The 60,948-nt window shown below is 49.5% G+C and overlaps 1 protein-coding gene across 4 annotated transcripts; it reads left to right on the top strand.

Moving 5' to 3' along the window:
- Positions 1–389: 389 nt before the first annotated feature.
- Positions 390–54,879, top strand: COL13A1 (collagen type XIII alpha 1 chain). Of its 4 annotated transcripts, XM_058810127.1 has the most exons (40): positions 390–419; positions 1,015–1,041; positions 2,720–2,770; positions 6,445–6,480; positions 7,300–7,326; positions 8,182–8,208; positions 9,256–9,282; positions 9,373–9,399; positions 9,662–9,688; positions 11,566–11,622; positions 16,790–16,906; positions 17,344–17,385; positions 18,216–18,242; positions 18,963–18,998; positions 20,201–20,263; positions 20,850–20,876; positions 24,358–24,402; positions 26,072–26,104; positions 26,652–26,678; positions 27,935–27,997; positions 30,602–30,655; positions 31,958–32,044; positions 32,497–32,550; positions 32,754–32,798; positions 33,357–33,425; positions 34,380–34,403; positions 34,770–34,823; positions 35,586–35,630; positions 35,882–36,034; positions 37,217–37,315; positions 39,247–39,288; positions 39,769–39,795; positions 41,029–41,109; positions 44,122–44,157; positions 46,187–46,240; positions 46,518–46,571; positions 47,313–47,348; positions 50,030–50,116; positions 54,057–54,095; positions 54,529–54,879. In XM_058810127.1, the coding sequence occupies exons 1-40, from the start codon at positions 399–401 to the stop codon at positions 54,529–54,531; spliced, it is 1,950 nt and encodes a 649-aa protein (XP_058666110.1). In that variant the 5' UTR covers positions 390–398; the 3' UTR covers positions 54,532–54,879. The 4 variants fall into 4 exon arrangements, with proteins under 4 accessions (XP_058666110.1, XP_058666111.1, XP_058666112.1 ...); XM_058810128.1 differs by lacking the exon at positions 27,935–27,997; XM_058810129.1 differs by lacking the exons at positions 20,201–20,263; positions 20,850–20,876; positions 24,358–24,402; positions 27,935–27,997.
- The last annotated feature ends 6,069 nt before the right edge of the window (positions 54,880–60,948 follow it).

Genomic DNA, 60,948 nt, shown 5'->3' with positions numbered 1-60,948 from the left:
AGAAAGAGAAAAATGTGACAGTTGGCCACTGCAGGAAGCCAGTTCCCAGGACCTGGATTTTATGAGGTGCTGGAAATAGGGATAGTACTTTGTTTGACTGGAGACTCCTGTCCTCCTTTTGCTGCCTAAATTGCTGTATGTAATTTCTGTTGTGAGATGAGTGGGTTTGTCATATGTGGAAATGAACTGGTGCCTCACACGTTCTAAGGACAGGTTCAGGCACACGCAAACACATTTTACTCTTTAACTTTCTCCCTCTCAAAATCCCCGGACAATTGCACCACGGTGTGAAGCTGCTGCTGTGGCTTAGTTCAGTTGTGCTGTTTTATAACCTTGCTTTTGACCAGTCACCAATTCCCTCTGATTTTTGCTTTAATTGCCAGGGGGACAAAGGTGCAATGGGAATCCCTGGGCGGCCGGTAAGTCAAACCCTCTTTTCTGTGCCTTTTCCTTCCCATTCTCTTCCAGCCCCCAGGATTTGGGGGTGGCTTTCAGGATAATGCTTGTCAGTTTGAGCCAAACTACTCTCTCTGAGCCCCACACCTGAGGGGCTCCCCTGCTCTCAGCAGGGTGACCAGCCCTGCAAGCCACCTACATGCTGGGGAGGTGTTTCCATTTCACCTGCAGTCCTATCCAGGCCCTGCTCTGGTTCAGCATCCCCCTGTCTGGGTGTCTCCTGCTGCCACCTGGTGCACCAGCTGGGCTTGCTAACCCTGGGTTTCCTAACACGCGCCCCTGCTTGCCACTGGCAGCTGCCCTGAGCAAAGGGGGCCGTGCCCTGCCTGGCTGAGTGCTGGATTGTGGAGCTGCTCCTTGCTCAGGCATCCCGTGGTGAGGATGGGCAAGGGGACCGGGGCAGGAGTGAGGCCACCCTGCTGGTGCCAGCCCCATAGCCAGGGTTGTGGGGGGCAGAGCGTGCCTTTGCCGCTGACGCCTGTGTTTGTGTCTCTCTCCTCTCTCTCTCTCTTCCCCGCACCCTCTTGCATGTGGCTGTGACGGCTGCCCCTGACCCAGGGACTAAAGGGGCAATCTGGAGAGAAGGTGAGTCAGCTCCCTGTAGCCTCTAGCACCCCCAAACTGTCCTCCTCTAGGGCCAGCCCAACTCCCCTGTCACAGTCACGGCCACTGCAGCCAGCTTTGGGCTGCCCCATCTTCCGTGTCAGTGCAAGTATATTTCCCAAATTCCTTCCAGGCCACTCAGCCTCCAGAGATGCTGTGTTTCTTGTTTATGACAATTTACTAACAGCCTAAGAGCCAGTGGGCACATGCAGGGCTTCCTTCAAGGCTTCCTGGATTTTAACCATTGACTTTCTCCCCCTCTGGCAGCTCTGCTTGCCCGAGCCAACCTGCAGCTCCCCTCTGCCTCCCAGGTTAGCCTGATCCCTGGTGCAGGTGGGAGCAAGGAGTAAAAGTGGCATGGCACACTCCTATTTCTGACATGGTGGGACCTCTTCCTCCTGAAGAAAGCTGATGGTCTGTGGGACAGCATCTCACAGACTGTTTGCTGTGCAGTGAGTTTTACAAAGTGGTCCTGCTCCTGGCCCGTTTTTGGCATTTCAGTGTTAGTGTATTTTCCCCAGAGCTGTAAGTACCTCCCACCTGGGAGAGCAGGGAAATGGAGGTGTTTGGAATTTGTGAATAACTGAATAACAATGTGTAGAAATTAAGAAAGGTTATGGATATTTACCTGACAAGGAAGGTCATCTATGCAGTACCATACCAGACCCATTTGCTCCTATTTATAATAGAGAGAAAAACACAACAAGGAAGGGGGAAAGTAGGATAGAGATTGTTCATGCTTGTGTTCACTGTTTGCTCATTGGAGCCAACCAACATCCAACGGACCAGGATTTCCCACCTGAAGCCATTCTGCTTTTTTCTCTGCATATCGTTGCATTTGTTTCTGGCCAAAGTTTGCATGAAGGGACAGCAGATAGATACAAACAAACAGTGGAAAAAAATCCCTCCTAATTGCCCCTGCTGCCCCAAAGGCCTCCCTGAGAGCGCTCAGTCTTTGGCAGTCCATAGCTCTGTTTTTCAGAATGCTTTGCTTTCTTGCAGGCTGCTTGGTTTATGGGAAGCTCTGTCCTAAAGCTCCTCAGCCCTGGGCACTTCTGGAGCTGCCTCTCAGGAATACATCATGTTTCCAAAGGGAGTGACACGTCCTGCCCATCACACGCTGTGGGTGGCTGGGAGTTGGAGAGGCAGCTGTTTCCTTTTCCAGCAAGCACTTTGCTTTGTTTTCATCCACATCTCTATTGAGTTTGAGAAGTACACAAGAGAGGCATTTCTGGAGTAACCAAATGAGCTGCCTGCAGCTCCCCTTTCCCTGGAGCCCAGCACATCCCTCTTTTTCTTTCTTCTGCAGGACACAACCCTCCTGGAACTCACAGGAAGGAAACTGAAAGGGTTTCAGGCCATCTTTCACACTTGCAATGGGGCAGAACATCTGTTTTGCCAGAAAGTGTTTTATGTGTTTATACTTCTCCTTGCTGTGCAGCTTCCATTTTCTGGCACATCTGAGCAGCTCTCAAGAACATCTTTTCTTCCCAAAGTGTCAGGCAGGAGCTGGGGGAGGCCAGAACAGCAGCTGCCCCATGAGCCCTGAAGATCTCACACCTAAGGCACCCACATTTAACCCCATTCTTGACAGGAATATAGTTGTCTTTGTCTTTCCTCTCCTGTTTTCACCCCTTTCCTCTGCTTTGTCTCTCTGCAGGGTGCTCCAGGAGAAGCTGGCATGTCCATCATCGGGCCCCGTGGCCCACCCGTAAGTGACTTTTCTCTCTATTTTTGTCTGATGCAGGATGTGGGCAAGTTACTGGGAAAGCCTTAGGAGGGGCATTAAGACTCAGCATCAGCTGGAAAGAGCAAAAACCCTGTATAATGTGGTTCCCATGCTGAGCCAGCCTTGGTTTTATACTGCTATTATATGCTATATATAATGAAATTATAGCTCATGTTCCAGGACAAATGAGGAAGCCTTCCCTTGGCAAGGAAACCGGAGTCCTGCATTTAAAAGGAAGAAGTGTATTTCCTTTGTGTAACAGGGCTGATATCACTTTTGGAGAAAATTTGCCCTCTGCCTGGCTGATTTCAGCCTTTGGTTTAATCAGCAGGGACCAAGCCCCCTGATTTTACTGACGGGCAGGATCGGAGCTAAGCCAGTGACTGGGGAGCTCACAAAGACAAAGCGTGGTTCAGAGATCCTTGTCATGTACCCAAAATCTTGGAAGCTCTTTGTCAGCACGGTCACTGCTTATCTGGCTGAGAAAAGGCAGGATTTTGCACCCTCTTCAAGTAAAAGTGTCTCTACAAGGTGCAACGAGTCAGCCAGACAAAACTTTTTGCGAGGACGGGGTCATAAAAAAAGACCCAGGTGAAGGGTTGGAGTGTTTGTGTGCCCTAAATGCTGGATGCTTCTTGCACTGTGGCTCAGCCATCAAGCCTCTGCTTCTGTGTGGGTGCAGCCAGAGCTCTCCACTCCATCCCTGCACAGCCTCCACCGGAGATTTCCATGAAAAAAGACCTGGAGATTCAATTCTCTCCCTCCCAGTGGGCGCTTCCGATTTTGATTAACCTGTGAAGAGCACCGTCCTTGACCTGCAGAGAGGATGGGCTGCTGGCAGCCTTTGTTTCACAGCGAGGTCAAGTGAGACGGACCCAGGCAGTGCAAACACTTGGCTACATCTGGCTTTCCAATTAACTTCCCAAAAGCCCCGTGACAAGTGTTTCTAATGAAAACCAGCTTTGCTGGTCCCCGGGCCCACCTGCCGGGGATGCTGCAGTTTGGGAAGCGACAGAACCAAAGCCCAGGACCCAAATGGGTCTCCCCAAGGGTTTTATGCCTGGCAGATGGTCCCTGGCCACGTGTCCAGGCAAAGAACAGGGGCTGGCAAGTCTCTCAAGCCAAGCTCTGAGCAAGACCACCCTGCTGCACAAACAGCAGATTTTGGAGGGTAAGTGCTCCGTTGGTTTTGCTGTTTCTCACAAGCTCTGGCTCTGAACAGGGTAATTATATAATCAGAGAGAGAAGCCATCAGGTCCTGTCCTTGTAGGTCCTGCAGAGCAGACAGTTTTATTGAAGGACACGTGCTTGGCCTGCAGGACAATTTTGTCTGCTTTGCTGCTGTTTGGGAAAGTGCAGAACACGTTGCGTCTTTAAAGCAGCAGACAAATTAGGTGGCAAAAGGTGTCTAAAATGGGGTTTTGCCTACACCAGTCAAAGCCCTGAGGTGCCAGGAGCAGCCCAGCTCCACGCTTTCCCCCTGCAAAGCCTACTGTGAAGATGATCCCGTTTCCTGGGGAGCTGGTAATAGGTCAGAAGGATGGCTGAGCACTGAGGACAAACACGGAAACCCTGGCCAAGGGGCCACTGGGAAAGATGTGGGATGACAAATAGTTTCCAGATTTTTGTTTGGAGGTTGAAGTTTTTGCCGGAGCTCAGAGCTGCTGAGCTCCTGGCCAGAGAGGGACAGCGCACCGATAGTGGCAGAAACAGACGGTCTCCATGATCTGGCAGCTCCCAGGATTACATACTTCATACAGTCAACATTTTAAAAAGGAGACAAGGAAAACCAGCCACCCAACAAAAACAGTCTCTTGGAATGGCTCGCTGCTGAACTGTTGTCTTGGCGTGATACCGTGCAAATCATCCTGCTGTCCTCCAAGGGGAGAGAAGCAGCAGTCTGTAGTCTACAGAGGAAGCCAAATTGCACCATTTCCAGGTTTTCTCCCTAATTCTTTTTTTAGCACTTTTTGTCAGGGAGGTGTCCAACAGGGAACCAGAATTCTGGCTAGGATCTTCTCGCTTCTTGCCTTTTCAGAAGCCAGCAGTGGACAGATCCTTTAATTTATAGCCTATCTTCCCTCCTGGTCACTGGCCAACGGGGCCAGGTGGTTTTGTGTGTATCTTGCAAAGCAAAGCTGACCAAGTTCAACTTTGCAGAACTAAAGAAATAGTGCAAATGTGATTAGGTCCTGCTAGCATTGCACAGCAAACCAGAACTCCTGACTGTGATGTGAGGGATTCTGTGCTGGGGGCATCCCTCAGACCCTGCAAAGAGGCTGTTTGGGCCCATCCTCTGCAGGGATAAACCCTCAATGAGTCTCTCTGCAGACAGAGGAGATGTTACCTGAAGGTGAAGGTTTTCCCTATCAATGCAACTCTGAGGTCTCCCAAAGGATTGTTATTGCTTCACTGTGGCAAACCTCAGCCTCACAGCCCAGGAGCCCCATTTCTTCCTTGCCCTTCCCTTCCCTCAGCATCACATGGGATCACTCTAGCTTAAGGCAGAGACCCTGTTTATGCCCAGCTCCATCCTGGGAAACTCCAGCAGTCCACTCATGGTAGCTCAAATTGCTGAAGACAGCATTTTTTTTTTCCCCCAGAATGAGAGAAGACATAAGGAAGCTGGGCATTTTGGCATGCCAGCCCAGCTTTCAGGGCAGGCAGGATGCCACAGTGGTCAGCTGATGAGCGTGGCACAGGATTTACCTCATCCGGCTGCTTCTGTCCACATGAGACTGCTGCAAGATCTGCTGAAGTCTGGGCCAGATGGACCATATGCTTCCTGACCTTTTTCTTTTTTAAACAGATTGGAAAATCCTGAAACGAAGTGGTATCTTTCTTGGGTACCAGCAAAGCTACAGTAACTGTGACCTGGGATGTCACAAGCCCCAAAAATTGAAGAACCATGAAAAATTAACAGCCAGCACATTTTCTCTTTCATTGGTGTTTTTAAGTAGGGGATGAAGAAGCTGCCAAACACATCCCAAGCCAGTGTTTGCTGTACCTGATCCCAAACTGGTAGCCACAGCTAGCTAGCCAGGAAAGGGCAGGGGGAAAAGCTGTGGTGCTCATGTTCCTCTCATCACACAGCCCAACTCTCCTTTTTGTTTTAGCTCTCAGAGGATAAAAATAAAAAGAAAAGAAACAGAAGAGGGAAAAAAATCACCTCCAGAATTATTTCTGAGCAAAATGAATGAGCTGAGATATAAGATGAGGGCTGGAGGAGGAGAGGGATGGTTGTATTTAGACACCAGTGACCTGCAAGGCAGAACAGCACCCTGCATTAAACATCTCAGGTTTATGGCAGCAAGAACTGCCATAAAATGAGCTCAGCCTCTGGAATATACTCCAAAAGCCTAACATATGGGCTAGGGACACCCATTTAATTAATGTAGAAACTTAAAGGAAACTGCCTGCAATCCAAACTGGAGCTGCTCCAGCCTTTTCTTGGCCCTGTACAAATTGGAGTGGGGATGAGAGATTTCCCCTCCTTCCCAAGACACTTTCCCCTTGGAGGGGAGTTGGGTATCTCTTCCGAGAGTTGTAGGATAATTGGTCAGAGGCTGGAGGAAAGGCTCTGTAGAGAGGACTTAGGATCCATCAAAATTCATTTGAGTTCCTCTAAAGTGCTGTCTCTGTTTCATCCTTCCCAGGGACAGCCTGGAACAAGAGGTTTTCCTGGATTCCCGGTAAGTGCAGCTCTGAATTTATGAGGTACGGATGTGTGGTACTACTAGGAAGCCTCCTAAATGCTTGCTGTAGCTCATCATTCCTTCCTGAAACTAGTGACCTGATCTGATATCACTGGAAAAAGCAGTTTTTTCTTCATTTGTTTTTCTGCTACTTTTTTTTTCTTCTTTTAAACAATACTTAGGGAGAAAAAAACCAAACAAACCCTACTAAACCAAACCACACAACTCTGAAAGGAAATTAATTTTAAAAAATCCCCAAGTGTTAAAATAACAAAGTTAAAGCCAGATCTGTTGAGTAAAAGAAAATCATCCTAAGAAACACCCCTATCCCAAACAAGGAAAACAACCCCTGTGGAGCCTGTTTCTCATCAAACAGTACCTTCAGCATGGGCTGAGCTGTGTGTCACCTCTTCCCTGAGACACTTTTATTATTCTATCACTTGCAAAAATTCCTCTTCCCCCAAAGGCGGGTGCCCTTTTAAATCAAAGTCCTGACAAAACTGCCGATGTTCAACTGGTTTACCCAACACTGTAAAATCTTACATTCTGAGATTTATTTTTCCAAATTGCCTGTGAATCCCTCCTTGTTTCTGTTCCTGTGTCCAGCATTGCAGGTCCCTGCTGAAGCAGTTTGAAATCTGGGCTGGTTTTCAGTGGGCCAGGGACCTGCCAGGACTGGACAGGAGGGCAGGGAGTCACCTCACATCACCCCAGCCCATGCAGTCCTGTGGCACACAGTGCTTCCTGGGGCACATGGACAAGATGTACAAGATGCTGGGGAAAGCATTTCTCATCATTTTTCCTCTTTTGTTTCAGGGCCCTATTGGCTTGGATGGCAAACCGGTAAGCAGAGAACTCTGCAGGCTTCTGCCCTGCCTCCTGCTGGTCCCACTGGGCTGGAACCTGGGTGTTACACCTCTCCTGCTGGTCCCACTGGATGTTACAGCTCTCCTGCTGGTCCCACTGGGCTGGAACCTGGGTGTTACACCCTGTGTTTGAAGGGGATTGTTTTGCAATGCCATGCACATGCATGGATTAAAACAAAACGAGGAGGTTGGCAGGCGGCAGGATGCCACAGATGCCTTGGGGGAGATGCAGGAGTCAGGAGATGAAGGGAGGCAGAGTATGGCCTGTTCCTTTCTAGGTAAATCTGTAAACTGGGAGTTCATGAGTGCAGCAGTCTGGCTGCTGTGGGGAAAGCCTTAGCAGGCACTCCCACCAGAATCAGGCAGAGCAGGTCCCTGAGGTGTCAGCCCTCTGCCTTAGCCAACAGCTGCTGTACCAAAAGGCTGCAGTAGAGGAGGGAAGGATCCTGAAGACCTCTGTGAGACCTCCATGCTGTCCTTAGAGATTTGCAGTAGAAACCCAAGTTATTCCCATCCTTCAGAGGTGGGCACAAATGAGCTCCTTCTCCATGAACCCAGTGGGCATGAAACCCATAGCTCCATGCAGCAGCCATGCAGCCAGGCTGCCCACCACACTCCTCCAGTGCTGCAGTGGAGAAGGAGCTGGTAGCTCACACCTCTGGCTTCTCATTTCCTGGTTTTGCCACGAGGAACTTCACCCCCAAGAGAGATGTGGCAGCCCCTTTCTTGTTCTGCTCTGGGGACACACACTTCCCTCAGCAGAAGCTGTTAAATCAACATCACCTGGAGTCTGCAGAGGCCAAAGCTGACGTGTGTTTCCTCTCTTTTGCAGGGGCATCCTGGACAGAAGGGAGAGATGGTAAAAATGCATCTGTTTGTGTGTGGGTGATGGGTTGGTTTGCAATGATGATGTGCCTCAGCTGGAAACAAGCTCAGGGGCAGGGTAGCAATCTTACCTCAGCTGATGCACTGGCTGCATCCCTAATTCTGTAACTTCATAATAGCAGGGCTGGGATGCATGTCTGTAATTTTTGCATTATGGCTAGCACATTCGTCATGTCACAACAGCAACTCTCTGGTTAGGCATGGGATGTGTTTTCCTTGCACTTAGCAATTATGTTCTTTAAATATATTCTGGGAGCTGACATTTTTTGTGGTTGGCCTCATAGGACAAGTAAAAGTTGATGGAAAGATTTCTGAAAACCCATCTGGCAGCTTTCAACTTATCTAACAACAACCAAAAAAAGCATGTTTTTTGTATTAAGTGTGGTTCCCCCACCACACACCCTCTTGAAGCTCTGTTTCATATGTGCATCATACTAAAATGCTTTTGGTGGAAAATGATAAACTCAGACTGCGCTTTATGGAAGCCCAAATGCTGTCTTGTTCCTCTTGACATCTCTGATAATGAAATCCCAAATATGTGTGTGTCAAGAGGGAGGCCCTGTAGTCACCTTCGCTCGCTGAAGTGTTGAATGTTTTCTTCTGCTAATTCTGTAATTCTGCTTTTTGAGCCGAGTGTCACTGTAGCCCTCTGGCAAGCACATGTTGGAGATCCCCCTCCTCACTCCCCTGTTGCACAATCCCAGCTCAGGCTTCAGTCCTGGCTGCCTCTGGTTCCATCGCAGAGCGTGGCTGAGGAGATGCTGTCAGCTGAGGTCCTGGGAACAATAAGGCTGTGTTTTCCCCATGATTTTTCCCCCTCTCCTTTTAATTTCCCCCCCCCTGTGGGGCAGCATGTGTGCATTTTTCACTCCTCCAGAGTAACAAAGCAAACCCGAATATCTCTTGGGAATTTTCTTCACAATTGTATTTGAAAGCTCAGTTTTTCACCTACTCCATACTCTGTCTTTTTGTCACTGTAAATGGCAAATCATCCCCTGTTAAATTCTGTGTTTCTTTAAAGGGTGCTGCAGGTCCCAGGGGACAGCCTGTAAGTATCTCTCCCCCGAATCCCTCTCCCCTTGCATTCTCTGAACTCCTTCATTTACTGAAGCCTTTTTTGATCCCTTTTCTCCTCCAGGGACCCCCAGGACAAAAAGGAGAGAAGGTAACTTCAATGAGGGCCTAGTTAAAAGTGAGGAAGGGACTTGGTGCTGCTTGATGTGACTGTGAGTGAGGAGTACCAAGAGCAGAGGGCTCAGGGGATGGGACAGCAGGCAGGGTGCTTATCGGGTGCAAATTGGCATAGCTGCACCGGGTCTGATAGAGTCACAATGATTTACACCGTCTGGCTCTGACCCCGCGTGCCTATTTTGGTCGCCTCTGTTTGTGGTTTCAACTCTTTCCTTTTTAATCCCCTTCTTTCGCAGGGTCAGTGTGCAGAGTACCCGCACAGGGTAAGTCATTAGCGTTATTATCCTCTGTCCCGTGCCTTCCTGCATGTTAATCCTCCTTGGTTTGAGTGGCTTTTTGTCGGAGGCAGGGATCGTTCCATTAACAAGATGCGTCATCTGGCCCCCGGGGCAGTGCTGGGCTGATGGATGCGTTTCGCAGAAAAGCAGCAGATAAGGTTTTCCAGGAGGGATGTTGGCTCCCCGGTCTGTGTTCCTGCCCACCAGAGCTGGCCCCTGGATAGCTGCTGTCAGTTCTGCTTCCTGGAGACCCTCCTGTGCTCTGTGCTGGAGAGGGGAGGATCCACATGCTCAGCCCAAAGCCCGGTGAAACCGGGGGGTTCTGGAGGAGCAGAGGTCACCCACTCATGCCTTGAGCTGCTGCACTGGCTCCGTGCTGTCTTCCTTGAAGACCTGGGGAAAACTCCATCATCATTCCTCCCGTTTTCTTCTCCCTCTGCTGGTGCCATCCCTGCATAGGGACAAGGAGAATGCTCCCTGCCTGAGGGTGACCCTGGCCGTGGTGCTCTGTCAGCTCCCCAGTGAGCTGGTCCCCATGCTGGTGGAAAATCTGCCTGAGTGGGAGGGTTGATGGCAGCAGCTGTTTAATGAAAGCCAGGATGTTGCCCCACCTGCTCCTTCATCTTGGCCTGGCCAGCAAGTGCTGCAGCCAAGAGTGGAGAGAGAACATCATGGGGCTGGAGGGGATTTAACCAGTTCTAAAAACAACCAGAGTGCTGAAAATCCACTGGAAATGCATTGGAACGACATCATATGAAGTGGCTGGAATTTGTAATCTGGGTGTACAGGGAGACAAGCTTAAGAGCTTTCTGTTTATTTTTGATGGGCCTCTGGATAATCAGCTGGGCTCTGGCCCGGAGGGAGCAGGGTTGGAGCAGCAGAGGCCCTGCAGAGAGAGCTGGGCTGGCAGCAGGGGACCAGGGGCTGTGGGGAGGTGCCAGTCCGTGCAGTAACAGCCGCTCAGCTGTGTTTATTTAGTGAGCAGCTCACTCGATTGTTATGTTAAAAACAAGCCAACAACACTGGTCACCCAGCAGTGTCCTGAGTTCCTGTTACAGCCCGTGGCTCTGAGTGTCCCAGTGCTCAAGGTGAAGAGCAGTGGCAGGACCCAGAGCAGCACTGGGAAGGAGCTGGTGCGTCCCTGGGAATAGCCTGGGGGCAGAGGCACTGCTGGTTTGGTGGGTCAGGGCTGTAGGGTGGCTGGTGAGCTGCAGGAAAAGGGTGGTGCAAAGCCTCACATCCTGGCAGCGTTCCCTTGCCTCTCGTGGTCTCATGAGGCCCCAAGCTCAGCAGTATAAAAAGCCCGTGAGTTGTTCACGGCTGAGACACGCTCACGGGAAGGGTGACTGTCCTCAGATCAACCCAAGGACAGGCTGTCCTGACCTGCAAGTTCACGGAGCCAGAGGCACAGACCAGCCAGCAGAAGGTGCAGTTCTCTTTCTTCCTCCCTGAATGAAAATGAGGATGGGCCTTGTTGCAAAAATGCGACACTGCTGACAGAACTGCAATTAATTCTTGCTTTTCTGTTTGATAAGGCTCTTTGTCAGATGTTCTGGGTGAGGAAACGAAAACCAGCATCCTGACAAACCAGGGATGTTGTTTCAGTTTTGTTTCATATTTGTTTTCTTAGGAAGGAAATACAAGGTTAGGATATGTGCCTTGGCTCTTGTAGATTCCTATTTTTTTGTCTGCATGAGTCTGTGTGGCCTGCACTGCTGTGAGGGATGAGCCCATGCATGGGTGCTGCCCATTCAGGGTGAGAGGGCCCCTCAGGCTGCTGCCAGGTGCCACTCAGGGAAACCATGAAAGCCATGCTGTCTGTCTCTGACGCTGTTTGTCTGGTGTGTGTTCCCTGTCCCCAGGAGTACCTAAGTACCACACTCGCAGCCCTGCGCTCTAACCAGATCCTTGCGCTGAAGGTTTGTGGGTAGCACTCTCAGGGGATCCAGTTCTGATGCTCGAGGTTACAGATCCAATATTGCACGCTGCCTTCTGAAAAAACTTCCCATTGGAACACAGAGGGGGCAGGGCAGGAGCTAGGTGGAAGTGCCTTCAGGTTTCTTCTCACCCGAATCCATTGCAGGGCCTTGTCTTGCCTGTTTTCAGGACTGGTTCTCTCCATTTTCCTCCTTATCCTTTCCAGCATCCTCCCTCAGCTCCCCTGTAAGCTGTATGATATTTCAGATACCCTTCAGCACTGAAGCAGCCAGGCAAAGCCTGCTTAGCTGGCTCTCCTGGGCTAAGGGGCCTCCTGCACTGTCTTTTAGAAAGGGGAGGTTTGCCTTTGGGTAAAATGAGCCCTGCTGAATTTCCAGCAGCACTGCTTTTGGAGTGAGAGCTTGTGGCTGTCTGGATCAGTGCATTTGAGCACAACCACCTAATCATGATGCTGCAAAATTGGGTTACTGCTTCTCTTTGCATCAGGACTGGATCCTTGCTTTAACTGCACACATGAAGTACAATGTCTAAAGGGAATAAATGTGCTCCTTGGAAGTGTATGGTTTCTGTGGTGGGACACCTGTGGGCACACCTCTGGGGTCTGAGTGCACAGCTCACGTGGGGAAATGTCACACACGGGCATGTTTTTGTGCCCAAGCACAGAAAGGCTCTCTCACCTCTCCCTATGTAAATCAAGAGCAGCTTCAATGGAAAACTGATAGGAACAGGAAAGTGGATGAGGCCAAGGCAGCATTCCTGGGCCTGGAGCCAACTGGTGGGTGCCAGGGTGACAGCAGCGTGCATGCAAGTGGAAACTGGATACAGCAAGAGGATGAACAAATGCTCCTGAGCTTTAGTGCATTTGATTTCTGTGTGTCCGGGTCAGCTTTGTGCCCTGAGGCAGCATTCCTGGCTATAAGCAGTCAGAAGGTGATGATACTGTTGAGCAAGGAAAAACAAAGCACAGGCTGCCAGGGCAATGCCCTACTTAGGTGTCCAGCTGCCAGGCCTGGTGCTGTCCCTTGGCCATGGTGGTTGTGTGTGCCAAGTTAAGTGAACCAAGCCAGGACTTCTGTGCTGACCCCAGCCAGCCTTTCTCTGCTCCCTTCCACACCTGGAGGAAGGGTGATACCCGGAGATACACTGGGTTTCCTGTAAGAGAGCTGGAAAACTGCACTTGGAAAACCTGGAGAAAATTGTAATTCTGATAGATGCCCCAACTCTGATGATGATGATAAGTTAAGTGAAACAGTCCCGTTGCTGGACACCCCAGCAGAGCCAGCGAGGGATGCCTTGCAGTGAGCACTTCCCAAGGAGATCAGCAGAGCTGAGTCAGAGATCCCCTGGCTGTTTCCAGGCAGAGGGAGCTGTGAAAGCTCTGTGCAGTGGGATGGTATTGAGTGGGCACCCCAGAGCTGCCAGGCTGTGCCCCTGTGAGCAGCACCAGGAGCTCAGAGGTGTGCCAGCAGGTACCCGCCCCACGCCGCTCTCCTGCCAGGCTTCATTTTCATGGCAGTCTCTCTGTTCCCCCCTTCTCTGGTCTCTGTCCTGGCTGCTCTGTGACTCTCCATGCCCTCATGGCCTCCTTTGCCCTGTGACCTTCTGGTTTGATCTTCTTCAGCTGCTGCCTCTCCTCAATTCAGTGCGGCTGGCTCCACCTCCGGTCATAAAGAGACGCACTTTCCAGGTAGACTTCTCCTCCTTGTTGCCTGTTTCTGAGCTTATCCCAGTGCTTGCAATTCATCAGCTTGCTACCTGTCTTTCTTCCCCTGCAGAGGGCTTTCCAAGAGTTTCAGGCAGAGCTGAGGGACTTCCTTGAAAGCGGAGGAAACCTTTGATGTGATAATGTTGCTAAAAAGAAATGCAGTGAAGGCAGATTTTTGGACTAAAAGAAATGGGCCATGAAGCTTTTCTTGGGGCTGTCGACAAGCAGCCTCCTCCCTTAAGGAGTCAGTTCCTGCATATTCAATCTCCAGAAGAGGTTGGAAGCCTCTTGCTGAAATTCATCTAATGTCTGTGAAATTTAACTGAGATGAATGAATAGGCAAACGCTTCTTCTAAGGGCTAGTCTAGTCTGAGGCACTTGGGGAAATGTGTTTAAATAAGCTCTTAGAATGGTTTCATTAAATTGCATTAAATCTTTGCGTAAACACATTTATTTTGGTTTCCAGGGCCATAATTCATTTTTAGTTTATTTTGGGAATGAATTCATAAAGTGAATTACGGACATATGAATAGCGAATAAGAGTGTCCATAGTCAGAGTTCATGTGGCTTTTAATGAGCCCACTTTAATGAGCCCTCATTCCATCAGTTGGGATTAGCTTTCCTGTGTGGACAAACTGCTGCAGTTACCCTGCTGAAGTGTGCTGGGCACTCTTTATTGAGGGCCTGGGTTTTGTCACCCTGCTGCCTGTCTAGACAGTCGGATGCCAGCAGGGAACTGCAGGATGCAAGAGGCTTTACCATGAGGTGCCTGGTCCTTGCCCAGCTCTGGATGAACCCTGAGCACGTGAGGCCGTGGTTTCAGCTCAGTTTCTATCGATTCAGCACTCACGCCACACAGAGCCCCATGGATTGCGCTGTTTGCCCTTCAAAGTGACAGTCTGGAGAGCCAGGCCAAGGACTGACCTCTTGGGAAGGCTTTGAAAGCTGAAGTTCCTCTCCAGGATGAAGTGGGAAACTTGAATAGCTGCCCTGCATCCTGTCGTCAGCCAGGGCTGCAAATTCCCTCTGTCCTCAGAGGAAAACTTCACCGGAGTTTTTGCCATGATCCGTTTTGCCTTTGCAGTATTCATTCTCTAAAAGCAACAGGGTGGGGTCTGCTCCTGCAGATCTGCCAGCACCAGGCAATTCCAGGAGCCCAGCCTGTGAGCAGTAAGGAAAACAGTGAGGCTGCAGAATGGATGTTAGAGAGGAAAATCCTGCTGCTAGCTCTGAGCACATCGGCAGGAGTGCTTTGCCCAAGGCTTAGCTGGGCATGGGCCTGAGTGAGTGCGCTCCTCTGTGAGGAGACTGAGCAAGCATTGTGTTGCTGGGGTGCAGGCTGGTGTTTAAAAGAACTGAAAAATAGTTCCAGTCGACAGCTAAAAATATAGAATGACAACTGAGGAAAATGACACCTGATCTCCCACTTACTGTCCGTTTAGCTCTGTGGGGGTCCTTTTGTGCTGAACACATTAATGAGGTTATAATGATGTGGTGATAACACTTGGTGTGTTTAGGGATCTGCAAGCATGGGCACTTGCCTAAACCAAGCCTGCTGTGCCCAGGACAGCAGAGTGAGGGTGATGCAAACGGGACTCGGGGTGAGTGAGCTCCCTGCAGCCGCTCCCTGTGCTGGGGCAGGGCTCCTGCTCTGCCATCTCTCCTACCAGCACTCTGTTCCAGAACCATGCTGCACTTTAGTGCCCTAAATTGCCCTAAATTTGGAGCATGGACTGGGCTGGCAGAGAGTAGCTGAGGTGGGAATAGAGAGCCAAAGTGAGATGGGCAAAGCCCCCTTTGCCTTCCCATGGTGCACCCATGCTGGGGGTGGTATAAGATGCAGTGGGAGGGAAGTCTTTGAAGGTGGAATGGGAGGGCAAGGCAAGAGGAAATCTAGAAATACATTCCAGTGTCCTCCCAGCATCTTCATTAGATCCAAATTACCTTCCATATTTAAAAGCTATGAGACCATTTACAGTTGAACGGCACTGAGTATGGAGGATAAGGAAGCTTAGGAAAGAACCCGCATTCCCTTGCAAGGGCCACAGGATGAATGAAGATCCCCTTTGAAAGTGGGGAGAAGCAAGGGCACCCCTCCTGCCTGGCCCTGCAGGCTTCCCAGCGTGGGCTGAGGGTTGGGCAGTGAGGCACAGCAAAGGAAAGGGCTGTTGCTCCACACATGACCCAGCTTCTCGTGAGCCTGGCCCACGCGCTGGAAATTTTCTTTTAAATAGAGCTGATGGCAGAAAGGATGAAATTTGCAGCTTATTACTTTCATTTATCATTCTAAATAAAGCAAACATCCCTGTATCTGCATGTTTCACTGAAGGCAGCCAGGATAAACAGCGCATTTGGTAGGAACGCAGGGGACAGATTTCGTGCATTTTCCTCCAGTGTGTAAGGCTGGAGAGAGGATAAATGCAGCAGAGACCCGACTGCACACCCACTGACTTTTGACTGAGAAACAGCCATGTTTGGGTTCTAGCTTCCCATGGACCCACCAATGGAAGTCTTTCAGATTTGAATGGGATCACTAGCAGTAGGCTCTCATGTTTTATCTGGGGAGGTGAGCCTAGAGAGTGAACAGCTTGGCACGGGTGCCACAGTGCCCTAGGAGCCGGATTCATCAATTCTAGATCAGCAGTCTGGTATTCAAACGTGCTGCTTCCAGCCCACTGTCTCCTCCGTGCCGCCTGGTGCCACGTGCAGCCCCAGATGACATTGCTGAGGCATGAGCCACAGGCACCGAGGGGCACTGAGGGCCTGGGGAGGAGCTGGCTCCAGCAGCTCCCTCTCACAGAGCTCAGAGTGGCAGGTGGCTCAGCAGGCACTGCCTTGTTAAATCCCAGAAAAACAGGCTCTGCCTGGTGTCCATGGGCTGCCTTGGCTGGCCTCCAGGAATGCCATGATGATCGTGTTATTTTCTTTGGGGTTTGTGGCATTTCTACTTTTGGTCCTCGGCAAAACAGAGGGATTGTTGTCCAACAAATATAGGATGGGGGAAAAGCTGGCTGAGGTGGCTCTGCCTGGAAGTGCCAGTGTCGTCACAGGAGGCTTTGCTTCACATGTGACTGTCAAGTGCTTTGGAAAGCCTCCTCAGAGACTCAAGAGATGTTGGTCTTTGACACATAAATTTTACTTGGCTGGCTCAATGAAGAAAAAGGTCTCTTTGGGCTGCTCTGTCATCACTAGATCTCTCTAGAAGGGAGCTCTGAGCTGGTCACCTCAGATGTCTTTGCAAACCTTTGGGTGCTGGCTCCTGCTTCCCAGGCCGCCCAGTGTCCTCAGCAGGGCTCTCATCACTCTTGGAAACCTCTCCTGTCAGAAACCTGGCACTTGCTTCTGTCTCCTCTGCTTCAGTCAGGCTGGCCTGCCTGGGCCCTTGGGGTGGTGGTGTGAAGGGTTTGCTGTGCCTGCTGTAACTCTTGTTTTACAAACTGCAGGGTGAACAAGGACAGGCAGGGATCCAAGGGCCCCCGGGGCCCCCTGGCCCACCAGGGCCCCCTGGACCAGCTGGACCTGAAGGAATCCCAGGACGTCCTGGGCCAGTTGGACCCCCTGTAAGTCCTTAGCAAAACTGGAATGCTTGTGCTTCCCCATCCCCTAGGGCACAGGCTGCTTCCTCTGGCCTGTGTTGCTGCTGGTGAAGCTGAGATAGCCAGGACAGGGGGCTTGCAGAGAATGTGGATGTGGGGACAGGAAGAGGTTCCGGGGAAGGAGAGGGAAGGCAGAGATGGGACCTGGGCACTGCTGCTATCTGAACACACAGGGGGTGACACCAGACTCATTTCCTCCTCCTCCTCAGCCCTGCAGATGGCCCCGGGGAGGAAGTAACAGTGGGGTGTAATTGTCTGCTCCCTGCCACCCCTTTGAAGTCCTGTCCCTGTCCTAGCAAGCAGCTGAGGAGGGTGGGAGCAGAACCACCCTTATGAAACAAAACCACTGCTGAATGGCAGGGGACAGAAAGTGCTGCTAATGTGCCTCTCTCTTGCCACAGGGCAGAGCAGGAGAACCTGGGAAGCCTGGCAGAGATGGAAAGGTGGGTACCAGAGTCCAGCTCTGTTCCTGGGAGCTGCAGGGGCCAACGTGCCACACTGGCTCTGCAGCCACTGGGAATTAAAGGAGCTTCCATCTCCAGCAGTTTTCACAAGGCCTGCTAGCAGGAAAAGCAAGTCTCATCCCTGGAGGCAAATGCACCTCTCCACACACAATACAGGGGTCAGCACCCTCATTTCTTTCTGAGAGATCCTCATCTCTCTCTGAGGAGCCAAGGACAGGATGGCTAAACACCTGAATTGCCAAAGCAGGTGGCAGAGGCATCAGAGCATATCTAGAGCAGTTTTCCTTCCCTGCCTGCTTACAGGCAGCTCCTGCAAAGACAGTTTGTTTATTTATATTTACACACACGTATGTCTGGTATGCTTCATGGTTCATATCAGGTAAATTGTTTGGGTATTTCTCATTTAGAGACACAAGTGGTTTGTTTGTTAATACATTCTCTCTGTTTAGCTTGCCAGAGGAAGCTGCAAATGCTTGATTTACTCCAGAGCTGCAGTGGCTGGGAACAAGTTCCCCAAGCAAGCCAGAGAAACAGAAAATATTCTGGAGCATAATGCATAAGGCAAAGCAGCTTTTTAGTCTTCAAACTGAGCAAGAACAAACCTGGGGGGATGGAGCACTGTGGGCATAAGTTTATTTGATACCTACATGAAGATACCTACATGAAGAATAGACTGGGGCTGTTTGAGCTCAGCAGTGCAAATCTCTAAGGGGTGTTTGGAATCGAAACAGCCAGCACCTCCCATCACCCTGCTGTCCATGTAATGTCACACTTTCCAACCCCAGTGTCTGTTTTGATTTTATCCACAGGGCTTACCTGGGCCTCCTGGACCAAAGGTGAGACATCTCACCTCACTTAGAGGTGCAGAAAGATGATGAACAGAGATGGGCTCTCCTGACAGGACAGATCCATTTGATGGATGGAGGAGGGGTAAAAGAGGTTACATCAAAGGGCTGAGAGGATTTCTGACCCAGCTCAGCAGTGCCTCTGGGGCCCAGCCCCTGTGCTGACTCAGGGGTTTTGTGCAGGCGACACGTCTGAGCTGCCTCTCTGCTGAGCCAGGCACGCCTCATCAGCCCAGCTTGCAAAACTGTTTGCCACACACAGCTTTATTGGCTTCTTCCATTCTCAAAGCATTTCCCAGTGCTTCAGGAATGGATTTTGCAATGCTATTGTTAACTCTGCCACGCTTTCCCATTTATTCACTTGCCAAAGTGCAAGGGAGGGGGTGGCTGTTGTTGTTTTTCAGCTGCAGCCACCCAACATAATTTGTTTTTATCTGAGATATGTGGCCAGGGTGAGGAGATAGGAGCCATGGAGTTGGGGCACAGAGCTGACACGTGTTAGCTGTGTGCCAGGCCTTTCCTGCCAGGGCTCAGCCCAGTGCAGCAATGCTGACCTGTGGGTCTGAAGGGACAGGAGCTCACTGGAATCACTGTGAGCAAAAGGCAGATTTCCCCTGTGGAAGGCTCTCCCATCCAAACAATACCCCAGGGAAAAGAGCAGAGATTTGTCCCTCTCAGGCCAAGCCTCCATTCCTTTTTTGCCTTTTGCAGGGAGATGCTGGCATTCAGGGATACCCTGGCAGAAAGGTAAGGAGGGCAGCTCCAGTGTTGTTAAATGAATTAAGTGCACTGATGCTTTCTGGAATCGTGGCTGAAAATCTGTGGACCATGCTGGAGCCTCCTGTGGAGCTCTGCTCCTGCTGGGTTTGCATCAGTCCCACAGGTTCCCTGCTGGCACCTGTGTAAAGAGAGCCTGGGCGCAGAGATTTTTGTCTTTAACTCTCCACAAACTATGGAACAAATATCTCCCTGTGTGTGTTTGTGTGTGTGTGTGTGCCTCTGTACACCCACTTCCAGGCTGGAATGCCTTTCTTATGCATCCAAGCCCATATGGGAGGCTGAAAAGGGCCAAATCCCTGGCTGTTGCTCTCTGGGATACAGAAAAGAGTCAGTCCTGCTCTGGGTTAAAAGGCAGAAACTGGCAATGCCCAAGTGCCTTCAGCAGCAGCTGATTAACAGCAGGGCTGTGAGCCCAGAGGGTGTAATGAAGAGACAGGAAGAGAAGGACACAAGGGGAGATCAAACAGGAGAGAGGGAGTGGAGAGATCCTGCTAAAGAGATGTCAGCTGGAGAAGGGGAAGGTGAATGTTCGCAGCAGGAAGGAGCCCTGTGTCCCCTGTTATCTCCACGTTGCTTTATGGGTGCTCTGCAAGCAGAATGGCAAGGGCTGAGAGCTTTTTAATTAGCTCTGTATAAACTGAGAAGTTTTTCTTATGTCAGGAAGTGGAAATTACAGCCCCTGCAGACCGCAGCCCACTCCTGCAGACAGACACAATTTATTGCCCCTTTTCCCAGTGAGCCCAAGGTTTTCCATCAGGAGCCCTGTGTGCACAGGGAGGGTGGCAATGGGCAGTGATCTCCCAGCAGCTCCTCTCACATGAAACACCTCCTCTGACTCCATCCCTGCCGAGCCAGGGTGAGCCCAAGGCTTTCCTGGGAAAGCTGGAAGGAATGGATCAATGTAGGGCACCAGATCCTAACGGGAAGGGAAAAGAAGGTGAAATGTTGAGGAAAGTCGTTAATTCAGATTTGGTGCTCCCTTCACTCCATGCATTTCATGCACTGAATATCTGCTCTTCTCCCAGAGACCCAGGGGTGGGTTGGTGTGTGTGGGACACCTCAGTGTGGGACGTGCCTCTCACACCTCTGCTGGCCATTCTGCAACCCACAGCTCCTTTCCTTGCTGCTGTGTTTGCTGCTTCCACTGCTCTCTTTGTTCTCTCCCTCAGGGTGAGGTGGGTGAGGCAGGCCTGCCCGGTGCCCGTGGCCTCCCTGGAGCCTCTGGCCCCAAGGTAACCCTTGAACTCGAGTCAGAGGGGCAGAGAAGGGGCACAAGCCTGTCCTAAAGGGATATCAAAGGCCAGGGGCTGGAGACAGCTCTCTAGAGCCTGGGGTGAACCATGGCAGGAACATTTGCAGGAACAGTTGCTCCTGTGTGAAGAATCTGGGCCGTTGTTGGCCAAGGTGATTCCATGCTGTCCTGAACCAGGAATTACACAATCCCCCATTAAGGAATAAAACCGACCCAGCCTTCAGAGGCTTTGCACCAGGGCTGTGAAAATGAGGGTGCTCTGGACCATGAGATGTTTCAATGGTTTCTGCACCCTTATCATGTAAAAGAAGAGTGTAGGTATGGGTAACCTCCAGCCTGCCCTCCAAGGACCTAAACTGCCTTTGCAGTCCCTGGGAGGGGAGGGAGGGCTGCAGCCAGTGCTGGACTGGTCCCATGCTGCTGTGAGGGGACCTGGAGTGCTGGGGCTGCATTTATCACACCCCTCTTCTGGCTGCTTTATCTCTTGCTGCTACTGCTTGCTTGGTTGCCCTTTGTGCTCACTGTCCCTCTCTGTTTCCCCCCTTTCTCTCTCCTTTTCTCGGCAGGGTGAAAAAGGGGATGCTGGCATCAAGGTAGGCATGACAAATACATTTTCCTAACTCACAGCAGATCACCTGGGAGATGCTGCTGCTTGGGCTGGTGGGTTGTGAGGGGAGCTGGGTGCAAGGCAGCTCTGTGTGGTGTTTGATGGGGTCCACATCTGTGCTCTGATGAGCCACAGACAGGCACTCCCAGCTCAGGCTGCCTTCATCCCTTCAGTGGAATTCCATTCTTACCAAAGGCATTTCTCTGGCTATGAAGCTTGCTGGTGATTTGTTACATCTCCCTATTTGATGGGCTAGGTTGGGGTTTCCTCATAAAATCTGGTTAGCTGACGCATCAAATCCACTCCTACTCCACCATTCGGGCTGAGGTTTGGCACCAGCTCTTCTGTCTGTTTCTGGACACTTTTACAGGCTCATATGGTCTCTGCCCAGATGTTATCTATTTGACTGAAATTTACTGTACCCATATATTTCAAGTATATTACTCAATGTAGGCTGTGCTTAAAGCATTACAACATTGGCGAGTGTTCATGGCAGTCAGAGCACACTGTGTCATGCCATACATCTTAGACATCCTGAGGAAAGACTGGTCCTGTAATATTTGGGAAGGCATTAACTGTGACACGTTCATTTCAAGTATTTAGTGTGTGGCATGCAGCTCATTTATCCTGCAGCACATACACTTTCTAGATCTTTTCCATCTGGGTGGATTGCTGTTTGAAGAGAGAAAAGGCCCCTTCAGAGCTTACCAAGGATGCATTACTTGGAGTTTAAAGAAATGTTCTTTGGGAATGCAGCCTCTGGGTTCATAGCTGGATAGAGCAGCAGGGATTGTCTTCCTGCAAGAAAACACCTTCTCAGGAATACTGCAGTGCATGTAGTTCCCTGTGTCCATCTCTGTAAGAGTGCTGGGGGTAGGATGGTCAGGATGGATGGAGAGCAGAGATCTCTGCAGCCAGGTCAGGAACTTGTGGTTTATTGCACAGGGCCTGGGTGCAGGGCCCTGCTGGGATTTGGGGTTTATTGCAAAGGGCCTGGGTGCAGGGCCCTGCTGGAATTTGGGGTTTATTGCACAGGGCCTGGGTGCAGGGCCCTGCTGGGATTTGGGGTTTATTGCACAGGGCCTGGGTGCAGGGCCCTGCTGGGATTTGGGGTTTATTGCACAGGGCCTGGGTGCAGGGCCCTGCTGGGAGCTGCCACAGCTGGAGCAGGACTGAGAGAAGAGAGGGGCAGAGAGAAAAGCATAAGAGAGTAAAAAGGGTAAGAGAGTAAAAGGCAAGAGCTAGGAGAGTGAAGTTCCTGTAACAATACCATAAATCTTCTCCTGTGTTGAATATTCTGATTCTCACTAACCAATCTAGTACAAGATACAAATCCTACAGCATTTCCATACAGCCTATAAGAATCACTACATTACCATCCTGTGTTACATTTTAAACCCTAAAAACTCCTCTTTGGGCCCCTTCTGCCAAGCTGTAGGGTCTGCTCTGAGCCTTGGGCCTGTCTGCAAGCAGAGGGTGTTGTTCCATCAAAAGGGGATCACCTTCAGCCGGCCACACCATTGTTTCCCCATTGTTCAGTAACTGAGGTATCTCAAAGCTTGCCTTCATTTCAATCTCGCTTACAGTTTCCGTATTCTCAAAATCTTTTGCCAGGCAATCATGTTTGTAAGGCTTTCTTGTTCCATCTTCCCCAACACATCTCCCCATGAGTGTAATTCCATCAAGCACAGAGGCATTGCTCCTGTTTGTGCCAGTGTGAATGAAGGTGGAATTGCACCCAGAACTGATTATTTTGAGGGCTTGGAGCTTGCTGCTCTCGCAACAGCAGGTCTCCCATTAAACTGAACTGAAGGAATGAACTCAGAGTGTTGCCTGAGAGGGAGAAAAGGCTGAAAGGAGAAGCTGTGTTTTGTCCTTGCTGAAACTCCCATGTTTCACTGCTGGCATGGAGCACCTGCTTTGCTCATGGCCTCGTACCATCACTGGCCAGCTCTTCATGTGGGTTCTGGCAAAGGGGAAGGCTCCAGTCATGTCTCAGGGTCATGCAGAGGGTGAGAGCCTTCCCTGACTTGGGGCCACCTTGCACACACAGTCTTGCTATTGGCCCTTTATTTATGTCCTGCACACCCCCTTCAGGAAGAGCAGAGGTGAAACCCACTGTGCTTTTTGGGATTACTAAATCTCCAAAAGGGCACCTCTGCAGCCCCAGAGCAGCAGCTTCTTTCACACACAGACTATCATTTGTTACTGTCAAGGTCACTTTTCTCCTGACTTCCTTTCTTTTTGCTCAGAGGAGTTGAAAGGGAGGTGCAGACACGTTCTTAAATCAGCAGCCAGACCTCACTCAGCTCCTGAGCATCCAACAGCAGCACGTGCATTTGTTGTCTTTGGAAATTGCTTCTTTCTGTTGTCCTCCCACCTAGGAGGATTAATTGGGACTTTGGAAGACATTTAAGTCTTCCAACTTTGGATCCACTTACCTAGGCTAGATTTTACTTTCCCTTTGCCTTGAGGAGCCCTGGACAAACACCATGATTCCTAGGTTAGCTGTAGTGGCCAATTTTGCATGGAATATCACTGCTTTGGCTGGCAGTGAAGAACATCTCCGGCCTGAAGAAGTTTCCTGGTGTCACACAGAGCCCTTGTTCATTCAACCCCCTCTGAGCTCCCTCTCACCAGGGGCCTTGGCTTGTGCAGGGTGAAGGAATCAAACAGCTCCTCAGGCAGGCAGTTCTTCCAGGAGAGTCTCTGGGAAGGGGAATTGACTGTCACAGGCTGGGCTGCCCTGTGGGGATGGTCCCTGCAAGCAGGCTGGGTGTCTCCCAGCAGAAAACATCAGTCTGCCCTGCTGGGTCTCACTGAAAAAAGGCAGGGAGCATGGTTGGGGAGGAGAGAGACCAATCCACATTCTCCAGTACAAAGTACGCCTAATTATTGCTTTACTTTCCTTACTGCCGAAAATAGGGCAGTGTAGGGCGGGAGGTGCCCGCACTAGGTCATGGATATTGTGATATTGGAAAGTGTTTTACAAAATGTAGTTCACAGGATGCTGTGATTACAAAAAGCTGTTTTTTAAAAAAGTAGATCTAGATATATATAGATATATATATCCCTGCTAAATAGCCCTTCCGAGCAAGAAATAAACACCCAGAAGAAAATTACAGGAGCAGTATGCACATTGCCTGAAGATGGTTTGTTTTCCAGTTATCAGCAGGCAAAATTCAGGCTAACAGCACAAGGGTTCTCTGTCTCTCCCAACAGGTTTGTTCATGCCAGAGTCACTGCAGGCTGGGATGTGGGAGCAGGGTTGGAGGCTGTGGCACTCCAGTGGGGTCAGTCCTGCTGTAAGGGTTGAGAGGGATTGAGGGAAATGGCCCCAGCTGGGGCAGTCAGTGGGTGAGGCAGTGCCTCACCTCGCTCAGGAGGGCTTGTCATCACCTGTGCCCTGGGAGGACTCATCTGCTGTCTCTTGCTGTCTTTCTCTGTGTGTCTTGCTCTGCTTCCAGGGGGAGAGAGGCATGCCAGGGCTGCCAGGAAGACATGGCTCTAAGGTACCTTGTGCCCAGAGGAGTGATGCTTGTCTGCCTGACCTCACCCCTAGCACCCCTGACGCTCAGGCATTGTGTGTGTGTGTGTCTGTGAGCCAGTGACTGTCCTCAGCTGAATTATTCATGCTTCTAAGTTGCAAAACGCAGGGCCTAATTCGTGAAGGCAGAGGTGGGGGAAGATGTGTTTACAGAGCAGATGGCATGCCCAGTCTGGTGCTGACTTGCAACATCAGGTTTAATGCTTTACCCGGTGAGAGCAGCCAGTTGTGGTGTTTGTAGGGAATTGGCATTTTGGGAATTGTGCCAGGGGAGCACTGCAGGTGTGTGCCAGCCCAGCTGGCATGAGCAGGGCTGCCCAGCAGTGAATCAGGGTCAGTGTGTGACAGCCCTGCATGTCTGTGCATTGCAGTTTGAGGGTAAATGCTAGAAAATAACATGGTCTGCAGTCACTGCTGTTTGAAGGCTGAGAAATGAGGGACAGGCATCCCAAGGCTCTGCAAAGGCCTAACCAAAGGCACTCACTGCACGTTATCCCTTTCATGGCTCCAGCCTGTATTGGCTAAAACCTACTGACCCTGAGACAGTCTGGAATGCTTTTACCCCATTTATTGCATAGAATCCCTGATCTCCATCTTCTGTCCTTGTGTTTTTTAGCTTTTGTCCCCGATTTCTGTTTCAGAAAGCTGAGAGGTATGATCCTGCTGCTCTCTGGCTCCCCACTCCTCCTTGTTTGAACTTTTCCAAGCTTTTTTCACTTTGAACTTGGCTCCCAGTGCTCTGCACTGCCTCATGTGCTACAGCCCACCCCCTCACATTTCCCAGTCTCTAACACCACTTCTCTCCCTCCCCCCTCCTTAGTTACCCCTCATGTTTACCTTTTTAACTGGACCTGTTCTAACCAGGACCTGACTAATGCTAACACAGGGGATACAGAGATTTCCGAGAGGACGGTTGGCAGGGACAGCCTGCTCTTTGCATCAGTGCTGTTGAGGGCAGTGTGACAGTCCCTGTGGGAGCAGCTGCCTCCTGAGACCCCTGTCTGGATGGCAGGGCAGGGACACTCCACAGTCCCTTGGTGGTGGCTTGCTGTGCGCTGCAGAGTGACACAATGACACCTGAATTGCAGTGATGCAAGTCTGGTTTTTCCCCTAAGGTGTCTGGCTTCAGAGCTCTCCTGGAAACACTTTACTGCAGGGTTTTTCCTCTGTGAGGGGGAATAGCCAGGCCAAGGCTCTGGGGTATGAGCCAGCCTTTCTCAGGATGCTTGAGCTGAGGTGTCTGGGCTCGAGCCTTGAGGAGGGGGTTTGCTCCTTGGTCTGTCTTTGCGTTCCTCAGTTATTTGACACTGTTCTGCTTGCTGGCCTTTGCTTCACTTGCAGGACTAAACCCAGGGCAGGTGGGGGTGGAGATGTGTTGGTCTGGGTTGTGCTCGCGGTGCCTGCCCTTGGAGGAGCTGTCAGAACCCAGAGGCCCTGCCGTGGGTGAGCAGCTGCTCAGGGAGCGAGGGCGTGTGCTGTGTGGGGTCACAGCATCGCTTCTGAGCTGTGCCAAGGAGAAGATGTGCAGTTTTGCGTTTTTACTTTCACCTGACTGATATGTTTTGCTTTAAAAAAACCTGTGTCCGACTGATTTCAAACGAGGTGTCGCTGTGTCTGTCTGCTCTCTCTGCCAGGGCGCTCCGGGGCTGGCGGCCGCCGGGATGAAGGTCAGTTCTGGGCTGCAGTGCCTCGGTCGGGCACGGGCTGGGCTGGGAGAGCGCTGGAAAATGGTCGGAGAGCTCCCACTGATGGGCGATGTCAGAACTGCCTCCCTGGGCACAGGCGCCAGACCTGTGTGCAGCCTCCCGCGGGGCCGGTGAGCTCGGATCAGCGCAGCCTGCCCCGGCTGCCCCGCAGCCTCGCTCCTCTGCTGTGCACACAGAGCAGGGCGTGCCCGTTCCTCGCTGCCAGCACACGGGTCTCCTCTTGCTCTGCTCTGTGGCATCTGCTAAACACCTGCTGGGTGGTTACGCCAGCCTATGGAACCTGTGAGTCTGAGGTTTGGTGGTTTCTTGTGGCAGCCTGGGAGCTGGCTAATGAAGATAAAAGAGGTTCCAGGCACAAAAATTGGCAATTGAAGCACCCTTGTGCCCTTACTTACCAGCTCAAGGCCCCCAGAGATGGATGTTCTTTTCCCCACTCCGGTAGCTCCAGGAGGATTTGTACTCTCTCCTGCTGGTTTGTGACTCTGTTTTCTTGTCTCTTTCTCACCAGGGCGAGCCTGGGACTCCAGGAGAAAAGGTACTCTCAGGGGGTTTTGCTCTGAGCCTGCACTTCGGGTTGGTTTGCGTGTTTTCCCCTCCCTGAGCAGCTGAGGGGGCTGAGGAATGTCTGTGTACATCCCAGTGCCCAAATCCAGGCCCTGATGGCACCTGCCACTCTGAGCAAATTGGGAGTAGGATACAGTGATACCCAGTGAGAGAGGGACCATGCTGCAAGTATTTACATCCTCCTGCTCATGTCTGTGTGTCACTCTAGGACATGAAATAACACAAAATGAACACACTGCTGTTCTCAAGGGGAAAAAGGAGGACTTTATTTTTTGACTTTATCATTTATAGATTTCTAAAAGTGACAGTAGATTTGGAGAGTGACAGTCCCACCTCTCCAATGACACTGGACAAACCAACAGTCCAACAAGTATTTCTTCTTTTGTAAAAGAATGCAAACCATAAGTTATTTACAGAAAGTGTGTGAGAAATGTAAGAATGTAAACATCAGAAGGCTTAGAAAATCTTAAAAAAATCAGAGCAACATCTGTGTCAATGGGAATACCTTCCAGCTGCCTTCCTCCTTTCCTCTCCACAAGAGACACAGAGCACTCTTTGCTTAGGAAGCAGGTTCCCTCTGCCCCTTCCCTTGTCCCCCTTGTGTGCCCCAGAGCCTTCCCATGTCCCTGCAGAGGGCTGTCCCCTCCTGTGTCAGTGTGGAGTGACCTGCTGTGAGTTCCCAGGGCAGCATGGGGCACTACTGCCCTGTCACTGTCACATTTGCTGAAAAATCCCTTTCCCAGGATTCTTCTCCTGGGAAGCTGAGAAGCCTCAGAGAGGAATGAAAACAAGAATTATCTGATTGCTGCTCCTGTGTTTGCTGCTTTGGAATGTGGCTTGGACATTGTTTACCAACAGGTGGTGGTTTGATTGGTTCCATGTGAATTGTTTTGGCTTAATGACCAATCACTGTCAGGCTGTGTCAGGAGGAAGAGAGAGTCACGAGTTTTCTTTATCATTCTTTGTAGCCTTCTGTCTGTATCCCTTCTCTATTCTTTAGTATAGTGTTCTTTAATATAGTGTAGTAACATAACATAATATCTTAGCCTTCTAGGAACATGGAGTCACATTCACTCATCTCTCCCCTCCTCGGGGTTGCCTAAAAATTCAGCACTGCCCCATCCCAGAGCAGCTGCCTCCTCCTGTTGTGTGGGGCCGGCTGGGTTATGTTACAGCGTGTGACAGCCGTGTAACACAACGTTCTCTGTCTCTTTTCTTGCCCCCAAGGGAGATTCTGGAGTGCCAGGCAGGATGGGCCCCCCAGGTGTGCCAGGGAAGAGGGGGCAGCGGGTAGGACACTGCGTGTTTGGGCTGTGCTCCTGCACGGGGGTGCTTGCAGGGGCTTGTGCGTGCTGTGCTGGCTCTGCCCCCCTGCTGAAGGGTGTGTTTGTGTGCTCCTGTGTGCCCTGACGTCCCAGGGCAGCATGAGATGCCTGGGGTGCAGCCTTGTCCCGGGAACGATTGAGGACAGGGCCCCTTCTCCTGACTCCAGAAATAACAGCCTGAACAGGGATCCAGTAACCTGACCTCCTTCCCCAAGAAATCCACTGAAACAGCCTGAACAGGGATCCAGTAACCTGACCTCCTTCCCCAAGAAAGGCACTGAAACAGCCTGAACAGGGATCCAGTAACCTGACCTCCTTCCCCAAGAGATCCACTGAAACAGCCTGAACAGGGATCCAGTAACCTGACCTCCTTCCCCAAGAAATCCACTGAAACAGCCTGAACAGGGATCCAGTAACCTGACCTCCTTCCCCAAGAAAGGCACTGAAACAGCCTGAACAGGGATCCAGTAACCTGACCTCCTTCCTCATAAAGGCACTGAAACAGCCTGAACAGGGATCCAGTAACCTGACCTCCTTCCCCAAGAAAGGCACTGAAACAGCCTGAACAGGGATCCAGTAACCTGACCTCCTTCCCCAAGAAATCCACTGAAACAGCCTGGACAGGGATCCAGTAACCTGACCTCCTTCCCCCAAGAAAGGCACTGAAACAGCCTGGACAGGGATCCAGTAACCTGACCTCCTTCCTCAAGAAATCCACTGAAACAGCCTGACAGGGATCCAGTAACCTGACCTCCTTCCCCAAGAAAGGCACTGAAACAGCCTGGACAGGGATCCAGTAACCTGACCTCCTTCCTCAAGAAATCCACTGAAACAGCCTGAACAGGGATCCAGTAACCTGACCTCCTTCCTCATAAAGGCACTGAAACAGCCTGAACAGGGATCCAGTAACCTGACCTCCTTCCTCATAAAGGCACTGAAACAGCCTGAACAGGGATCCAGTAACCTGACCTCCTTCCTCAAGAAAGGCACTGAAACAGCCTGAACAGGGATCCAGTAACCTGACCTCCTTCCTCAAGAAAGGCACTGAAACAGCCTGAACAGGGATCCAGTAACCTGGCCTCCTTCCTCATAAAGCCACTGAAACAGCCTGAACAGGGATCCAGTAACCTGACCTCCTTCCTCAAGAAAGCCACTGCTTTGCACCCTAGTTCTGGCAGCACAGGATGTTTTCAGGAGTTCTTATGGACATGTGAATTCAAAACAGACCTTGAATGAAAAGTGGGCTACCAAGGCAGAATCAGGGAGTCACAGAGCCCTGGGACAGGATTAAGAATTATATTTTTACAAAAAGCTTCAATGCCAAACCTTTTCCGTGGGTATGAGGTCTTGAAAATGTTTTGCCTCTTTCCAGGGAGAGGAGCATTAATTTAGCAATGTGCATGCTCTGGAGGGGAAAGCAGGCTGGGTGAGGGGGGGCTTACAGGTGGCTGGAAGGCAAATTACCTTGGAGAAAGGGGTCACTGCACTCTAGAATTGCCTGACAAAAATATTGCTCCTGGTAGATTATTTTCCAGGGAGGCACCAGTGCATGTCTGTTCCTGGAGCATTGGTGCAAGTCCCCTGCATGTCAGATGAGTGCCCTCGAGCTCTGATGAGCAGCACAGTCTCTGCAGGCCACAGCATGGCCACCTGTGGGGGCAGAGAGGGTTTCATTTGTTCTGTAGACTCTGTACAAGTTTTGAGTCTTGGAGCTGTGGCATAGGGGCTAAGAACACACCTTTCCCTGGGCATGCATTGAAGCATCTCTTCAGGGTAACAGAAACCTCCAGTGTCTCTCTCTGTCCTGGCAGAATGCAGGCTCCCAGACAGGACAGTGTGCCTGGAAGCCGCGGGGTTAGCAGCTGGGTGGAATGGTCTGAGGAGAACTTAACTCCAACATACTGACCAGTAACTGAGCTCCAGTATGGAAAATACGGCCCAGGTGTGAGCAAAGCCACTTCACCAAGGGAATGCTGGATGCTCTCCATTGCTCTGTGTCCCTGGCATCCTCCCTGGTGCCTCACACAGCTCAGCCTGCAGCTCTGCAGGCATCACCTCGCGCCATCAGCTGCTGCCTTTGCCGTTCTGCCCCCCCTGTCCTCACTGCTTCCATGGCCAGTGTGTGTCCCAGAGCTTGGCTGCCAGCTGGGGTGCTGCACTGCTGGGGCTTGGAGCAGGGGAACAGGAGCAGGGCATGGAGAAAGCCCTGCACTCCAGCTAAATTCACCCCGGGCAACAGCTTCGGTGGGCAAATGGATCAGGGAGAGCCTCTGCAGGAGAAGGGACAGGGAAAAGTGTTCAGCAGACGAGAGGGGTGAGGAAGATGCATGGGATCCCTTTCTCATTCACCTTCTTTTGAAAAGAAATGACAGTGATGCGCAGAAATAGTCAAAAGGTTGGGCAAAAACATGTAATGTCTTGAGCTGGTCCTGCTCAAGGTCTGTGCCCAAAATAAAATCCCTGGGGAAGGGAAAGAGGGTGTGAAACCAGGAGCAGACCACCTTTCTGCTGCTCCTCCAGGATGGGGAGCCTGCAGAGTCAGCCCTGACCATGTCTGTTTTGCCAACAGGGTGAGAAGGGACGAGCTGGTGACCCTGGAATTCCTGGACTTCCTGGCCCAAAGGTTTGTCTCTGTCCTGAATTTTAGGGTTTTTTGTTTATATGTTTGGTTTTGGGTTGTTTTTTTTTTTTGGTTTTTTTTGTGTTTTTGTTTCCTTTTTTTTGGGGGGGGGTTTTGTGTGGTTTTTATTGATTTTGTTGTGGGTTTTGTTTGGTGTGTTTTGGGGGGGGGTTTGTTTGTTTGTTTGTTTTTTGGGGTTTTTTGTGTGTTTTTGGGGTTTTTTGTTTGTCTGGTTTTGGTGGGCTTTTTTGGTTTTTTTTTTGTTTGTTTGTTTTTTGGGGTTTTTTTTGTGTGGTTTTTGAGGCTTTTTGCTTGTTTGTTTTTGGTGGGTTTTTTTTTGTTGTTTGTTTGTTTTGTTTTGTGGGTTTTTTTGTTTTTTTTTTTTTTTGATGGGGCCACCCTCACCTGTTTTCCTCCCTCCCTCCTGTGCATTTCACACATTCTTAGCTGACTGTGGCAGCGTGTCCTGCACTGCTCAGCTGAATGTCAGGGTGTGAGGGAGGCTCACAAAAGGTGCCTTTTTGCAGGAATGCACAGAGGGGGAGGTTGTGGTCCTGGGAGCAGCACCACGGAATGGTGTTCCAGTAGTCCCCCTCTAAAACCATGACCCCAGATGTAAGGAGGCATTTCAGCCTCCCTCCTGCTCCAAGATCGTGGATGACGAGGAGCTGGGCTTGTGGGGAGCTGCACTGCTGTGCTCAGACAGACCCAGGGCAGGTCACATAGAGCTCAGCCCTGACCTGGTTTTTCCCCTGAGCTCTGAGATTTCCAGGTGCACATCACACCTTTCAAACCAGACTTGCACTGGGTGCTTTTCCCTTGGGAAAGGGGGCAGTGCAGTGAATGCCAGTGGCCATTTCAGGAAGGGGTGAGGGTGGAATGGCAAAGCTCTCCTGTTGCTGCCTTGTTATCTGCTCTGTGCAAAGGACATGGTGTGCAGGGCTGAGTGGCTACAGCTCCAGAGGGAGCATTCCAAAAGAACCATCATCCATCAGGTGGTTTAATCAGCTCGGTTTCATCAGCAGAACAGTGTTCAGGGGGAGGCTGGGGCATAAGGGCTGTCCACGGGAGCCTGGTGCAGCCAAAGGGATGAGTGTGGCCCTGGCTGCTGGCAGGGCTCCACAAGGACCCTCAGCAGGACCTGCTGTCCTGGTTCCTGGCCAGCTGCTGCTCTCTGGGCTGTCAGGAGCCCAGCTGGTGGATCTCATCCTGGCTGTGTCTCTCTGAGCCAGTGTTTTAGCAAATGAACTTACAGAGGTGCAGAATCTGAACTGAGACGTGTGGCTTGTTCTTCTTTGCCAACAGGGAGAGAAGGGAATTGCTGAGAATGCCTTGGTGGGAGCTAAAGGAGAACCTGGCCCTCCAGGTCTGCCTGGACCCCCTGGACCAAAGGTGAGTGGTTTTTCCTTCACAGGGTTGGGTTGTGAGGGACTGTGCCCAGCACAAGGTGTGTGGGAAGGAGCAAAGGTTGTGTTCATGTGTGCCCACCTCTGATCAGCTGCTGGAGGGATACCAGGTTCTGCAGAGTGTTCCAGTACTGTTGTTCTGTGCGCTGCAGGTGAGAGAGTTTGTGAACTGGTTTTGGAAGGAAAAATACCCTTCTTGTGCTCAAAAACCTCTGTGAGAAGCCAGTGTGAGCAGTCCCTCTGCACCGGGTGGAACAGAAGGGTGCCTGGTGGGCAGTGGTGGCAGGAGATTTGGCTGTCTGAGGAGAAGGGAGCCCAGGAGGGCTGCTTGGCTGGTGCAGCTCTGCAGCTCTCCCTCCTGGAAATGCAAAGCCAGCAGGGCACTTGCACCCTCTGAACACAACACAACCCCATGCCTCTCCTTTCTCTCCCTGTCAGGGAGAAGCTGGTGACGTTGGTCAGCCTGGTGCTGCAGGATCACAGGGAGAAAAGGTGAGGAGTGCCTCTGCACAGCCCAGCTCTGGGCTCCCAGCATCAGGAGCTGCTCATTTGTTCCTGTGTGTACCAAACTTAGCTGAGAAGGAGAATTTTAAATGAAGCTGTCCAGCCCAGACTGTTTCAGAGAACCAGTAGAGTGTGATTTCTGCAGTTCAAGAAAGTGAAGCTTTGCTAAAACTGTGACTTTCCTGTTTCAGGGGGAACGTGGCTCACCAGGAGACCAGGGACCCATGGGCCCAAGGGTAGGTGTTCCTTCACTGACAGAGCTGTGGCCCTTCAGAGGGCTCTGAGGGCAGTGGGACCTCACTGACAGCCCAGATTGGGTCTTGCTGTCACCAAGAGTACTCACAGATGGGCAGTGGCTAAGTTTGAGGTGGGCTCTTTCTCCACTCCACACCCTCAGCCATACATTAGAGGAAAACATTTTCCCAGAGCATGTCAGGGTGGCTCATCCATAGGAGGAGGTGTGTTTGGACATGCCAGTCTGGACTCAGGCCCTTGACCTGCCAGAAAAGGGCAGCAAGAGGGTGGATGCATGCACACATCTAACAGCTGGCCAGACAATCCCGTTCCTGGGTTCTGGCCTCAACTTCACCTCTTCCCACACTGCCAGCTTTGATGGTGTGACGTGGTGAGCTGAGCTGGCTGCAATTCTGTGCAGTCTCCTGCACTGCAGGGGCTTTCTTTAATAAATGAAAAACTGGGCGCGGGTGAGATGGCCCCCTCTGAGCCCCCTTTTTCAGAGGGAGCCACAGGGAAGGGCAGTGCCAGCCCCTGGCTGAAGACCTGGTGTTTTGCAGGGCCCCAAAGGAGAGCCTGGGAAGGATGAAATGATGGACTATGATGGGAACATCAGTGAAGCTCTGCAGGTGAGCTCCCTCCTGTCTTGTGAGGTGTCTGCTGGATGCTTTGCTGTTTCCCAAGGGATGCAGACAGGGAACAGAGCAGATCTGCTTCCTCAGCTGCAGCAAAGGGAAGCTCTGGTTGTGCCCCTTGATCCCAAAGCTCACTGCCTGCAGTGTTTTGGTGAATTCCTGTTCTCTGGCTGTGTTGTATTTGCAAGGACCCTCGTGGCAAGAAAGAGTGATGAATCTGACTCCATGTTCTCAGAAGGCTAATTTATTATTTTATGATACTATATTATATTAAAAAATACTGTACTATGCTAAAGAATACAGAAAAGATACAAAGTGCTAAAAATAATGAAAACCTGTGACTCTTTCCAGAGTCCCAGCACAGCTTGGCCCCAATTGGCCAAAGAGTGAAAACAACTCACACTGAAATCCAGCCAAACAATCACCTGTGGGTGAACAATCTCCAAACACATTCCACATGAGCACAACACAGGAGAAGCAAATGAGATAAAAATTGTTTTCCTTTTTCTCAAAGGCTTCTCAGCTTCCCAAGAGCAAAGGGGTTTTTCCAGAGGATGTGGATGCCACAGTGGCTGGGCTGGTGCAGTGACACTGGGGGGCAGAGAGGTGACATCAATGCCCTGGGAGTGCCCAGAGCTTGGGCTGGGTGCTGAATAAAGTCACCAAAGCTTCCTCACAAGGAATGGGAGCATGGAGTGCCTGGGCTGGCCTGGGCTCCGCTGGGAAAATGGAGAAATTGTAGAATTACAGCTCTGTGGGACTTGGAGGGAGTTTTAGTTTGGGTTGCTTTTGGGTTTTTTTTCCCTCTTCCTAATTTTGTAAGCTCCTTACTCATTTGGGCCACTGTTACATTAGTGGAGAACAAGCCAACTCCAGGAAAAAGCTTAAGTTTTGCAATGGCTGTTTTCTTTTTTAATTTTTTTTTTCACTTTTTTTTTTTTTTCCTAGGAAATACGAACTTTGGCCTTGATGGTGAGTTCCTGTCCATGCTGTGGGCTTTTACACAAGCAGCCATATGTCCATCCTAAGCAGATGGCCTGACAATTTAAGTGCAGTTGGGAGCTAAAGCTGGGGCAGCTGACAGCTGGAAGAAGAGCTCCTCTTGCCTTCTGATCCTGGCACTTGGATTCTGATCAGGGCTTTCATCTCTGCTTTAGGAGGTCATACATGCTGCTCAGAGGGAGCAGGGAAGAGCAGCTCTCAGGGCTCCCCATTGCTCATCTTCCCAGCAAAACAGGATTTTAGGAATCACTTGGAATATTCCTTAAACTTAGGAGGGGTATTTGGTTTCAAACCACAAAAATACAAATATGGAAATTTTTTTTTTTCTTTATCTAGGGACCCCCAGGACGTCCAGGTGTGGCTGGGCCTCCAGGGCCACCAGGACAGAAGGTATTGTCCCAGTTCAGCTCTTGCAGGGAAACACAGGAGTGGCCCAGGCAGAATTCCCACCCCCAGCTCTTCCCAGAGCTCCAATATTTCCTGCCCAGCACTATCAGACTGTCCTGCTGTCCTCTGCCACTCCTCCTCACACACAGTAATATCCTGAAAATCTCTTTTCCCACAATGATAACGCCTAATCTGAAAGATGAAGGATCCTTTCTCCTTGCCCTCCCCTTCAGGAAGCAGCTTGTGGGAACCAGGCTGTGGGATTGTGTTGGCTGGGGGCTGCATGACTGCACTGGGGCTGTCATCTGGCACTCAGGATCAACAAGATGGGGAAAATTATCAGGCAGTCACATAATGTAATGTTTCAACAGGGCTTTCCATGTTTTATTTTTTTGTGTGTGTGTTTTTGGTTTTTTTTTTTGTTATTGTTTTGTTGTGTTTCTTGGTTTTTTTTTTTTTTTTTTGTTTGTTTGTTTGGTTTGGTTTTTGTTTTGTTGGGTTTTTTTTGGTTTTTTTTTTTTTTTGTTTTGTTTTGTTTTGTTTGTTTTTTTTTTTTTAATTCTATGACTGTAGAAAACCCCAGGGATTTCCATGCTTTATTTTTGGTGATTATGGGAAAACATTTGGATTTTTCATGCTTTTTTTCCCCGTGAGTAGTCCATGCAGGCTATTTCTGCAATGCCTGCCCTTTTTGATCCCAGTGCCCCACAAAAGCAGTCAGAATAGCTGCTTTCCAAGTGCCAAAGTAACAATTCTGTGTTTCAGGGTGAAATTGGCTTGCCAGGTGCTCCAGGCCACGATGGAGAAAAGGTAAGGCACAAAGCTCTTACCTGGGTTATCTCTGGCACTGACACCACACTGTTGCTTTTCCCACGAGGAAAAAAAGGATTTTGCTTCACGGAAGGAGCATTAATGGTTTGTCAGTGTCCTAGCACTTGTCATGGCAGTGCTGCTTTGTCCTGTGTCCCGAGGGTGTAGCTGGGAGGGAAGGGATGAGCAGATGAAGGAGGCTCTGAGCCTTGCTCCGTCTGTAAGCTGTTCGTTGTGTGAATTTCATTTAGGGCCCACGTGGCAAGCCAGGAGAAATGGGCCCCCCTGGGCCTCAGGGGCTGCCAGGGAAGGATGGAGCTGCTGGCATGAAGGGAGAGCCAGGCCCCGCCGGGGGCAGAGGAGAGAAGGGTGACCGGGGAGAGCCAGGACAAGCGGGCCCACCGGTGAGTACATCAGAGCCTCTCTGGGCCTGCTGCCCACCCAGCTGGTGGGGCCGGGCCAGGGCTCCTGCAGGCTGGGTGCTGCTGGGGCAAGTGCCCCAGTGCAGGAGATTCTGCATTCCTGGCACGTGTGCTGTGCCCTGCTCTCTGGGCAGCGTGTGCCCTGCTCAGCTGGCTGCCTGGTGCTGCTGCGAGTGAGCAGGGTGAGTGTGAGTGAGAGGAGGCACCAGCACACCCCTCTGGGAGGGCAGCAACCCTCAGAACCCAGCCACTCACTGGGGCACGGTGCCCAGCTCCAGTCTGTCCCAGCTCCTGTGTCCCCAGCTCCTGTGTCCCCAGCTCCTGTGTCCCCAGCTCCAGCCTGTCCCAGCTCCTGTGTCCCCGCTCCTGTCTGTCCCAGCTCCAGTCTGTCCCAGCTCCAGTCTGTCCCAGCTCCTGTGTCCCAGCTCCAGTCTGTCCCCGCTCCAGTCTGTCCCAGTTTCAGTCTGTCCCAGCTCCAGTCTGTCCCAGCTGCAGTCTGTCCCCGCTCCTGTGTCCCCAGCTCCAGTCTGTCCCAGCTCCAGTCTGTCCCAGCTCCAGTCTGTCCCAGCTCCAGTCTGTCCCCGCTCCAGTCTGTCCCAGTTCCAGTCTGTCCCAGCTCCAGTCTATCCCAGCTCCTGTGTCCCCAGCTCCAGTCTGTCCCAGCACCAGTCTGTCCCAGCTCCAGTCTGTCCCAGCACCAGTCTGTCCCAGCTCCAGTCTGTCCCCAGCTCCAGTCTGTCCCAGCTCCAGTCTGTCCCCGCTCCTGTGTCTCCAGCACGGCTCAGGGTGGTTTGTGCAATGATTTCCTGCCTCTCCATGGCATTGCCAGGATGAAACTCCTGCTGCCCCAACAGCTGGCTCTGGGGAGTGGTTGCTAGCATGGAATCCAGCAAACTGCACAGCCCTGAGCAGAACCTGGAGGCAGGAAAGCAGCACCCCATCCCCACCCTGGGGGCTGGTGCAGTGACAGCAGGATGTTCAGCCCTTTGCCCCTCTGTTCTCAATGCTGGTGAAGTCCTGCATTTCCCTGGATACCCAGGGGATGCCCAAGGTTTCCAGGGTACTCTTGGGATGACCAGAGCCAGTCTTGGCTCTTACACTGATGTGTTATGTGTCTGCCTGACTTAGCTGTGCAAAACTCCCCAAGTCTTTCTTGATCTGTAGGGTCTAGATGGCCCCACTGGAGAGAAGGGAGAACAAGGTGACCAAGGGATGCCAGGACCATCAGGATTGCCAGGGCCCATTGGACTTCCAGGATTGACAGTAAGGATGGAAAAGAGAAGGCTGCTCTTTCTTTGGTAAAGAGAAAATAGCACAGAGCAGCACACGAGGGCTCATTTCCCAAAGTGCTGAGTGTGCTGGGAAGCTCAGAGCCCTCCCCCTGTGTCAGGGTCACAGGATGTCCCTCAGGCTCCAGCAGCACCCAGGGAATGTCAAACCCAGGGTCTGTTCCCACTTCTCCTGGGAGAAGTGCTGTATATATATATTTATATATAAATATATATGCTGAGCCTGCACAGGCAGCTCCAGTGGAGCTCCAGAGCACAGCCAGTGCTGATGGGCTCTGTGCAGGGAGAAAAGAGGGAGCACAGAGACAAAGGGAATCCAAGAGAGCAAGGATGTGGCATTTTTGGGGTTCCTAGGACAGAGGAGGAAATTATGATTTTGACTCTATGTTTTTAGAAGGTTAATTATTATTTTATGTACTTATATTAAAGAATGACCTTCTAAAGCTATACTAAAGAACAGAGAAAGGATACATCAGAAGGCTTAACAAGATACTAATTAAAAATTTGTGGCTGACTTCTCAGAATCCTGACAGAGCTGATGGTGATTGGTCATTAAGTAAAAGCAATTCACATGAAACCAATGAAACAACCACCCGTTGGATAAACAATCTCCAGACCATGTTCCAAAGCAGCAAACACAGGAGCAGCAATCAGATAATTATTGTTTTCATTCTTCTCTGAGGCCTCTCAGCTTCCCAGGAGAAGCAATCCCGGCGAAGGGATTTTTCAGAAAATGTGACAGTGGCAGTGGTAGGGCACTGCTCCCGTGTTCCTGGGGGTCTCAGCAGCAGGGGAGGGTGGTGGGGCAGCAGTGCTGCTGCAGAATGGCACAGCCCCTCTGGGCGCAGCCAGCCTCGTGCTGTGGGGCTGCACCAGCACCCCTGGCTCCTGATCCTCCTTTCCCTGGCACAGGAACAAGTCTCTCACAACCCCCAACCAATGAAGAATGCCTAGGGAAAAACAGGTCTTGGAAAGCATAACAAATACTCTCCTCAGCATTTGCAGTAAATGATTTCCCAGCAATTATTTGCATGTGTATCTATACACGTGTATTGGTTTTTTTCCAAAGGATTTTGGTGTTCTTGAGTTTGCCTGTTCTTCCCTCAGACTCACCCCTAGCTTTGGAGTGCCCTGCAGCAAGGAGTCCCACAGGCTATTGACACGTGTGGGGCCAGGCCGCTTCTTTAATGTCCTTTGCTTTTTGTCCCTGTGTGGTATTTTTGGCGTCCCCCATCATGGGGAGGAAAAATATATCTGACTCTATGTTTTTAGAAGGCTAATTTATTATTTTATTATCTATATTATATTAAAGAATGCTATACTAAACTACATTAAGGAATAGAGAAAGGATACAGACAGAAGGCTAAAAAGATAATAGTGAAAACTAGTTCTCTACTCAGAGTCCTGACACAGCCTGACTGTGATTGTTTATCCAGCATGTGAATTGTTTTAACTTAATGACCAGTCTCCAGACCACATTCCAAAGCAGCAAAACTCAGGAGAAGCAAATGAGATCATTATTGTTTTCTTTTTTTTTCCCTGAGGCTTCTTAGCTTCCCAGGAGAAGAATCCTGGGCAAGGGGATTTTTCAGAAAATATGGCACTGACGATCCTATGCCTCTTTGTAGAAATGGTGGTAGAGCAGTGGAAGTGGACCTTTCTTTGGAAAAAACCTCAGTGCTTTCCCTGCTCTTAAAGACTGGCAACCTTTGCATAACCCTCCCCTGAGTGCTGCTGCTGCTTCCCAGCCACTCAGTCCTGGATTGCTGCTGCTTCCTAACACAGTCCTTGGGGGGAATCCAGCTTTCCCAGGCTGGCAGGGGAGCTCTGCTGCACCCTCTGAGCAGCCCCACTTTGCCCCTTGGGCAGCACATTGACAGTGACTTCTCTTGCTTTGCTTTCCAGGTATCTGGGCCCCCTGGCCCCCAGGGCCCTCCAGGACCTCCAGTAAGTTTGAGTCATTCCCCTGAGGAGCAAGGGAGTGGGAATGGGATTAGAGCAGGCAGTGGCTGGGGAGGGTTCTGTGTGGAGACAGCCAGAACCACTCCACTGAAATGGGAACATGCTTGGGATCACTTCCAAAGCCACCCCCAGGGCAGGTCAGGGCTGGGAGGGCAAAGAGAGAAGGGTTTGTTAGCTGGAGATGAAAGGGAAGACAGCAGAGGGATGGGATGGATGGGATTAAAGGGATCAACTGCAGAAATTGCCTTAGCAGCACACCTGGCCCCCTGCCAGGCCGTGCTTGGCAAGAGGCTCTGCGTGGAGATGGAGCAGGACATGAAGTGCCCTTACACAGATAAGGAGGCTTTGGGCTGGGGCTCCTGCCCCACAGAGCAAAACCTCTGCGCTGCATGCTCCACTGGCATTCCTGGAGTTTGAAAACATCCTGAAACACTGCTTACATCTTGTCTCTCCTCCCAAATCCAGGGTCTTCAGGGTGTCCCAGGACCCAAGGTAAGGGTACAAATTATTACACACACTGCTGTTGTCCCAGCTGCTAGAATTCCCTTCAGTAACATCTTTGTAGTTCAGGTGGTACTTTTCTTCCATCTTGGTAAGAGGATAAATCCTTCTGGATATTTTCTTGAGAGAAATGGATGAGCAGCTCTCATAGGACCCAGAAAAATGGTCATTCCCTCCAGTTTTCACCCAGAGGAGTGGGAATTCGCTGCTCTGTGGAATTGTGCCCATGAGAACACATTTGAAATCTTGTCTGGAGGGTGGAGGTCTGTACACTGGCATGGGTACTTTGCCACACAGTCCCAAGGAACTGAGCTCTAGCTAAAAATTAGTCTTAAAATTACCCTGTGCATTCTGCTGTAAAGCACTTGAGAACTTCACCATCCTTGGTGGTGAGAATCTTTCTGATCTCCATCTAAATGCTCAGCCTGGACCATTGGCTTGCTCGCTGTAAAACTGTTTCCTACTCAAAAAATAGGGGAGTGGAAATGTTCAAGGAGAGCTGCATATTTCTGGTGATGTTCTGGGCAAAGATTGGAAAATGTGCAAAGTATCTTAAGTTTAATTATTCTTAGTATTTGGCCACCAGCATTGTTTGGGCACTAAAAGGGATGGGTGTGTTTTAAAAAGCCTTGTGAACAGCAATGAGGAGGAAAAAAGTGTTGGGTACATTTTGAATTTAGTAAAATGAATATTATGTTTAATATTGCTTTATAGTTTATAATAGAGAATTTAAAATATACAGCTGGGAAAAAAATGCTGAAATTGTTTTTTTTTCTGAAATGTTGAAACTGATGGCTTAGCATTTACAAAAGTCTCTCCAAAAATTATTTCTGTGTGATTTTTCAAGGCTTGTAGACACCTGTCATTCACTTCCAGTGGATCCACGTCTTAAAATGTAAACCCACTGTATCAGATAACTTTGGTTATTTATTTTTAAATACATATATACAGCAACAACAGCAGGGAGAGCAGCACCAGAGTGAGCTCAACTCTGCTGTGAACATCTTTATCTCAGGGCCTGAGTCTCCTCTCATTGCCACTGAGTTAAAGCAGTGCTCACACAGGGGTAATTTGAATGACAGTGCTTTTCTTCAGGTTAGGCTGGGAACTGGGCTGAAGCATTGCTCTGCTGCCTCCTGTGTTCCCAGGGCTCTCTGAGGGGAGGAATGTTTGTTATATAAGTGCCGTTCTGGGGGTTTATTTTCTGCTCCATCCTTCCTTTAGGGGGAAGCAGGCATTGATGGAGTGAAAGGAGAGAAGGGTGCCCAGGGTGAAAAAGGAGACCGAGGGCCGCTGGGATTACCCGTGAGTATCCAGGAAGCAGGCAGCACTTTGGGAGCCAAACCAAAGGCAGCTGTAAAAGGATCCCTCAATAGCAGAGGCACGTGGGGATTTGCTGTGTGCAGTCAGAGAAAGAGATGGTCTATAAATAACTGTGCCTTTGCTTTTTAAACCCAAAGCTTCGGTTTCTGTGCTGAGCCTTCAGCTTCTAGATGTGCTGAACAGATGAGTGATCACTTTATTTCCTCCTGCTTCTGGCAGGACTGGGAGAATCCAGCAGTAGCCTTCCTGGAGGCTCTGTGCACTTCAGGGCAAGAAGAGAAACATAAGTCAGAGATGTGGAAAGAGAAAAACCTTCCCCAGCCATTTGTGTCCTGGGCTCAGCTTTGTACACAGCATGGTGGTTCTTAGTGCAACCAGCTTGTTTGATAGCTGGAGCATTCCTGTCCCTTCTGCCATGGGATCAGTGCTCCCCCTGGCCCAGCCTGTCCTGCTGTGTGTGAGCTCAGTTCTAATCCTGGTTTTAGAGCAGTGCTCGGCTTAGCTGAGCTCAGTTCTAGCCCTGGTGTTAGAGCACTGCTTGGCTTAGCTGAGCTCAGTTCTAGCCCTGGTGTTAGAGCAGTGCTTGGCTTAGCTGAGCTCAGTTCTAGCCCTGGTGTTAGAACACTGCTTGGCTTAGCTGAGCTCAGTTCTAGCCCTGGTGTTAGAGCAGTGCTTGGCTTAGCTGAGCTCAGTTCTAATCCTGGTTTTAGAGCAGTGCTTGGCTTAGCTGAGCTCAGTTCTAACCCTGGTGTTAGAGCAGTGCTCGGCTTAGCTGAGCTCAGTTCTAGCCCTGGTGTTAGAGCAGTGCTTGGCTTAGCTGAGCTCAGTTCTAGCCCTGGTGTTAGAGCACTGCTTGGCTTAGCTGAGCTCAGTTCTAGCCCTGGTGTTAGAGCACTGCTTGGCTTAGCTGAGCTCAGTTCTAGCCCTGGTGTTAGAGCAGTGCTCGGCTTAGCTGAGCTCAGTTCTAGCCCTGGTGTTAGAGCACTGCTTGGCTTAGCTGAGCTCAGTTCTAGCCCTGGTGTTAGAGCACTGCTTGGCTTAGCTGAGCTCAGTTCTAGCCCTGGTGTTAGAGCAGTGCTTGGCTTAGCTGAGCTCAGTTCTAACCCTGGTGTTAGAGCAGTGCTTGGCTTAGCTGAGCTCAGTTCTAACCCTGGTGTTAGAGCAGTGCTTGGCTTAGCTGAGCTCAGTTCTAACCCTGGTGTTAGAGCACTGCTTGGCTTAGCAAGAGGCTTAGCGAGAGACTTTGGGGCACAGTGTATTGTAGAGAAGTTGCAGGAGCTGTAGATACAAACCTGATGGTGAGTTGGTGGCGATTTAGTCCTACCCAGTTGTTCCACCAGCCCCCAGGTTCTCTCATCATAAAAAGCACTGGTGGCACTGTAGACCTTCCCCAAATGTACAAACACTGCAGAGTGCATCTCATGTGCTTGTTGTCCTGTGTTCAACCACCTAGATCCCTTGTCCCTGACTTTGGCTGAGATGTGTGTCTTTGTTTGTGAAATGTTTTCCTCCTTTAGTTGTGCAGAGCAGTGGTTCCCTTCTGGAGCCTGGATGAATCCCCTCTGACCCCAGGCTCCCAGATGAGCCCAGCCTGAGCACATTCCCTGGGGCTCCAGGCAGAGCAGTGGGAGGAAGGGAGGGATGCTTTTGGAAGGCTCACGGGCCAGGGATTGTGCCTCAGTGAAGCAGTGAGAAGGCAGAACCCAGTCCCCTGAGACATGCCAATGGAAGTTTTCTGTGCAAATGGTTATTTTCCCTCAGGCCTGTGGGGTATCCAGACAGGAGAAGGAGATCCTTGTGACACCCCAAGCAGAATCAGCCCAGCAATTACCCCAACATCTCATCCTTGGGGCAGGGAATGCCCTAGCTGCTTCTCCTACAGCAGTGAGCCCCATGGGGGTCCTTGGCTTTTCCCATCCCTCTCCCTGAGCTGGGGAGGTGGGAATGCTGGCTCAGAAGGATCCTCTCAGGAGTGTTTTGTTGGCATCAGCAATATTGGCTGGCCAACCAGGCAGCACAGCTCCTAAGATCAAATACTGTGGAACTTGTATCCTTCGTCAGAGGCACTGAGCTCTCTCCACAAGGCTCCCCATGCCTGATCCAGTGTATCTTCAGCCTGTCAAACCAAATGCAGTGCCAAGCAGGTTCTGAAATATTTCAGGCTGTAAAATCCTGAAGCTGGATCTGCTGCCTTTTTCTCTGACTTGGGGCTTGACATCATGCTGGAATTCCAGTCCTGATTATCTGCAGTAGCCTTGGCCGACAGGGTGAGGAGCTTGTAATGCTCAAGTGGAGGAAAACTCAGGATTTGGTGCTTATATCCTACCCCAGTTTCCCTCCAAGCCACTGGGCTTGATGGGCCTTGGCAGAACCACAGTCAGGCCTTGTGGATGAGGAGGTTCAGGGCAGGAGCTGAGCAGACAGCAAGGGGCCACTTGATCTCAGGCTGGTGTAACTCTGCACTGGTGACACAGGGAGATGAGCCACCTGTTTCATAAGCCCCCAAACAACTGCCTGTGCAGTGGAGCAAGCCTGCAGCTGACCTAGTGGGCACCACAAGCCCCGGGGTTCTTGGTAGCAGCTTGAACAGCTGATGGTTCTGCAGTGCCTGCAAATGCCTTGGTGAGCAGTGGCCTCTGAGCCTTGTGTCTCACCTGTGTTGCCCAGCCTGCCACAAAGGCAATGCAGATTCCAGCTCCACTGTCACATTTTCTTTTCACCACCTGTCATAGAACAGCTGCTTCCCTAGGAGGTTTCCTGGTGGCATTGAGTGAGGGAAATTTAAGAGGATCTGAAAGTTGCAGGTCGACATTATATGTATTCAGTGTTTCTATGTTTTTGTTGGTTTGCTTGTAAGTGCCATCACTTGTCCTTAATTTTTGTTAATTGCAAGCATATGTTTGTCTCAAGTCACTGCTTGACTCACCTCTTGTTTCCCCTCACCCTCTCCCCTCTCCTGTGCCTGGTTTCTGTGACCCCTCCCTGCCTGTTCAGGGTGCTTCAGGTTTAGACGGCAGGCCTGGACCAGCGGTGAGTTCCACTTCTCTGTTACCCCACGTTTGTCCTCCCCACTGTCGTCACTCGTGTTGTGTCTTCCACCCAAGTCTTGTTTATACCAGCAATAATCTTATTTTTACCAAAGCAGGCTTGGGAGGGGGTTAAACTTTAAATGAGGAGTGATGTCACACACTTGTTGTCTTTGATGCTACCAGTCTGGGTGCTGGGATCACAGCCTGCTTGTTCCACTCTGTCTCAGGAGCAAGAGGAATGAAACCTCTGCATGATTCCATGATGCTCCAACCTGTCATTCTCCAGGAGATGGGAGAGGGACTCATCATCAGCAACTGTAGTCGCAGCACAAGGGGGAATGGCTTCAAAATGCAAGATTCAGTGGGTTTAGGTTGGATAGGAGGAAAAAGTTCTTTACTGTGAGGCCCTGGCACAGGTTGCCCAGAGAAGCTGTGGCTGCCTCTCCCCTGGAAGTGTTCAAGGCCAGGCTGGACAAGGCTTGGAGCAGCCTGAGATAGTGGAAGGTTGGTTGGAAGGGGGTTGGAACAAGCTGATCTTCAAGGCCCCTTCCAATCTAAACCATTCTATGATTCTAAGTAATGCCAACCTGGTTCTGCAAACCACTCAGCTATTCTTGGGTAACAGCTGTTAAATAACAGCCAAATATTTTTAATCCCTCTTGGGAAATCACAGATCGCCCGTGTACAATCCATTTGGCTGTTTAAAAACAAAAAGCAATTTCTCCTCCTCAGTGTAGCTGGGAATAATTTCAGCTGCTCTGACTGCTGAAGGGAATCTGAGTGGCAGCTTATAGAGTCACTTGTTTGGGGAAACTGTACATACAATTTTATAGATGTGCAGGAGAGATTTCAGTGTATTCCTTAGCAGGAAATGATGCATAAATGAAGGCAATTAAGATTTCCACAATTGCATGGATCTAAGGAGAGCCTGGTTTTTCTCTCTGCCACACTGAAGTTGTGTGCTGCATGAGCTACTCCTCAGCTTGTGTTCTGTGGATCTGGACTTCTCTGGAGAGCTCTCCTGATCCACGTGAGCTGTCCTGCTCTCATCAGAGGGGTTCCTTTAGTGACTAAGCATTGCAGACTGACATTAAAAAGTGCGAGACCCTTTGCTTTAAGGCTTTTAGAAAAAGACTCTCCCTCTTGGGAAGTTTTCTCCTTGGTTCTTCCGAGAAGTCAGGCAGTGTTCCTCAAAAGTACCCCTTTATTGAGGCTCCATGAGGGAATTGTAGATCCATACCTTTGTGATTCAAGGAGTGTGAGCTGGAGGTGCTGGAATCCTGTTCTTAGCCAGAGGGGTATTACTGAACCCCCCTGCTGCCAACATTAAAGATCACTCTGATTGATTTCCCAGAGGCCGGGCGAGTCTCAGGAGCACCAGCAAGGAGGTTTGGTGTGCTGGTGGGAGATGGGCTCTGTGTCAAAGGCTCAGGAAAAACACCGGGTTAGCGTGGCTGGGAGCCTGGTGGAGTGACAGCAATGGCACAGGAGGAGCAGAGGGACAGGAGGATGCCCCTCCCAGCTCACACCTGTGCCTGTACACACCTGCATCCAGCTCTGCAGCTTGGGCTCTGCCAGCTGGCATGAACCACCAACCCAACACTTCCCATCTCCTCAGCTACACTGACTCCAGGAGCGGGTAGAGAAAATAGGGAAATAAGCAAAAAGAAAAGCAAAATGTTTATCATGTGTGTAAATGGCCTTTATTGTGCTACAGCTTTCAGCCTTGTCTGGTATAGCCTAGAAAGAAAGAAAGAATTACTGTTTGTGGAGCTGGCAGAAATGCCTGCTGAAATAATTGTCAGGAGAGAGCTTCAGAAGTACAAACGAGGCTCTGGAAGCGGTGCTGCTGTGATCTAACACAGCAGTTCCCATGTTCCTCAAACTGCCTTGCCAGCTGAAAGCTGTAGTGCTGCTAGGTGCCTTCCTCCACCAGCCTGTGCTTTTCCTAAGGGAGCAGCAGTGTCTCTTGGCTTTAAGGAGGCCTGATATAAAAGTGTACTGATGTGTTTTCCTTCCTACAACTGCAGGGTATTCCAGGACCAATTGGGGCTTCGGGACCAGCAGGACCAAAAGGAGAAAGGGTGAGTTTTGTTCAGAACTGACAACTGTTCTAGAACTGCTCTGAAGATACCACAGCTCTGGGGGATAGAGGAGCTCCAGGCTTTTCCAGAGCTGGAATTCCCTCTCCTTGCTCATACAAGAGCCTCAGCTGGGCCTCTTTGGTGCTTCAGTATCTCATCCTTGGGGGTTTTCAGGTGCTTTGAAGTGCATCCTTTGCTTTTTCTTCTATGGTGCTCTGCTGCCTGTTTGTACTAGATAGGAATGTGAACAGTTTCTGCTCTTTTGTGTCCATTTCAGGGCAGTAAAGGAGACCCTGGAGTTGCAGGACCAATGGGGCCAGCAGGGCTTCCTGTAAGTATGGAAATCCTTGGGATTTACCTCCTGAACCTGTTTCCTTGCTATGCTTGACAGCTGAATATGTTCTGTGACACAGTGTTTGCAGCCACAGCTCTGTTAGCTGTAACTCAGGTTACAGGATTGTGTTCACTATGGGAGTGACAGAAAAAGCTGAGGAGCTTCAGAGCAGACTCAGAGTGATGTGGAGGAGGCTGAAATTGTAAATTCACCTTGGTCCTTGAACTACCTAAAGAAGCTGTGTGGGACTCCCAGGATGTGTCTCTCAGTCCAAAGTGCTGCTTTTGAGCAGCTCCTTTACCTTTCACAGCCTGGGTGTCTGGCTCCTGTCTGAGAGACCCCTGTGTTGTCACTGCAAAAGGGACAAAAGCTGCCTTCAGTGATGTTAATTCCACTGTCTGGGATTGCTTTTGGCAAAATGGGGTTGGTGCTGTGGTCTCATGCAGTCATGGAGTGGCTTTGTTGTTTAACACAAAAAGAAGTTTGTTGCACGCTCATAACTAATTTGTTTCTTATCTGAAGAGTCCACGGGGTAGGCAGTGGTGATGTTACCACCTGCATGGTCTGATGGAGGTGAAGAGGAGGTTGCCTGTTGGAAAAATTGTGTTTATTTTTGACATAGCCATTGCACCAAATGGAAAAACCCCCAAAATCCTGAGCACACATTCATCTCTTTAGTGGGAACATGGTGAAATCTGCTTGTTTTGAAACGTTTCTTTCTGTGTTGCTGCATTTCAGGGTTTACAAGGTCTACCTGGTGACAAGGGAGTCCGGGTAAGTTCCCAGCACACTTTGTGTTTCATTGCTAACAGCTGTACTCAGCGACAGCCCAGGGAACTCCTGTGGCACCAGCATGGTTTGTGTGCCACACCTTCACCCCAGTCCCTTTGCACACCTGTGCTTCAGGTGTGAGACCTGTAGCTCATTCCATCACCTGGAACATTGGGCTGCACCTCACTGAAGGCTCTAGGAGGGATTTTCTGATGTGCTCCTTGTGGTCACACCTCTGTTCTGACTGAAGCACAGGACTTGGTTAGGCCAGCATGGTGTGCCTTAGGAAATCCTGCTTACCTAGTTCCTGATGAATAATAGGGATTCCTGGGAGAATCAGCTGAGGTGCAGCCAGCAAGTCTTATTTCAGTACTTCTAAATTGTCCCTGAAGCATGAAAAAGAAGGTTGTCTTCCAGCAAACAATCCTGCAGAGAATTTGAAAGATGGAAATTTTGAAAAGATAAATTAAATTTGCTTCTCTTGAAGAATCAGGCCTGAAGTCTCCTCAGGCATTGTCCTGATGTGGTGGTGCAGAGCTGGGTCAAACCCAGTGGCAGGAATGGCACCTTTCCCATTGTACCACCAGCGTTATGGAAAGGTAAACATTGCTAAGTGTCTGTTGAGAAGCTCCTTCTTTTTCATCAGGTTTTCTTGCCTATTAAGACCTTGAATCTGGATCTTTTTGATAAAAAAATTTAAGAGCTGTGGTTGGATATTCTTTAGATTTAGAAATATAAATTACTTTTGCATTCGAGTCTGTAATATTACAATTGTATAAATGTCAAGAGGTTCAGTACAGTACAAGTGTATGTAGCCACACCTTTTATTCATAAGGCTCTGACACCATCTAAATTTACCTGGAGGTGTAATTTTTTATAGTGCATGTGCCCATGTGATGATTTCATTATATAGATTTGCTTTTGATGTGTAGTGAGTGTTCTCTGTCCTCTGTCTGCAATGGGTTTCTGACCTTACTCTGCACAGAAAGGACAGTTCTGGACAGCACTAAGCCAACTGGCATCTTAAACTAGGGGAGAAAGGTTCAAGTGTCATGGAAGCACCAAAGTTCTCCCCTTTTTTAATCATTGCATTTCTGGCTTTGCTTCTTAACTTTCACTTCACTTTTGTTTTGCGTGTGTGGCTTCTTCTAAAATCTGTCATTTTTAATTCCTAGACTTTTTCAGTTGGTTTTTCAGCTGAGTGCCTTAGTTAAAAGAAGGCTCTTTCATTAATGGGATTTCTCTGAGCTCTGGCATAACAGCAAGTGAGAACTGGGAGAAATTGCAGCTCCTTGTAGAGGATGAGCTGGGAAGCACGAGTGGGGAGTTCTGCTGGCATGACTGCACTCTGCCTCGCTGCAGTTTGCAATGGCAAAGTGAGATTCAGGAGTGGAATGGGCAAGTGCAATATCTTAGGGGGCCCTGGAGAGTACCCCTTTTGCCACTGAGCCTTTGTACAGGGATTTCCCCTACTCTGAAGTCCCAGTTTGCCAAAAGCCTCTCTTTTCCTCCATGCTTTTTAAATCCCAGAAATGCTCCTGCTGCTCTCTCTTGAAGCAGGAGATAGCATGGCTGTGCCTGGGCTGTGGCACTAATGGCAGCGGGGACAGCCAGCATTTTGTGAAAGCCAGCTGAAAAAGTGTGAGCCCTGAACTTGTCCTGCTGTTATTTTAATGCTGTGGGGGTTTGTGTGTGTTTGTGCATCTTCCTTGCTCCTACAGGTCCACCTTTGTCCCCTTTATCCCTTCCTCCTCTTCCACCTTTCTTCCTGGTTCCTTCCTCCAGAGCAACCCATGCTGCATTTTTCCTGGATTATCCTCTCCATTCCAGTGCTTGGTTCTGGGTGACTTCTCCTCATTTCCTCTCATCTCCCATCCATTTCTCTTGCCAGCTTTGGGTTTAACACTATTTTTTAAAGAAGCAGCAGCCTGTGCTGTCCGATTTTATCCCTTAATTCCTTTAACACAAGGACCCTAAGCTCAGTTCCCTGTGCAGCAGCCCCTTCCCCTGTTGGATGCTCAGCAGCTTTGAGAATTTCCTGTTACACAGCAGGATTTGGTGTGGATGTAACTGGCAAATGCCACCCTATGCCCTGCCTTGTGCTGCCAGTTAAGGATCAGGGACCTGTGGCTGTGCTGCCTAGGACTGCTCCCTGGTCTAAGAGGTTTTTTGGGAGAGCACTACTCAGAGCATCCCGAAGGACAGCCAGACTGTGCAGACTCAGAGCTGAGCTCTTCCTTCATTCCCTGGCTTATGGTTCCCTGAGCGAGACTTTCTGTCAGAATGGGAATTCAGAGGGGTACAAAAGCCTCCCAGTGCTATCCCAGTGCAAGAGGGACCTTCCCAGGCAGCTGGAGATGGGGATAATGTGGCACAATACTGGCCAGAGGGGTGGTTTCCATCCCGATTTCCCGTCCAAGGTGCCCTCTGTGATGTGTGGGAAGCCCTGGGAAGTGGTGTGAGGATCCCTTTGGTGCTGAGCCCTGGCCATGTGGGACTGCAGCCACAGCCACAGTGTTTATGCAGCTCCAAACATTGATCTTCACATCTCAGAGGGAAATTGATTTTAAAAATGTTTCCTAAATGTTTATCCTTTTTTAAACTATCGCTGACATTTGTTTGAAATGGATGATCCTAAAGCTTTTGTGTATTCTTTTTTTCTCGGACTAAACTATTATTTACAGGGGGAGAGGGGCAAGAAAGGCTCTAGAGGGTCTAAAGGGGATAAGGGAGACCAAGGAGCACCTGGATTAGATGCACCCTGTCCGTTGGTATGTCCTGTTTCATCAAATGTATTGTTTTAAGATGTGTTGATGGGGAAGACAGAAGGAAATCATAACACAAATAATGGTCTTGCAAAAGTCCAACATTTGGATAAGCCCAGCTGGGTTCCCACCACAGCCTGTGGGACCAAGTGATCCTCTGAGGGATCAGGCTGCTGAGTGACCATGGTTATGTTCCTTCCTCTTCCAGACAAAGGTTTGGGTACATGGGTGTGCCATGTGCTGGGAGCTCAGGGCTCTCTCCACTGTGGATGCAGCCCTGTCTCCCTTGCTGCTGGTTCCAGCTCTTCTCTGGAGATGCTCCATGGGATCAAAGCTACCTGACAGCAAAACTGCAATGCTGGTTCCTTGCCTTGGAATAGCAGCCAGCTGATGTGATGGCCTGAGAGCACACAGGGCACTTGAGCTGCACTACCCAGAGCGAAAACAAGTCTCAGTTACCCTAAATGGGATGTTTCTGTCAAAACAGATTGGCTGTAAGTCTAGACAAGTAAATAAATACAGGAATATGTGTACATTTTAATCTAAATTCATATGCTGCAGCAAACACTGCCAGAAATCTGCTAGCAGTGCCACAGATTCCAGGAGTACTTGGGCATCATTCTTTTAGCAATCCAGCTGCTGGGTTTCTCAGTGAGGGTTGGAGGAATGGCTGATTTTGGAATGGAGGAAACACCATTCCCACCCTCTCCGAGAAGCATCTCGTGGCTCACAGATGACAGAAACTGCTGCTGCTGCCCAGCCCAGCGTGCAGACAGGGCCCAGTGTGGGTGTGCAGCCGAGTGCCCCGTCTGTGCCAGGCCCAGCAGGCACTCAGCCTGTCCTCCTGGGGCGTGGAGCTGCCTGGCACTGACTGAAATAACGATAGTGGTTGATTTCATGAACAGGGCCTGCGAGGTTTTAAAGGCGAGAAGGGTGAGCCGGGGTTACCTGGGCTGGACGGCCTGGATGCCCCATGCCCATTGGTATGGTGTACCTTCCCTTTCCTGCATGCTCGTTTGCTTTTGGCCTCTTGCTGCTATTTCTGATCCCCCAAACAGCTGCATGCCCTGGAAACACTGGCAGTTCCTTCCTTACCTGTCTCCAGACTCCCTCCCTCTCATTGCTGCTGTCAGAACCAGGCCCTTCCCTTCATTCTGATCCCCAACAGCTGTCAGCAGCACTTTGTGGCATGAGGGAAATAGAGTTGGAATGTGGTTTTATTTACAACAGCTTCACTTCTTCCTTTGCCTTCCCTTTGACAATAAACCAGTGTATGCAGACCCAGCTCTACACGGGCTTGGCTTCCTCACAAGGAGCTGCAGTGCTTGTGTCCTTCATTAACTCTGTTTTTAATGGCTTGTGTGTGTTGAGCACAGCCTGACATGGTTCTGGATGACCTCAGTCACCCCATACATGAAGATGACTGAAAAGAATAGTTATCCCATTAGTAAGCCCATGTGAAACATATTAATAGGGACACTTAACTTCCCTGCTGGATCATTCCTATTTATGACTCTCCCCAAAAGTCTAAATTGTACCCATAGCATCCAAAACACTTGAATTTACAATTGCCTGTTTCCTAAAATCCATCTTATTCAAGTAATAAAATTATTATTGTATTAGTGCCTGATGTAGCCCAACTGTTGTAGGACAAAAGTATTCAGAAACACTTAACCCCAACTGATTTCTTAGTATCCCAATAAATTTATTCATTTTCTCTGAGTTTTCTGGAGATGCAGCATTCAGGTGACGTTTTGCTCTCTGAGAGAGTTTCAGCATCTCCATAATACAAAGAAACTTTTACTCCCCTGCCCATCCAGCCCTGTTTGGCATGACAAGGTTTGCTGGAGGATGGTCTTTCCAAGCCTTATGCTCACTTAAGGAGGTTTGAAGCCATCTGCAAGGGATGGGATTTGTTAGTTCAACTAGCTGGGAAAATGCATCCCAAAGCAAAAAGCCACATTTAGTTTAAAAGATTTTCCTAGTTTCTTGAGGGGAAAAAAAAAAGCACAATGAAATTGCCATTAAAAGCCTTTGTTATTTGAGCTTTGTGAAGAGCTAATATAATTTCCCTTCCAGTGCTCCCTCCTTTGAGTGCTGTTGCCTCTTTGGGACAGTGACCATTCACAGTCTCAGTTGCTGCTCTGTAAATTCTGGGTAGTAGAAGCTTGTGCCAGTGCCCCAGGTGAAACCATCCCTGGCCAGAACAGTGCTCCAAGGAGGAAGACCACAGAGCCATGTGCTTTGTGTCCCAGTGATCACAGCCAGGTTTCTGTGGAGTAACTTCTGCCTGAGTAAGGCACCTAATTTCACAGGTGCAAGGATTCCACCAGTGCCCTGGCAGGTGACATTTCTGGTTTTGTCACTGCTCCCAGTGAGGACTCACCCCACATGGCCATATTAGAACTCACACTTCTTTTCATACCTATTTTCATTAAGGGAAACTTGCCAGAAAATCTGATGAAGTATGGATGCTGTTATTTTTTATACATGGTGTTCTGGCATGCAAGCTAGCTTGGGAACGTGAATAAGCATGTTTTTTGATCCAACTAGGTTAAAAGCTTGGCATCCAGCTGACACATCCGTGTGTGCAGCTCATGGAGGCTGTGAACTAACTCTTGGCACACGTGAGATGTGTGGAAGGAGATCCTTGGTACTAACAAGCACCTCGTGTTTCCATTCTCGGCACACTGGCCCGCAACAAACACTTCCTTGTGACCCTGGTGTTCCTTTGATCCCTGAGCTGTGACTCCCTGGCCTCCCATTCCTTCATACACCTAACTCCCATCCCCTCCTGCCATGCACTGTACCAGCCATTCCTGTCACCACCAGTGTACCAATGGGAACACCACCATTTACCCAGTAAATAAGTTGGAATTCTGTATTTCCACGTAGCTGGGGCAAAGGGAGGAAACAGCACAAGGAGGCCAAAGTCCAAAAAATGCATTTGAAAGCAATATAACATCATGGCAGTCAGTATATCAGCCCCCTGGAAGTGCATCTCCAGCAAATAGTTCATTTCTCAATATATTACTGTGCATTTGCTTTTCTGTTTGTATTTTTTTTTTGGTTTCCTGGGGAAAAGTTATAGACCATGAGTCTGCCATGTGCATACAGCACGAGAATTTGACTTCTTGTGTCAGACACCTGACTCTGTCTGCTGCTCCAGAGCACCTTAGCACTGGTGTCATACCTAGCCCATCAAAGAGGGCTGCACAGGGTTGAAATGATGGCAGTAATCTACAAAAGCATTTCCCAGCCATGGAGCCCAAGACATCAAGGGTGCAGAAGTGCCAGGGGATTTCCACAGAAATCCCACTGATGTTTTTGAAGCCAAAGTCCCTTTTCAGGGAGTCAGCTGAGACATCCTGAACCAGCAGAGGGGCTGCCCTAATTTCCCTGGAGCAGGATCTGCCCAGAGGCAAGAGGGGATAACTGGGCAGTGTCTCACGTGACAAAGCAAACCCTTTAACAGGGCAGGAAGGAAATGGAGATTTTTTTCTAGACCCTCCTCAGTGTCTGAGGTTAGTGCTGACTCTGGGATTGGCTTTTAAGCTCAGTGTTGCAGAGCCAAGCCTGAGGACACAGAGCAGCCACCTCTCACTTTCCTGTGTATCTGGCTGGGTTGGACCTCCTATGTTCCTTGTCTTCTTCCTTCAAGGAAGGCTGGCTGGGCTCCTTTCTTAGAGGAGGGTGGTTCTCGGGTACATAAGTCCCTTGCAAGCCTGCAGGCATTTCCCCTCTTCACCCCAGCCCCTGCTCCAGGCTGCACTGCTTGTGCCAGCCAGAAGTCTGGGTCATCTGAAGGATGAGGAATATCTCTCAGACTATTCCTCCAGCCCAGGTTCAAACTGTTTGTTGCAGTAACAGTTAACACATGCTGTCCTTTCCATCTCTGTGCTACTTTCTGTGTCCTAAACTCCTGTTTCATCCATCTTTTCCACAGGGAGAAGATGGCCTTCCAGTTCAAGGCTGCTGGAATAAGGTAATTTGGAAATGCTGCTGTGCTGAGTTGGCAGTGCCACGGGTCCTGCTAACGTTTTCCATGATCTGCCTAAGGGCAGAGGAGCTGTGGATGCATGGCTGGGATCCCAGAAAAGTGGCAACCAAAACTCCTCCTTATTTAAATATCACAGCTCAGCTCTGTAGGCTATAAGGAAAGAACTGTACCTGTGGCCTTTGAGCTGCCTGCCCCAAAGTGCTCTAATCCTTGCACAAAGATGAAATTTCCTGCTGGGTTCTCTCAGACCCCCCCTGCACTCCCCAGGGTCTGGCCCCCCTTCAGGAAAGGTGGAAAAGGATCCCTGATGAGATCCATCAGAGCTGCTTTTCCTCCTGGAGAGCCCAGAGCCAGCTTCCCTAACAGTGTCCTTGCCCTGTGAGCTGTCACTAACACTTGTTTATGTTTTCTTTTGCAGTGATGATTCTAACCCTGGACTGACCTGTGTGTGTTACTGTACATAGAATATTTATTTTTATACGGTGTTCTTCTCTGAAATGCCAGAAGTTATGCATTTTTACAAATTATCAAAAAGTGGCATATTTTTTGTACAGAAAATACTAGATCTCCCTTTTTCCCCATTTGTCAGTTCTCTGTATGATTCTATGTCTGCATTACGCTTGTTTTGTCATGGAGTACAGCTGTAATATTTACATGATATTTGTGCACACATGATGAATATAGGAACTTTAATAAATTATTGCATTTAAAGTGCCCAAAGGAACTGCCCTGTATAGATTTAAAGGTCATTTTCATTTTTCAAGCTGGATAATTCAAGAATATTTCAAAATATTATGTATTTTTTATTAAAGTGAAATATTAACACTTCTGTTGTGATGAATTAAAGTGTTGCTGAAAAACCTCCTAGTGGTCCTGTGCACTGGGAATGTAGAGACACCATGATTTACAATTATCCTCCCATGATCTGGAATAACCCTGATGATAAGGAGCCCTGGTTGGCAAGAAATTCTCATCCCTTTCTAAATTGTAGGCTTTCAAACAGCTTAATTAAATCCTTATTTCAAATTAAGCATAACGCAGCATACCTTGATATCCTAACAAATGTTTGTAAAATCAATCCACGTGGCTTCTTAAAATGTTAACCAAATGTTGCATGCAAATTTGCAGAGTGTGTAATTTTCATTTGCATATGCACATCTTAATTATCCTTCCTGACCTACCTTTGTTGATGTCTCAAGTCTAAACTATGCAGAGAGGAAAATACTACCAGGCTAAAGTGAGCATAACAGTGTGCTTTGCTTAGGGTGTGAGGGGAAAGGTGGGAGCCTAAATCTGTTCCCTAAAACGCCTCCCCTTGCCTTGCCCTTCAGAGAGGGGAAAAAGGCAGGGCAGGAGTCTCGGGGGAAGCTGCCAGTGTTTAATGATCCCGAAGGAGAAGCACAAGTGGTGATTTATTAGCGAGACTGATCCACTCAAGTCCTGCTCCCTCTATTCACCTGTTCATCTCTTCACAAACTGTTATCAGGTGATTTCCCGGAGGATTCCAAGCAGCCTTTTAGCACCATCATAATAAAGTGACAGAGTAAGGGATGTAGTTCCCTTGTAGCCAGGGAAAGGGCTGCTGGGGCCTGCCCAAGGATCCCAGCCCAGCCTCTGACTGCTGCAATCCATCTGTCACTCGGCCTTTCAGAAATGGACTGAATTTCATCTGAAAACAGGGAGTTTTCTACTGCCCTGTGTCCTTTCCCTCCTTGCCCTGCAGGCTGTTCCGACTCCAGTGCCCTCACAGTTAGGAAACTCCTTGCAACTTTCGACCTTAACTAATTCATGGTATTTACAACTATTTGTTCTCAAGCCAACATTGTCCTTGGGATGAAACGTTTCCATGCATGATGTTTTCATGAGATGCTTGGTGTGCTGCAGCTGAAACGGCACAGAAAGAAAATGGACCACAGAGCACTGAGGGATTCTCTCTGGTTTCTTTCTCAGTAATAGATGTTGTTAATATAAGCCCCAGCTCCCTGTTTAAAGGCTTTGCAGCTGTGAAACTAATTGGAACAGCTAATGGGCCAATTGTGTTTTACTTGCACACCTGTTAAAGCAGTTACTAAAGACCCAGCCAGGTGAACCTCTTGTGCTTTGGGTTTGGAAGGTTAGAGCAGCAGCAGTGAGTTCCTGCTCTGATCTTGATGGTAGGATGTCTGAATGCTTCAGTCCCTTTACAAATCCTGGCTATTCTTAATCCTTAAAAATACAGAGATCCCTAGGAGAAGCTGCCAATGCTTCCTGTTCCCTTTGGTCTGTGTAGCATGGTTTTTGTGTAGCTGGGTTTTGTGATTGCACTGCATGGGATTGCTGTTGGTTGTTTTTATCTGATCCAAGAGCAGAGCAAGTGCACATCTCCCACCTTGTCCTGACACAGCTCCTGAAAGGTTAAGGACTCTCAGGGTGATGCTGCACCTGTTTTATTTCTTGGGCTGTTTTTTGACTGCTCTATTTGTGAGAAAGAGGGAGGTGTAAGGGAGCTTGAATTGAAATTGCCTGAACTCCTGATAGTACCTGACTTAGGTCAGCAAAGACTTACCTACCACGGGGAAAACGTGTAAGGCACCCACTCATTTAAAGGTTGGGGAAATGGTGACAAATGTTCCCTGTGGCTGTGGCAGATCATAGCCTGGGATCTCAACTGAAGTACCAGTTAACCATTTTGGATTGCTGTTCCACAGCCCCAGTACTGATACAACCTCAGCAGCCCCTGGGGATAGACAAGAGAGCTCAAATCAGTGGTGCTGCACTGACCTGCAGCTCTTACCAGACCCCTAAGCTCCTTACATGCCAAAAGAAACCCAAGCAGGGCAGCTGGGTTTGTACCACCCTGAGTGGGGCAATTTGTTTCAGGCTCTGTCCCTACTAAAACCTGTAAGCAGGCTGCTGTTGCTGTGGGTTCCTGTCAATTCTACCTGTCTGTTTTCACGTGAAACCTTTTGTCTGCCACTTCAAGGGTCAAACTCCTTGGCTGATAGCCAGAAAGTGAGTCTGAGGGTGCAGAAGCTTGGGAACTGGCAGCAGAGGGAAAGGAGAGGAGGACCTTCCTGAAGATTTGCTGGAGATGTTTTCAAGTTGCCTCCCTGGAGCTTGGGAAGAGTTCCTCAGCAGGGCACCAGGAATGTGTGCCCAGATGCTGGGCCTGCAGGAGCTCAGCGTGCCAGCACTTTCTGCTTTGCTTTCTGGTTTCTCCCAGAGGCCAGTGGCAGGGGTTGAGAATGGCACCATTTATTTTATTTTTCTTTGGTCATTTTCACTTCACTCTACTATTGTGGTCAGACTCTTCAGATGAAGAATTAGGCTCATTTTCCAGAAGCAGCTGCATAAATGAGTGCAAGACATAGACAATATTTCTGGGAGGGGATCCTTTGATCCAAGAAAGAAATCCTTCTTGAAGATTTCTCTTTAGAAGAACAGAGAAACCCCAGAACTGTGTTCAGTTCAGAGTGCTGCTCAGAGAGGATGTGGTAACACTTTTTGCTACCATTTCTGGTTACCAGGTGACAAACTTCCACCTGTGTCATTGATGATTCCATCTTTAACCTTTTCATCACAAACTTTCTTCTCCCATTTAATTATAAGGAAATGACGTTGGTTTGTTTGGGTTTTCTAAAACCATACTGGATTCTGAAGGCATGAAATATGTTGTCAAGAAGAGAAAAATATGGAGTGTGGAGAAAGTCTGGTTTTACTGACTAATTCCTTTACTTGCTGTACTTGTGCTTTGGTCTCCACTGCACCCTCTGGATGTACTTTGGCTGCAGCCCTCCAGAAATGTTTTCTGCTGGCCCACAAAGGCCCTTTTGTGGGTGCATCTCCACAGATGCACATCCAGATGGAAAAGAAGGATCACAAAGGTTCAGTTCCACTGTTACATGTTTTAATATGTTCGCTAAAGGGCAATAACGATTTGGCAAAGCGCTGAGGGGTTCAGAGGACGTTTCCCAGCCTGAAGGGCAGAATATACAAACCTGGATACTTTCTGCCAGCTGCCATGCAAACCTGGCATCCTTTACTCAGCCCCCGCTGCTGAAGGTCAGCATGTAAGCTCAAGTATCTTTCCACCACAGCTCTTGCAATTTATTTTAAAAACCCCGAATTTAAAATAAGTACCCATCTTTTGAACTTGACAAAACATCTCTCCTTTGCTGAGTGCATTGGGAATCCCGTTTGGCCAAGAACTAAACCAGGTATTTAACTTGGAGGGAGTGATTCCCTGCTGGCCTAAAGGATGCCATTTGCATGTTGAAATACTTGGGTGAGCCAGGGCCATTGTTATTAGAGCTAATGAGTGATATTATCTCAATCATTAGACAGATCCAAGTGCTAAGCAATTCACATTACAGCTGGGGAGAAAGTGCTGAGTTCCAGCTCAAAGGGATGCCATTAACCCAGAGCAATCCCAGATTCAAGCACTCTTTGTCAGCACGAGTGGAATCATTCTGATCTTCTGATAAGGACCCCTGTACCTGATGCCCATCTCCTCTCTCCAACGCACAGAAAGTCTACTGTTAAAATAAGTCCAGGTTTGCAAGACTGGGGGAAAAGTCCTGCTTTCATGTTCATCTGAAGAATTGCAGACTTTTTTTTTTTTAATGAGGTTTCTAACAGCTGTGTTCAGGAAATAGAGTAGTGGGGAAAGAAGTTGTTTCAGTTGAGAACCAGGCTGGTGGAAACATTAGTTTATTTTATTTGTTTTTGTTTTGTTTTTTTTTTTTTACTTTTTGGGGTGGGTGGAGGGAGAACCTGACCAGAACTGCAGGCGGTAGGGTGTGCATTTTTCCTTATTTTTTTAATGAAAACCGTTATATATATATAGTTTGATAATGTTACTTTTACTTTTTGTTAATGATTTTTGGGGGCAAATGGTTTGCTCTATTCTGTTTTCTTGTGTTTTCTTTTAGGTATATTTTTAATGGGCTTTTGGAATAAGTGCATAGAAGTTCCTCACCCAAAATGTCCTAAGGACATTCCTGTCTTGTTTTTTCTCCCCAAGTTCAGTAGTGAAAAGGTGCTTTGTGTCGGCAAACGCGTTTTTGTGGGGATAAACATATCCCCAAAGGCCACACCTAGGGACCAGGTGCCAGTGACCTCGCCCAGACAAAAGGCTCCCTCCACAACGCTTCATTGACATTTACAACGATCCAAAGGGCTATGTTAGGGACCAGCCGCGTGGAAATGGTCTCCTCCCACCTTCGGTGGTCTGTCTGAAAGCAGTGAAGTCTGGCAAGAGCCGCTCTGTCCTCTTCAGCAAAACCTTCCACAGCCTGGAATTGCAGGCTTGGCTAGAAAGAGCTGAAAAATTAAATGAGGAAAACGTTTGTTTGAAGGTGGCAAGTTCTTGGAGGGTACCTGCTCAAGTATTACTGTCTGTTTGCTGTTGTTTTCCCTCCTCTGAATCCAGCAGCACACTCGGGTTCACACTTAGCTTTAGGCTGGGCTTCACCCTGAGCCTATGTGCAAATGCTTTGCTGGATGAAGGTCTCCCCTTCTTTTACACTTTGGGTTTTTTCTTCCCTTCCCCTCTTTCTGTCCCTATATCTTCCAGATGTCTTTGATCCAGACAAAAGAACTGCTTTCTTTTGTGCGTTTGCAGAAAATCTCAGTTGGTCACGTTTGGATCATTTTCCACTCCCTGCTGTTATCTACCCTTCCTGCTGTCCTCCCTCCCTCCTTGTAGGCCTGCTTTGGTAAACATTTTATCTGATGAGAACATCGTGGCAAAACACGAATTAAGCTTTTAGATGTTTGTGATTTATTTTAGAGTTGACTGTAAAGCTTTTACTGTTTAAAAGGCAGCAGGGCAGTGTAGTTTTGTAGCTTTCTTACAATTTTGTTTGTTGTTTTTTAAATGGAGTTAGAATATTGCAGGGTTTTTTTTTCAAGAAAAACGTGCTAAACTTTTGTTTTTCCTGCAAAACGTGAGTTTGTTGAACTACTGTTTAAAAGCTTAGGAACTTAGATAGTAATGGCAGGTACAAGAGGACGGATGGTGGAGCTTGTGGAGTGCAACTTACACTATTGCTTTCCATGCTATGCTGTTTGTCAGTCTCTTGTCTCCAGTGGGGGTTTGCTGGGAGTGTGAAATTCCATTTTGTGATAATTCCATTGTTTTTTCACAGTAATGTTTCAAAACGTTGCTTCAGTAAATCGTCCCTTTTGCTCTCCTGCAAAGATTTGCTTTTACCCTGATGTTGCAGCCCACCAGCAGTGCCACAGACCGAGCAGTTTCACCCTTTTTTTGAACCTTCCAAAAGAAGAATGTTTGCTCTGTGAATTCCACAGTCTTGTCTGGGTGATGTCAGTGAAAAGGAGAGGGAGACACTCGGCAGCAAGACTGTGCAGGCCACCATAAGCAGGCTCCTCCAAGCCTGGTCCTTCAGCGTTCATTGATGACCTGTCCCATTGGCACTCCCTTGGCTCTGCTGTTCCTTGTTTAAAGAAGGGCAAACTGAGGCAGAACGTTCATTGCTGTGTTCAGCCCCATCCCAGGAGGGCTGAGATCCTCCCCGGTGCAGGGAGGGACAGCCTGAGCCCACCCCACGAGATTGTCCCCGATGCAGGAGGCACAGCCTGACCCCACGGCATTCTCAGGCTTTAGAGATGCAGCTCCAGAGGCTGAGCAGGGCAGCAGTGGCAGGGTTCCCTGGTTCTTGGGGACAGCCTGTGCACGTCACGGGCTCTCCACGCTGCCATCACCAGTGCCTGTGGGGTTTCTCTCGATGCTCTGCCGTCCCCCATCCAGGTGATTCAGCTCGTCCAGAAAGTCCCATTGATATCCCCTTTGGCATTCAGATCCTCAGAGCTACAGGAAACACGGCCCTGATGGCCT

Source organism: Ammospiza caudacuta, chromosome 9, assembly GCF_027887145.1.
Source record: "Ammospiza caudacuta isolate bAmmCau1 chromosome 9, bAmmCau1.pri, whole genome shotgun sequence".
NCBI lineage: Eukaryota > Metazoa > Chordata > Aves > Passeriformes > Passerellidae > Ammospiza > Ammospiza caudacuta.
This window is presented reverse-complemented; position numbering and strand designations above follow the sequence as displayed.

Coding starts and splice junctions, on each gene's coding strand:
- COL13A1 (XM_058810127.1), top strand. CDS start 399: ATGGGAATCCCTGGGCGGCCG. Junction 32,799..33,356: donor AGGGACCCATGGGCCCAAGG/GTAGGTGTTCCT, acceptor GGTGTTTTGCAG/GGCCCCAAAGGAGAGCCTGG. Junction 34,404..34,769: donor TACGAACTTTGGCCTTGATG/GTGAGTTCCTGT, acceptor TTCTTTATCTAG/GGACCCCCAGGACGTCCAGG.